Below are 72,089 nucleotides of genomic sequence, written 5' to 3' on the forward strand. Positions count from 1 at the left end.
ACCTTCTCAGATTGTCCTTTGTTCTGCCCTCCTCACAGCCTGTTCCATGACCGAGACTTGAACTCGGGACCTTTGCCTTTCGCGGGCAAGTGCTCTACCAACTGAGCTACCGAAGCACGACTCACGCCCGGTACTCACAGCTTTACTTCTGCCAGTATCTCGTCTCCCACCTTCCAAACTTTACAGAAGCTCTCCTGCGAAACTTGCAGGACTAGCACTCCGGAAAGAAAGGATATTGCTGAGACATGGCTTAGCCACAGCCTGGGGGATGTTTCCAGAATGAGATTTTCACTCTGCAGCGGAGTGTGCGCTGATATGAAACTTCCTGGCAGATTAAAACTGTGTGCCCGACCGAGACTTGAACTCGTGACCTTTGCCTTTCGCGGGCAAGTGCTCTACCAACTGAGCTACCGAAGCACGACTCACGCCCCGTACTCACAGCTTTACTTCTGCCAGTATCTCGTCTCCCACCTTCCAAACTTTTCAGAAGCTCTCCTGCGAAACTGCTCGCGAAAGGCAAAGGTCCCGAGTTCAAGTCTCGGTCGGGCACACAGTTTTAATCTGCCAGGAAATTTCATATCAGCGCACACTCCGCTGCAGAGTGAAAATCTCATTCTGGAGATGTCAATAGTTCAGAACCATCAGTTTGGTAAGTCATGGTCCAAAAAACTGAGAGGAATTATTTACGCAAGGAGAAGTGGAAACCTGGCAGAGGTTGACCCTCAGTGCAATCACTTTGCATTACGGAAAAATGCATGAGCATGCAAGGCAATATTGATACTATGACCTATCTTAAAATATAGACAGAAGAAAGGCAATGCTATTGTTATAGCATAAAGTTGTTTTTTTTTTTTATATAAGGGAGTGAGACTGGGCTGTAGCCTAACCCCAATGTCAATCAATCTGTACATTGAGTTGTGGTAAAGGAAAATGAGGAAAAAATCTGGAAAGGGAATTTATCCTTCCGCAGGCACATTTTTTGTAGCAACCAAGCAAAGATAAGTTTTTTGCTATCCTATTAGAATTGCAGTCAACTGGCTATATTTATTTCTTGATAGTTTTGTTTTTGTGATTTAGGACCAAACACTATGGTGGTACATATGTCATCACGACACCTTTGGGTTACTGAAACTATGGTGGTAACTGAATTTCACATTACCCTTTGGAGGGCTGTTACATGTTGCCACGACATGTAAAAAAATAATGACCAGTGTTTCCTGTTTTTATTTTACGTTTTCTTTTACTTTATTTAAAAAATAATTATTACCAATATTAAAGTTTACTTACCACAATGTGAAAACAATCCTCAACACTTTATCGTGCAGTAATGGCATGAGCTGATACTGATCACAATGTATATTGCAGAAGCAAAGCAATGTGTTTCGAACAGTAGTGATCCCACGACAAACAGAAACTAATTGTTGTAGCAGTTTTCATACACCTGGTCAATATACTATCATAAGATGTGAGGCATAGACAGATGTGGTAAGATGTACCCAAAAGCTCCAAGTTGGTGGCAAGTACGCTTCCCAAGGACTGCAAATGACAGATTAATTTTGTGATACTTACCAAGCCTCCTCCAGAAACTACTTTGGTGGTAACCATACTTCCCAACAACCATTAAAACACCATTGTTTGGTGGGATACATACTTCCCTCAGTCCTGATGGCTATATTTTACAACAAGCAGAAATTACAGCTGGTGCAGTGGACTGTCACTAGATGACAGGAGTGTACGGACGCACATATTCCCTCAAACGTTGTAAAGGAATACATTTAGTGGGTAATATTCCCCCTTGGCCTGTGAAAAGTAGAATGTGAATTTTGTTATATGGGACGCAAAATTAGTGAAGATGGTTGACGTACAGAGGATATGAAATGCAGACTGGTAATAACAAGAAACGCATTTCTGAAGAAGAATAATTTGTTAATGTTAAGAACAAATATAAATTTAAGTGTTAACAAATCTTTTCTTAAAGGTATTGGTCTTAAGAGTAGCCTTGAATGGGAGTGAAATGTGACTTGTAAACAGTTCAGACAAGAAGAGAATAAAAGTTTCTGAAATTTGGAGCTACAGGAAGTGCTGAAGATCAGCTGGATAGATCGAATCACTAATGAGGAGGTATTATATGAAACTGAGAAGGTGGGGGTGGGGGTGGGGTGGCGTGGGGGGTGGGGGGGGGGAAGTTATGGCAAAACTTGACTGAAAGAAGAGATTGTTTGGTAGGACACATGTTGAATTATCAATGATTTGTCAGTTTGATAGCGAGGGAGTGTTAAGAGTTAAAAATTGGAGAGTAAGACCAAGAATGCAGTACGACAGACATGTTCACATGGAAGAAGTTTGCAACAGTTATGTAGAGTGGAAGAGGCTTGCAGAAAATAGGCTAGTGAGGAGCACTCCAGCAAACCAGTCTTCAAATTCAAGGTTACAGCAGGATTAATTATCTTCACGATATATGACGGTAGTATCTGTTCCTGAAAGAACAGTTACCGTAGATGACCATGCAGCTTTGCTAGAAATGAAATGATAATTAAATGGACACCCATATAGTTAAAATATGGCTTCCCGGCCATTGACCTTCTTGTGTGCGAACGCACACGCTATGCCCGAACTCGTACGGGACTTGGTTGATTAATCTGCCACGGGTAATGAGTATGATGGGCAAACATCTATTAGGCGCACTACGAATGTAGTGGTGTGGACGTGTTGGGAATGTAGGTCTCACGGGGAGCGTGCAAGGGATAAGTCCCTGCAGGCGCACTATCCTCTGTGCCCTCGGTGGCTCAGATGGATAGAGCGTCTGCCATGTAAGCAGGAGATCCCAGGTTCGAGTCCCAGTCGGGGCACACATTTTCAACATGTCCCCAATGAAGTACATCAACATCTGTTTGCAGCTAGGGTGTCCATTTAATTATCATTTCATCTTCACGATACTTTGTTTTCTATTGCCACAGCGATGCCTGAAAGTCGATTTGAGATTCAATGTTATCCTCAAACATTATAGTTTTAAAAGTGCCCCAAATTGGTGCCATTCCATTTAATGCCTAATATTCATTTCATTTCATGATTTTTCAATTGGAAGTCCCATAGCTATTTTGTGGTAGCTGTTCTTCAGCAAATTTTTCTTGTAATATACTGACATTAAAACAACAGCTTCTGGATAGATTCAGAAGTATTATTTAGGATTGCAATTTCTAGACAGCTTGTTTCCTCTAGGCAACAATTTTTCACTGTGACCATCAACCACCTCACCCAAAAAGTTATTTAATAGTACACATGTGTGCAAGCTGCACATTGTTTACAATGAACTAAGCAGGAAAAGCACATGGCACCCAGTAACTCAGAGAAGTCCCGCATTTTATGTCCTATCTGGTGACAACATATTACATTACAAAGAAATTTGTTGTGAACTGCATCTAGTCAACTTATGGCAGAACAATGACAGTCAAAACAAATTAGGGTATTGCTTCTGCAGCAAGCACATAAATCTTTGACAAATCCCTATGCAGATTCAAAGATCTTCATTACCTTCACAAAAAAAAAAAAAAAAAGTCTAAATTTCCATGTAATTAACGTAAGGAATTTAATGGAAAGGTAGCTGCAAAAGAAAAGCAGAAATTAAAACCAAAGCTTGGACGATACAGCAGTCAGCATGACATGTCAAAGTTACTGCCTTGTACCATTACTTTCAATAACTCCAAAATTACACTTATGTAAATGTATGGACGGCTCTTCAAAACATGTCTCTTCAAAGTATGAGTCCAGTCTCTTAGCCACTACACTACCTTTGTTGATGGCTCTTCCCAGCATGCAAACAAACAAAATTTATACCATGAGCCAGCAATCTGGACAGCTAGTGGTTACTGTTAATGAACCGATCAATGTTCTCAATCTAAAGTAGTGTTGTACAATATGAAGATGAAACTGTCACTTAGTATAGATGTGGGATAAGGAAGGGCAGAGTACCGAAAACTCAAAAAGTTTCTAAGCTATACAGTGTTAAAAGTAAATTCATCAGTTTTATTATCACATAAGTCAGACATCAGAAACATGAACATGAACAATTCAAACTAATGTATTTTTTGTACCAATTTGCATATGTACTCAAATATGCATCGTTCACATCCAATACACAATGTATCCAATTTCTCCAGTTACGCCATGAAATACTTAAGTAACCAAGCACTGACAATGCATTAACGCTTACAGTGCCTAAATACCCAAGTAATTCACAGTATCTCATTACAGTGAAGATGAAATTTTATTTTATTAATGTTATTGTATATAATAACTAAATTATTTACTTTGGTAACAAGAGAATAATGTCCCTTGGTTCTTAACAGCAACAGCAATCAATACCGCCTCCTCCTACTGTATCGTGTACCACCCGATGATCGATATGGTGGTGGTCTCCTCCTAGGCTGTGGTGACCTAAACACAACATATAAAATAAAATAATAAAAAACTTTTAGAACACCAGCGTTTACATAGAATTAGTGACATTCCTCAGATTCACTAATGCTTGCTGTAATGAAGAGAACTGTGAGTTTCCTCAAGTACAAAGTTCCATTAGTACTTACACTTGTGAAGCAATGTCTTCGGCCGTTATTAGAGAAGTTGATATGCAGCAAGTCACTAAAACTGTACTGTTTACAATTTTAAGTGCACACAAGTATGGCTAATACTTTACTGAGAATAATGAAAAACCTTATAAACAGTCTTTTAAAATTGTATGGTGTTATGTTTCTACACACGGAAAAAGACAGCAACAAATGAGCTGTGGTAGCTATTTACACCTACTTGCCATATGAATAGCAGTAGTGTTATATATCTACTTCAATGACCACACCACGTACAACACTAAATCACGATTTTTGCTGGCCTAATCATGACCATATCTACTTCCAGAATATACAGCACAGGAAGAAACCAAACACCTCTCCTACAGCTCCTTTTTCCATTCAGCATGAATAATTTATTTGTAATAGTCAAACCAATAATTTAGGAAGCAAAAATATGTTTTCCATCATTACCTATCATATATCAGGTGCAACACCATACAATTTTAGAAGAGACAACAAGAAAAAGTTCTGTTAATAATCAGGTATATAAATCATTCTGAAGGAAATCATAGCCACAAACTGAATGAATTATATTAATGACACACAAATTCTGAATGTAACATTATATTAGGGAAAATTTATGCACACAGTCCCTTCAACATATGAAGAAAAACTATGGTTTTTTCTTTAGTTATATGCCTTCTGTGGATTTTTCTAATGTTAAAAAGTTCTAAAATATTCAAAAACTACATTAGCACAGCCAGTCAATATAGTGACCAATATATACATCATTTGCTGTCTTTTTTTGTGATGAAATATACTTCTGTATAGATTATTTGCACTAAAGTAATTCCCTATCCCCGAAAACTACTGAAACTACAAATAGATTGGAAAATGAACCACAAATCATGTTGGTAATGACAACCCTGTAACTACTTCCCAATATTAATAATCCTGTTTCTTCTTCTTGCTGTAATTGCCACAGCAGTTTAAATTTAAGTACAGTTACAAAAATTATTTAATACACTTTAAAAAGATTTCTAACTAGGGAAAAATCAAATTCTGGAATATACGCTCTCCAGAATATACTTCTGTGTAATGGCACTGACCTACTAGAGTTTCATGTTCCAAATATAAATGTCACTGTATTTAAAATATTTTCAACTGTGACTTTTCCAACTGAAAATACCTACCATTATTTTAACAGTGTACCAAGAAACATTACCACAGCATCAACTTTGCATCAGGGAGTGAATCAAAAGCAATCAAAACCAGATTCCAGTCTTCATCTAGCAGCCGTGAAGCTTCACTCCAATCAGAAGTCAAGATAAGTAATCATCTCTTTACCATAACCAACACACACAGCCTAAAGTAAATGAAGCAAGTTGGTAAGTTTGCTATGAAAAGCTGGGGGAACACGTATTACAGTAAGTAAAAATTACAAGTGTTCAATTCTCTTTATGTCAATTGATATTTGTATCACCATCTCTGAATATTCAGTGCTACCTGAAAAACTAAAACAATGAGAATATATAAAATTACTTCAATATGCTTCTGGCACCAATACTTTAAATGTGAGCACCAGTATAGGAACCTTTGACATTACTGTGTTAACATTACAAAAAAGACAATGAATATATGAAAAGAGAAGTACTGAAAATAAAAACAGTATAATAGCATGGAAACTACAAGGTGCAAATTTGTCCCAAATGTTAAAAGATACAGTTTTGCATTATTTATTAATAATAAACCCTTTATTCTTCGAACGCAACAAACAGTAAATCTTCAGCGTTTCATCGAAAAGATATAATGAAGTCAAGAAGTAAAACATAACTAATGTTAGCAAACTATTTTTTTCTCTGGGAAAAAGTGCCAGATAACCATGCTGCAGTCAAAATAATCAAGCATCTTACTCCTAAAACTATAAAAAAACACTTCTGTGTAAGTATACACTAATTTAGTCCTATGAGAATACAAACTGGTATCCATAAAGAGACATGTATTCAATATCCTACTATCTGATGGACGTTTACTTTCTTCCCACAAGAATGTTTGTTTTAGAAGTAGCCTGTAGAGCTATCTTATGAATTCCTCTCTTCCTACTTTACCAGTAGTTTATCCTCTGCTCTCTTATTACTCTAATTTTATGATTTAAGAAAAAGAACACTCCCTTTCCATTTTTATTTCAGTAATTTCTATACAATTAAAAACATCTGCAATAACTTTCTCCTGCTCTTCTTACACCCTAAGATATTTTCTGTCGACCATTATGCATTAATCTTTCTTTGTGCCAATGCTGTCTGATACACTTTTACCTTCATTCAGTAATTTCTGATAAATACCTGATTCTGATACTTAAAGTTTCATTTTAAGTGTATGTTTCTTTTTGTATGACTTATTTCCATTGTATGTAGACAACCTTGTAGATAGGGCAACCACAGCTACAAGTAATCATCTTGGGTATTAATAAACAGCTTCAGCCATATTTAATCCTTCATTTTCACATCATTACCTGTTTCATGACACTAAGAGCCACAACCTTGAAACATTCACTGAAATGATAATTTTTCTAAAATTATTTTAAGATATTTTAGAGAACTTTTAAAAAGATTCACATAAGAATATTAAAATAGGCGTACGTGCATAACAAACAGAGCTAAAAAGCTCTGAACTTGGTAGCAACATTTGTTGTTTGTCAAAATAAAATACCACCAAAAGGTGGTACATCATTGAATAAAACAGTTGGATACATGGATTCCAATCCAGTATGGTGGATGGGACCTAGAAAAATTATACCACAGTGATATGTAGGCAAGGTGGAAAGACCTAACGTGCAGCTAGCTTGAAAAATTATGGAGTGGTTGCAGCAAGACGGGAGGTGGGAGCGGAGGGGGTAGTCTAAGTAACCTAGACTAATGTGCCAAGTAGATACCTTATTAATGAAAATAAATGCCAACTGTCACTATTATATTCTACATATTGTTTTTAGAACAGTTTTTGTATTTGAATATCCCAATATTCCTTGCATAACTTCAGAGTGTTAGGTAATGTGCGGCAGAAATTCATTTTAGATTGTGATGCAAAAAGAGACAGCCAGAGCTGCAATTAAAATGGATGTTTGTTTAGCCGATGACCAGTTTTGGACTATTCTTGACTAAATATACACCCAATTTAGTTGCAACTCTGGCTGTCCCTTTTTTCATCCCAACATTCCTTGTTCTCATTCATCATTCATGTGTTCCCTTAAAAGACTACTGCATAATTGGTTGTGCCCACTCGTCAGTGCATGTATATGCCATTCATAGGCTAGTTGTGTAGTTCGATGCCGTCTGTAAGAAGACAACGTACATTTGCGTACCTGTTCTGTGATTGCGCATGCTCCAAGAAGTTGTAAGCATGTTTTTCATGTTCTATTTTTCTGTCTATAAGCTATTTACTTGATGCATTTGTCCATGTTATTTAGAATACACCCATTTTGCTGCAACCACATCACAATTTTTCAAGCTAGCTGCACGTTAGGTTTTAATAATTTTTCATATACTCACCTTACCAGTGTTATTGCTGTGGTATAATATGTTTAGGTCCTATACACCACAATGGATTGGAATTCATGCATCCACCTGTTTGTATTCAATGATGTACTGCCTTTTGTGGGGTTTTATTTTGACGGACAAATGTTGGGTACCAAATTCTGAGCTTTTTAACTCAAATGTTTTAGTTACTTGAGTATAAATATTTTAACATTCCTATGAGAATCTTTGAAAAGATCTTTTTAAAAATTTAAAATAATTTTAGAATTATTATTATTTCAGTGAATGTTTCTGGGTTGTTATTTCTTCTTAATTTATTGTTATGCAAATGTTTACCTGACGACGTGGCTCTTAGTGCCATGAAACGGCTAATAATCTAAATATAAAGGATTAAATACAGCTGAAGTAGTTTAGTAATACCAAAGATGATTCTATTTTATGGTTTCAGCAAAATATTACCTATAACTTGTAGTAAATGTAGCTACGGTTTGGTTTAATTTTATTTAATATATATTTGCTGGGGTTTAAAACTTCAACAGCGTGGTCACTGAAATGGACAGGAAGGAATAATCAGTTGCATAAGAATTACATGGTCAACTTCAAATTTCATTCCAGGGCACAAAATAATAGATCTGCTTGCTGTGTCCTGTAGACTCTTATGTAAGTCATTTGAATGTTCATGATCTGTATACATCATTATGCACATATAATCAAGAGAAAGTAATTACATAGCTACTGCCATAGTATAACCTTAAACCCAGTTGTAATGTATATTCAAGAAATATAATAAAAAATGTATTTGTTGCCATTAATCATGTTTGTGTACGACAATACATTTACATGCCGCCTGTGAATGGATCCATCTATTATTATTCAATAACTGCTTTGGCAAAATGATACTGGTCTGTAAATATGTCGAACTAACAACTCAAGAAACTGGTATGTTAATCTTGTATATATGCCTTGATGAAATAAAATTCCTCACATCAAGTGCACTCTAGCCAAAATTTTGTCCAATCCATCTATTATTAAAGTAGGAACACACTGTTTTGACCCTCTGCCACTCATGTTAATAACAAGACAAAAGTATGTTGTGTTGTGCTCTTCAGTCCAAAGACTGGTTTGATGCAGCTCTCCATGTTATTCTATTCTGAGCAAACCTCTTCATCTCCGAATAACTACTGCAACCTACATTCACTGAAACAATTTATAAGGAATGGAAAAATAAAAAGTTACAGAATAACGTTCCACTGAGCAGCAATGAGCAAAGGTATTCATTGGAGAAAGTCAAACAACCTATCCTACCTTTTACCTCAAGTGATTAAGTCAAGGCAAACTTAATTCAGGATGCCCTCAGAGATTTGAAACCCCCTTACCCCAAACGCACACAGAGGATAAGCTGATAACAGCAATAGCCGGAGCAAGTGGTATATTATTGTGCAAGACTGAGCACATCCCCTGCTTCATTAACTTAACCAAATGCATTTAATCTCATTGTGGCAAATTATGTCTTCCTTTTTTCAATATTAACTGTACAAATGTTTTTAGTACTTCAATTTCCACTGAATTTAGTGTTGCTAGCCTGTAAAAATGCTAGACTGACTTACGGGCTAGTACTAGCCATGGCTCCAACTATTTGATGTAACTGTCTCTGCACTGACGTCACCAGTTTAGCAAAACAGATTCTCCTGGATCTAGTACTCTTGAATATGGGGTATCACAGCCCCCTGGTGCCCATGGGCTATCATGTGGCCAGTCATGTCTGATGAGCTTTAAATAGAATTTTTCAAGAAGAAATTCAACTACTCAGAAAACCATAGAATGACCTATTCAATGATCTTTCCCACAGTGAATCACACGAAATGGATGTTCTGCCACCATAACAGTAAAATACACTTCATGATATGAAGAAATTGAGAATACTGCCAACACAATTAAGCATACTTAGGTCATCTGTGTGATACAAATCCGCATATCTTTGGTGTGACGTCACATGTGCTGCACTGCTGTTGAAATTGCTCATTACTATTTTATAAAATTTTAGACTTCATTTACTTATTTTAAAGTTTTATTTGTGTTAATATTTGCCGTAAAAGTAACTTATTAGTCCTCCTTTCTGTGTTATTGACTGGAGTGGTCTATTATTCGTGAGAATGCTTGCGTCATTCGTCTAAGCCTTGCGCCTCAGTAGTGTGTTTACATTTTGCGGCATGCACTGCAGCTGTAGCAGTTATAAAGCTAAGTACTGACAAACTTATTTGTGCTCTGTAATACAGATATTACATTTAACAGTTTTCAGCAGTGTGTGTGCCGTTTGTGGCAAAATAACGACTTTTTAAACTTCTGTAATCGTTCGCTCTCTGCGTTTCTTTAGAGCTTTCTGTGTGTCGAAGACGTTTAGTAAATTTCATGCTTTAGTTTTCAACTGACGTTTATTATTGTTTCTAGTGAAGTATTTCAGTAACATTTTCATTTAGTGTTTTAACTTCACTTAGTGTTCCAGTGTTCGTTTGAATTTTTTGGTTTTAGCTAATAATTTTGTGAAAATTTGTTGGTATTGGTATTAGTTGTGGTGTAGTAGTATTAATACGAGTAGTTGCTTTCTTAATAGGCAGAGAATTTCGAGACCATTATTGTTAGTTCTTATATAGTTTTACTGGTGTAACTGAACTTTGGTAACGTAGATGTATAGTTTTTTCAGTAATTGTAAAATTTTACCATGAGTGAGAAGTTTGGGCTCTGTCATAAGTTTGTGAGTAGTGGGTTACGGTGTGGGATTTGTTCAAAGTTCTTTTCATTGGGGAGAATGCAGTGGGGAAGCCAGTGGTCATTTTAGTGAGATCCTCTCCTGGGAATGCAGAATCTGTAGTAGAAATAAGTTGATAGAGGAGCAGGAGCGTAAGATCTGTGCCCTTCAGCTGCAGTTACAATGCGCAAAGGAGGAACTAGATAGGTTGATGAGGGTGAAGGGTGGTAGGGAATGGGAACTAGCAGTTGGCAAGGAGACAGCTAGGAAGAGGAGGTATTCAGACCGTTTTACTTTGCGTACATGCAATAGATATGACCAACTGTAAAGAGTTGAGTAGAGAGGAGCCTCATGTATCTGTAGATGTAGGGAACATGCAGCAGACCTCAGCAATTAGGAGGGCTAGGTTAGTCGCAAAGTCTAGCAGAAAGAAGAACGTTCTGCTGCTAGGTAGTTCCCATGGAAGAGGTGTGGGCCAGCAGTTACAGGAAGTGTTGGGGAGCGAGTACCAGGTCACCAGCATTGTGAAGCCTAGTGCATGGTTGGCTCAGGTGACTGACAGCATAGGCGAGTTATGTAGGAATTTTATGAAGGAGGATCAGGTAGTGATAGTGATGGTGGAGCAGGGAACAGTCTCGATACGGATGGGGAACATGATGTAGGTGGTGACCTGGTAAAGATAGCTACTCAAACTGGTGGTACTAATGTGCATTTCGTGCAACTGTTTCAGCGTCATGATCGACCTCACCTTAATGCGGCTGTTAGGCGAGTTAACGTGGGGCTGGAGAAAGCGCTGATGGCAGAGGGCATGGGTCACATCTCAGTGGTGCCAGTTGGGTCTATCAGTAGATCGGGTTTCACTAGGCATGGCCTGCACCTCAATAGGTATGGGAAGGGGATGCTGGCTAAGCTTATACGTGACAGTGTAGTGGGTGGTGGTGGTGGTGGTGGTGGTGGTGGTGGCGGTGGTGTCACTCGTGGAAAAATTCCTGTAGCAGTTGGTGTTAGAGGTGCACCTTTTTTAGATTGAAGACAGCTGATAGGTATACCTGCTAAAGGAAGTCCCTCTAACTAAGGGCTCACCTTCTGAGGATGTAATGTTTCCAAGTAGAGAAGGAATTAGCATATTTCATCAAAATATAAGAGGTATTAGAGATAAAGTTAGTGAACTGCTTATAGTGTTGACTATGAAATTATCGGTATATCAGAGCACCACTTAAATAATTTGACAATTCAGAGGCTTCCTTTCCCAGGCTACAGATTAGCTGGCTGTTTCTCAAGGAGTTCCTTGCGGGGTGGGGGAGTGGCTCTGTATGTAAAAAACAGTATTCCATTTGAGTCCGTAGGTGTATCACGACACTGCATTGAGCAGATATTTGAATGTTGTGCAGCGGTAGTTGAATTTAGTAAAACTTCTAATTTAGTAAACTTCTAATTTAATTTAGTAAAACTTCTAATTGTTGTTGTTCATAGGTCCCCTAACTCAAACTTCAGAGCATTTCTGCTCAAGCTGGAGAGGGTTCTTGATTCACTTTGTAGGAAGTACCTGAAACTAGTTATATGTGGTGACTTCAATATAAATTTTGTATATGATGGTGCAAGAAAAAGGATGTTGGTATATCTGCTAAATTCATATGATCTGACAAACTGTTTTCTCCAACTAGGGTGCAGGGGAACAGTAGCACAGCCATAGACAATATTTTTATTCATTCTTCATTACTAGGTGGACATCCTGTTAGTAAAAGCATGAATGGCCTTTCAGACCATGATGCACAAATTTTAACCCTAAAAGGCTTTTGTACTCAAACCAAGGTCATATTTAATTACAAACTACATAGGAAAGTTAATCCAACAGCAATAAAGAGTTTTTTAACCCTTGTCAAGGAACAAGAGTGGCAGGATGTTTACAGTGCCGATAACATCAATGATAAATACAGTGCTTTCCTTAACACATTTCTCATGCTCTTTGAGAGTTGCTTTCCATTAGAACATTCTAAACGGGGTACTGGCAGTAATGGGCAGCCTGGGTGACTGACTTGTGGGATAAGGATATCATGTAGATAAAAGCGGGAATTATATCAAAATGTTAGAAGTAGTCACAATCAAGCTACAGTAGCCCATTACAAACAGTATTGTAAGGTGCTTAAAAATGTTATCAGGAAGGCAAAGAGTTTGTGGTACGCAAATAGAATAGCTAATTCACGGGATAAAATTAAAACCATATGGTCTGTTGTGAAGGAAGTGTCTGGTCAGCAGCACAGATCGACGATATAAAGTCAGTTTGCAGTAAAAATATTTCTGTTACTGATAAATCAGATATATGTACAGTATTTAACAATCATTTTCTGAGCACTGCTGGTGAATTAAATAACAATTTAGTTTCTGCAGGAAATCATATAACTTTCTTGGCAATTGCCTTTCCAAGAATTGATGTCTGAAATACTCCTTTGTGATACAGGCAAAAGGGAGATTGAGTCAATAATTAAATCACTGAAGACTAAGGTCTCTCATGGTTATGATGGAGTGTCTAGCAGAATATTAAAGTACTGTGCTGCACATGTTAGCCCTGTATTTAGCCATATTTGTAATTTTTCCTTTAGGAATGGTCAGTTTCCTGAGAGATTAAAGTACTCAGTAGTAAGGCCGCTTTATAAAAAGGGAGAAATGGGTAATGTAGATAATTTTAGACCTATTTCTATGCCATCAGCGTTTGCAAAAGTTATTGAAAAGGCTGTGTATATAAGGATAATTGATCATTTTATATCACATGATTTGCTATCAAATGTACAGTTCCGCTTTGGAAGTCATTTAACAACTGAAAATGCTACATTCTCTTTTCTCTGTGAGGTACTGGATGGGTTAAACAAAAGGTTTCGAACACTTTGCATATTTTTTTATTTAACTAAGGCATTTGATTGTTTTGATCACAAAAATATTGCTCCAGAAGTTGGACCATTACGGAATACGGGGAGTAGCTCACAATTAGTTCACCTCTTACTGTAGCAACAGGCAGCAAAGGGTCATTATTCACAATGTTGATAATGGCTGTGATGTGGGGTCTGAGTGGGGTACTGTCAAGCAGGGGGTGCCCCAGGGATCAGTGTTGGGGCCACTCCTGTTCCTTATTTATATAAATGATATTCCCTCTAGTATTATGGGTTACTGTAAAATATTTCTGTTTGCTGATGACACTAGCTTGGTAGTACAAGACGTTGTGTGCAACACTGGCTCGGTTTCAAATAGTGCAGTACATGACCTCAGTTCATGGCTTGTAGAAAATAAACTAATGCTAAATCACAGTAAGACTCAGTTTTTACAGTTTATAACATACAATTCAACATAACCTGACATTTTAATTTCACAGAATGGGCATGTGATTAGTGAAACTAAACAGTTCAAATTTCTAGGTGTTCAGATAGATAGTAAGCTGTCGTGGAAAGCCCACGTTCAAGATCTTGTTCAAAGACTTAATACTGCCATTTTTGTTATTCGAACGGTATCAGAAATGAGTGATCGTTCGACACGAAAATTAGTCTACTTTATTTATTTTCATTTGCTATTGTCGTATGGTATTATATTTTCGGGTAACTCTTCCCATTCTAAAAGGATATTTTTGGCTCAGAAACGGACAGTTCGGGCAATAAGTTGTGTTAGTTCATGAACCTCTTGTCGACCTCTGTTCACGAGTCTGGGTATTTTGACATTGGCCACTCAATATGTATATTCCTTATTGTCATTTCTTGTTACCAATATTAGTTTATTCCCAAGAACAAGCAAATTTCACTCGGTTAATACTCGGCAGAAATCAAACATGCATTTGGATTGGACTTCCTTAACTCTTGTGCAAAAAGGTGTGCAGTGTACTGCTGCATCCATTTTCAATGAGCTGCCACTCAAATTCAAAAATCTTTGCAGTAATCCACGCGCTTTCAAATCAAAACTGAAGAGTTTCCTCATGGGTCACTCCTTCTATTCTGTCAAGGAGTTCCTTGAAAACTTAAGCTGATTTTTATTGTATTGCTGATAGCGTTTACTTAAACTTATGGACTGAATTTTTTAAGGTTCATGAACATTTATTTTTATCTGTTATTACGTTTCTGTTGTATTGCATGTACTGACACGTTCCATGACCTTGGAGATTTGCTTCTCAATTTGGTGCTACTGAACTTGACGAGTAAGTAAATAAATAAATAAATAAATAAATAAATAAATGAGCACAGAAACACAACTTCCATACGCACAAGCAAATAAGAAACATGAAATGATTCAGATTCACTAAAGTCTTTAGATATGGAACAAATCAAATTTCAACATGCAACTAGAAATGGAAAAAAAATAATTAAAAATACATAGAGGCCAGGAATGCCAAACTTTTACATTAATTCAGGGCACCAATCTCCTCCTTTTTATTCCACCAACGAAATTTTGCAAGAAAATTGTTCTCTTCATACTGCTGTCCACTACCTGAGCTCTACATCGTACAGAACTGGTCTAAATTATTGCACAGAATAAGATCCATAATCTTAAGTCAAGCGTCTTGCTTTCTAACTTGAAAAAATAATAGTGAATGCCTTTGCTGCTAGTATATAGACGCTGAGTGTCACCCAGCCTGCTGGCCCTGATGAGGAAACTTAAAATAAAATAAAATCAACTGGCACAAATTTGGACGAAGGGTTGGCATTATCATCTCTGAATGTTACAGCAGACACCGAATGAACAGACACAACTGTGGAAAATATAGGTATCACCAAGGAAGGTAGTTCTGCGGATACTGCTAGTGAAGTGTCATGAGCATCTAAGACTGATATAGTGTACATCCTACTACTCTACTTGTTCTAAGCAGGCACTTCCTTCCGTGACACACACACACAAATGTGTAGCATATAGCAGTGCTCCATTTATAAGACTACTGGAGTGTATGCTATTACTATCTACACTCCCTGCTTCTTGAACATATGCATTTATTTTGCTACAACAATTTCCGCGACTATAAGATCTGACATCATATTACAGAAAATGTACACATATATCAAAAAAACATGAAGCAGCAAAAGTTACACTGAATGCATATGGGCTTGAAAATTCTGATGCCTATACTTCTACAGATGTAGAAGCTTTTTATAACTTGGTAATGATTGGAGTTAGTTCGAAATTCTTGTCAATGAATGATGACTTGAGCGACTGGTGCTGCTTCATGTTTACTTTCCTTAATGGCTTTGCTTTATCATAAATTCACTGACACGGACTGATTGTTTTTTTCTATATGCTGAATCCGTCCTTCCAACAATTTTTTTTTCAGTGCCTTCACATTTTTCATGAAGCCATTTCACCTTAGCTTCCTTGCACTTCCTATTTATTTCATTCCTGACTGACTTGAATTTCTGTATTCCTGAATTTTCCTTAACACTTTTGTACCACCTCCTTTTGTTCAGCTGAAATATTTCACCTATTATCCATGGTTTCTTCGCAGTTGCCTCACTTGTATCAACAGTTTTGTTTCCAACTTCTGTGTTTACCCTCTTTAAAGGTGTTCGTTCCTCTCCAACTGTACAACCAACTGAGCTATTCATTGAAACTTCTATTCATTATTGCATTGTCTAAAGCCTCAGAGAACTTCAAGCATATCTCGTCATTTCTTAGTACGTCCATATCTTATTTCATTGTACACTGACTGTTCCTGACTTGTCCCAACCTTCTGTCTGCTCTTCATCATTAATAAATTGTGATCTGAGTCTGTATCTGCTCCTGGGTACGCCTTACAATCAAATATCTGATTTAGCAATCTCTGCATGACCATGATGTAATCTAACAGAAATTTTCCTGTGTCTCCTGGTCGTTTCCAATTATACCAACACCCCTCGTGATTCTTGAATAGAGAATTTGCTATTACTAGCTGAAATTTACTGTAGAACTCAATTAGTCTTTCTCTTCTCTTGTTTCTACAGGGTGTATACGTGGACAAGGAAAAAAAATTCCCCGGTTTTTTCCCAGATCTCCCGGTTAAAAACACATTTTTTCTCCGGTTGAAACTACACTTGTTGAGTGATACTATATTTTCCCTCGGAACCGTAAAACTTATCAATCCTTTGAATAGTTAAGGTTTTATACGTCAGCATAAAACATCCCGGCACTTTAGAAAAACAAACCCCAGAAAAAACGCGTTTTGCAAAGATCTTTGACGCACAGCAGCATGTACACTGCATATTTTTGTATTATGATACACTGCATACTTTAGTATTATGAAATTTGAATTCCACCAAGCACAGCATGTTAGTTTGCGAAGCATTGAAATCAAGGTTGTGATGAGCTTTTGTAAACCAATCGTAGCTCATGTCACATTCTCTTGCCAGCCAATGATAGCAGACATTAAGAGCATTGTTGCTGTTGTTGTGGTCTTCAGTCCTGAGACTGGTTTGATGCAGCTCTCCATGCTACTCTATCCTCTGCAAGCTCCTTCATCTCCCAGTACTTACTGCAACCTACATCCTTCTGAATCTGCTTAGTGTATTCATCTCTTGGTCTCCCTCTATGATTTTTACCCTCCACACTGCCCTCCAATGCTAAGTTTGTGATCCCTTGATGCCTCAGAACATGTCCTACCAACTGGTCTCTTCTTCTTGTCAAGTTGTGCCACAAACTCCTCTTCACAGTGTGTGCATAGCTACAATGACGTAGGAAGCCCATATGTTCGTATGTTATAGCATGAAGTGATCTCACATTACGTCATAAATGAACCAGGATGTTTGAGATTACTCCAAGAGCATCAGAATTTTGTAAACCACATTGAAATGCATAATTCACCTTAAAGTGAACATTCACATGTCCAGATTCACAAAGAAGTGGGCCCCAACCTGATATTAAGATTTTCAGTGTGGTTTTCTGGATGCAAATTTTCTTGGAGTACCAGTACTGTATTATCTCATTTTGGTTCTTTATTATGGCATAATACCATGTGTAACAGAAGATAAAAATGTGCAATTGAAATAACAGTTGACACTCACCAATATTGTATCAAATAAATTGACTACTTCTGTGGAAAAGATTTATAAAAGCCAAACTTCTTTAGCAAAGAGAGAGAAATAACTTCATTGTTCTGCAGGGCAACTAATGCCCGACTGCCAAAAGCCTGGAAATACAATAAAATCAGAAAATTTATACTATTAACATATTTTAGCGTTCCATAATTATGGGAATGTATTTTAATTCACTTGATGGCTCCCGACCACAGAAATCCATTTTGTTTCCATTTGACACGAGAGCTGTAAACGAAGTGGAAACAGCAAAATCACTAAACCCTCCCCATTACAACTCAAACTGCTCTGCTCATGCACGAATCTGGCAGCTTTTCCATGTAGCATCTGGCTGTTGCTACTGCTGATATGGTTAACAGCTGCACTTCAAGTGACCAGAAGCAGGAGAAGGTACTGCCCATACATGACATAAACTGCACATGCGCCTGAGCCTGCTGTTAACTGCCCAAACAAACTTAATGTAAACTGTTGTGATATCACAGCCATCAGAAGCAGTGTCTTGTTATTAAGTATTGCTTAGTCTATGTCCTGCAGCTTTTGGTATATTTTGCTGTTGGCAGACACCTGTGCGTGCACTATGTTTTGTTATGGTAAATGACGAATCTTTGAGACATTTTGGTTTTTTCTCCTCGTTTGTTTTACTGCTGTGGTATTATTCTGCAGTAGTGGGCTAAAGTAAAATTCTTTGTTATTGTATCAGTTCTTACCAGTCAAAACTACAAAAATTTAACTGAAAACTAAAACAATGAAAATTCCCAGGTAAATGCACCATATTCTATTATCAAGTCCATATTCCCCCGTAACATTTTCTTCTGCTCTCCCCCCTTCAACAGCATTCTAATCCCACATGACTATCAGATTTTCATCTTTCTTTATGTACTGAATTACCTGTTCAATATCCTCATATACTTTCTCTAGCTCTTCATCCTATGCCTGTAATGTTGGCATGTATACCTGAACTACTGTTGTTAGTGTTGGTCTGCTGCCGATTCTGAGGAGAACAACTATATCACTGAACTGTTCACAGTAACTTGCTCTCTGCCTTCCTTTGTAATTGTTATACCATTTTCTGCAGCTATTGAGATTATCCTATACTCTTTTGACCAGAAATCCTTGTCTTCCTTCCATTTCGGTTCACTGACCTCCACTATGTCTAGATTGAGCCTTGGCATATCCCTCTTCAAATTTTCTAGTTCCCCTACCATGTTCAAACTTCTGACATTCCATGCCCCTACTCGTAGAATGTTACGTTTTGTTGATCATTCAAACTATTTCACAGATCACCTCCTCCTCTGCAGTCCCCTCCCAGGGATCTGAAATGGGTAGTAGTTCAGAATCTTTTTCCAATGGAGAGATCATCATGACACTTTCTCAATTCAGACCACATTTCCTGTGGACAGACATAGTGTGTCTTTAATGCAGTGGTTTCCATTGTTTTCTGCATCCTCATGCCATTGATCATTACTGATTCTTCTGCCTTTAGGGGCAGTTTCCCATCTCAATGACAAGAGTGGCCCTGAACCTCTAACTACACCTTCACCCTCTATGACAAGTCCATTAACTGAATGAGAGTAACTTGTAACGCTAGAGCTATTCAGCTGCCATTGCTGACGATTTTTATTCAAAATATACGTGGTGGCAGGGTTCGAACCTGGGACTGAGGATGCTTTGATTACTAATCAAGGATGCTGTCCCTGTACATACCTGTGCATTAAGATGTAGTTTCTTGTCACCAGTAGTGATGCAGGATAGGAACAGTCAGTGTGTTTCATGAGCCAGCTGATGATGAGCAAGAAGAGATGCGCACAGAAGGCCACCCACAAATTTTTGTGTACATGGCAGTACCTATACACCCGATTTTTGAACTTTTCCCACTGCCTGCAAATGTCGCATGATGGTGGAATGATCACAGTTCGTCACGTTAACCAGTTCTCAAATACACTGACTTGGATCAGTGTGAATTAATGCTTTTAAATGATCTTCATCATACCCCGAAGGTCTTCCTGAACACAGAGAGTCACTAATATCAAAACGATTCTCTTTAAAACGCGAAAACCATTTTCTTGTCATGCTCTGGCATTATTCCCATACCAGCACAAATGTTTCTGGCTCCCTCTGTCACTGTCACCTCTCTATCAAACTTGAAACAAAAGGATATGTTGGAAATGTTCAATTTCTCCAATTGACACTTATTTTTACGGCGTCCACAGCTTCACTCACCATCTCCAAATGAAAATGTGACAATATGTACACACAAATAGCAACAGTGAACTACAAATAAAAAATGAAGCAATAAATAAACCTACAGCAAATGGAATACCAAAATACAAAACAAAAATCCTACGAACATAAGCACCAACCTAATACTTTACTTACGAGTTACTAGAATGCAAGTCGCCTGTTAATTCTCACTAAATATTATTACCAAGGGGCAAAGAGCAAAGTAATAGTTCAACTGCTAATAAAGATCCTACTACAGTGTTCACATCCCAATTCGTTTTCCAGTTTTCCCTATTTCATGAATTATCAAATGGACATTTCAGATTAGTAGGTTCCATACTGAATTCTGGAATGCCACAATAGAAATCAATATGCTTGCACACAACTCCTTTAGAAGTCAGAAAATGAACTCACAGTCATTCCTTTAGCAAGGTTAAAACAAATCTAATTGATCATAGTGCACTGCAACATACAAATAATTCTCAATACTAAATGGAATGATTTCAGGCAGCATCTTTGACAAATGGAAGATTTTGATGTTACAGAACGAAATTCATTTAAGGTACTACGGAAAATCTGACACTAACTGACTAAGCTGGTATCTAAACAAGCTTCATAAGAGGAGTTTTATCATTTACTAAAGACAACACCTTGTTCATGCAGCCAACTTCCGCTCTATCTACCTCCACGGTTTGGTTGTAGAGCTTCAGCTCATTCCACAATTTGCAGTATAATTGTTTCAAGCCTGTTTCTTGATTTTCTTTTCTTCAATTTTTTTCCTTCTTCCAAGAGTTCCTTTATGAAAGTGCTATGATAAACAAGTGCCTAGTTAACTTACAAGGGTGTGCTGGGAAGTGTGTCTGAATTTTTTATGCCAAAACTCTTGAAGTTTTTAAAATAAAACAACTGTAATTAACATTCTAGACCTTTATTCTTTCTGTCACTAGACAGCTGCGAATTGTAGTGTGTAACATGGTGATGTTTAACATAACTATGTTGGTGACTGAGAAACAGCATACTGTAATCTAATTTTGAATTTGAAGAGTTGGGCCACATGTGGAACACCATCTCCTTCCCCATGACAATGGCAGACTACACATGAGCACTGTGACATCTGCAAACATCTGATGCCTTGATTCATTGTCATTTGTCAGTCTCCATGAAGTCTCTACTTCGTCCCCACCCAATTTTCATCTGTTTCCAAAACTTTAAGAACACCTTCGAGGACTTCACTTTGACAATGACGAAGCAGTGCAAGCAGAGGTGAGGTTGTGGCTCTATCAACAAACATTCTGCAGCGATGGTATCAACAAACTGGTCTCTCATTTGAAGAAATGTGTTCATCACCAGGGCGACTATGTTGAGACATAAATAGGTTGATATGAAGAATAGAGATACAGAGTGTTAATAACATTTACTTTATTTTTTTTTTTTAAATTGAGTTCATATTAAAAATTCAGAGGCATAATTTTTCAGAATGTCCTCTTAACTTCCCTTTTCTGTGTTTTATTAATATCCTTTTTATGTTTCATTCTTTTGGTGTATGATCAATGGTTTTGCTTTCAATCCAGGATTCTGACTTCCTGTCAATGTTTCCATTGCTTAAAATATGTGTTAAATAAATTACTTTATTTCTGGATATTTGCTTGGCCACTGTGGTTCTTGTTTTATATACATCAGATGCCTGATACCAATAATTCTACTAATCTAGTACAGAATTCATTTACTCACTTTAATTGTATTTCATCTCACTTGCCTATTCAGTTTCATTTCTGCATTATTATTTTTATATTTAACTTATGGATGGCTAGCAGGTAAGTCAAAGTAATTAATATACAGAGTATAACACAAAGGTATAGCCAAACTTTCAAGAAACATTCCTCACATATAGAAGAAGAAAATATGTTATTGGACACGGGCCCAGAAACACTATTTTCATGTTGGAGATCGTTTTCTACTTCTCTTCACAACCACATTAACCATGGGAAACATAAAGGATATGAATATGTGAGCACAGTATGAAAAGCTTCCCCAAGTGAAATGTTCAGTATGCCATCTGTTTGCAAGGATACATGCATCAACCCATCATTGCATTGAATGCCTGATGTACTGAAGTGTCCTTGGGGAATTAAATAGTGCTCCACAGCCCTCCACGACATGGGTATGTACATTCTGTATACATCTTATACTGGGGTTTCATACACAAGAGCTCTCAAATGCCCCCCCCCCCCCCTCCAACAAACAGAAGTCTAAAGTGTTTAGGTTCACAGGACCTCCACAAGTCAATAAAAGCAATGAAGTTATTCACGTGTCACCATTATCTTTTTTCAATTAAGCAAGAAACAATGGTGGTGAACCTAGGAATTATAACGTATTGTACATTCTAACCAAATGTAACGAAGAGAGTAAAATGGCTCTGAGCACTATGGGACGCAACATCTGTGGTCATAAGTCCCCTCGAACTTAGAACTACTTAAACCTAACTAACCTAAGGACATCAAACACATCCATGCCCGAGGCAGGATTCGAACCTGCGACGAAGAGAGTATTTTAAACATTTCACGTTAAAAAAGTGTTTAATTTAATGCTGGTATGTTCTGTTTCTGTGTGTTTCCCATGGTTAATGGGATGTTGAAGATAAGTAGAAAATGAGCTCTAACATGGAAATAAAGAGGTGTGTGAGGAAAGTTTCCTGAAAGTTTAGCTATACAACGGCTTACAGAACAATTTCATTGATCAGTATTCATTTAAAATTACTTTTTAACTTTTAAGGTGATGTTTCATTAAATTTATGTCTATTACTGACTTTTAGATTCCACACAAACTGAAGATCAGTCTTATCTTCCAGGCTATTACAGTTTTCAACTTTCTGAACTCTCCAGGTCCTGTGTCAAATGCCTTTTCCATGCCAACAAAAGCTATATAAGTTTTTCTGTTTACTTCTCCACATTTTTTCCTACACCAAAAATGATCAACCTAAATGTTGATGAATCTTTGTTATTAATTCGTCAATATTTAGCACAATTTTTGGAGTATAGGACAGGCTCCGCAATTTGAACACATGTTAATCTTTATAGGTTTCATAAATTCTGTAGGTATAGTTCCCTTAATGTAGTAACGTGCACACACAAATTATTTAAGCAAGTAGTTTTAATGCTTAATTAGCACTACAACTGGTTGCTTACAATATTTAAATTTTTAGGAAGGAGTACAGCTGGTGATACACTTTTTCTACGAGTTAATGATCAGCCACAGTCCAGCATCCATATCTGTATGATGGATCTACAGAAATATTATTTGTATGTCACTTTGTAATCGATGAAATGGTTTAACATACCGACCAATTCTGATCTCTTACTCTGTGGTCCTATGAATTTATTTCTCACTACTTCTACGCGCTTGTGAAATCTGAACCACATCTAGGCTCACCTGAAGCATATAACTCTCCATGAAACAGCACATAACTTGATACAAAACGAAGGCCTACTGCTAGTTTGCAACTGAAGCAAAGGTTAACACAAATAAGGGCAACTGTCTATGTTTATGGAAAGTTTGAGCAAGTCAATAATATAATATGTGGTTAGTGTCACATATGACTGAACATATGATCAACTGCAGTTCAAGAATAAAATCAATATTCACTGAAGCCATATTTAACTTACATGTCGAACAGTTATTTAAAGAAGCACAGATTCAGTTCCAGTAACACTACCTCCCAAGCTATGTCGTCTGGTGGTAACAGTTCACTAGCAAATTGAGGATTTCCTTAGAATACACTGCAAGAATTGTATGACATCAGTCTCCAGAACTTTCCTGTGACAGATATGGCTGTTTTGTGTAGCCTTAGAACATGAGATCACTCAAGACATATAGTGCTGTGCCACATCAAATCTGCTATTTCTCCAATAAGAAGTTTCTAAACATGTGCTCAACCTAATAACTCACCATATCACAAGACACATGAGATAGTGATCCACAACATATTTGAACACCATCTGAAACTATGACATTTCAGAGTCTCATATCACTGTTCATATGATTACTAAAATCCATAATATTAGTAGCAAAATTTCAGAATGTAAATAATTTAGGAGTAAAGGAGACCATTCAGCAAACATCAGAAGCACTGGCACTCACAGAAAGAAAGGGAGAGAGAGAACTCTGCTAGCTTTTGCAAAAATCATTTTACAAGTTCTACAAGGTGTGCCACAGTGACCTCATCCCAGAAGTCCAACATAACCTCCTATTCTTACTGAAATCCTTAGGCCCATCCCAGAACCTCTCCCCTGAGTCCCTCTCCCCCCTCATCCCACCCCACCCCCAAAATGGCCGCTTTCTATATGCTTCCCAATGTCCACAAACCCAAACAAATTATGGATTCCCCATTGTAGATGGTTATTGTGCTCTCACTGACCAACATCTCCAACCCGTTGCCTGAAGCCTAGCCTCTCTCATCAAAGATACAAACCACTTCCTTCACCAATTCTTGCCCATCCCACCCCCAAAATGGCCGCTTTCTACATGCTTCCCAATGGCCACAAACCCAAACAAATCATGGATGCCCCGTTGTAGATGGTTATTGTGCTCTCACTGACCAGCATCTCCAACCCGTTGCCCGAAGCCTAGCCTCTCTCATCAAAGATACAAACCACTTCCTTCACCAATTCTTGACCTTTCCCACTACTGCATACTACCCAAGTCCCTACTCCTCACTGTTGACGCCTGTTCCCTATATACTAACATTCCTCACGCCCATGGCCTTGCTGAACGCTATGTCTCCCAACATCCTTTCCACTCCAAACCCACTATTTCATTCCTCATACGCCTTATCAACTACATCCTCACATCCAACTACTTCTTCGTAAGGATAAATATAGAGCAACAATGTGAAAGAATTAAATTTTTTAATTGCGCAATTTATTAGATTGTGATGTTATTCTTAAAGAATCTAAGTTTCATAATCAAATTATGGCTAGAAATATGTTTTAAAAAGATTAGTTTGGGTATCTGTGCCTGCCATGCCCCCTCTTTCAATGCTGTGATCTACACCTCTAAACTAGAAATTTTTTGTGCATTAATTTTTCGTTCACACAATCTAAACGAACTGCAGACAAGTCTAGAAGGCTGTGAGAAAGATTATCTTTGCTTTTTCCTTTCTTCACAACATGGTTTTTTGGAATAGTACATGCTACAATCTTATTTCAGTTTTTAGTTTTGCACATGCCAACCTGTTTTGCTCGAAATGGGTCATAACTGTGGACACATATTTGAAAAAGTGAGTAAATGTCGAATTTCGCGTGTAAAAGGTACAGGAAATTTAAATAACAGTGTTACACATACTGCTCCTAAGTGCGAAGAAGAATTTTCGACAAATTCACGGAGTTCATTGGAGAAGAAAAATTAGTGAAGAAATTGATGATGCTGTGCACAGTGCCACAGACAAGCTTTCCAGTGATTTAGGTTAATTGACTTAGAAATGCTTGCTCATCTGTTTCATGTACATGTGATAACCATGGGTGAAAGGACCTTACACTGTATACAACAGTGACATCTGATCTACTTGGTTTCGTGAAAACTATACATACAAGCAGATGATGATATCACTGGCCAGGTCTCTACCAATCCATTAAACACTTTGTAAGCCACTAAAGGATTAAATGCTTGCAGAGACTAGGTTTCCATCCAGATGCATTCACACTGAAGATACTCAGAAGCATCGATGGAGTACAACTGGAAAATGCTCAGGCAGCAGCAGATAAATTGGAAAAGTTGGCTAGGCAAAGCAGGCAGGGGAAGAGATTACTCTAGGAAGATTATGGATATGGGCAGCTTTAGTCACTAGCGATATAGCAATACTGTCAAAAATTGAAATAAAATCTTTAAATTCAAACAGTCATAAATTGACTTTTTTGAGCTATAATGTACCTTTTCTCAGGAACTATGAAAGCTAACATCCTGAAATTTGGCGTAGTTCTAAAGAATTACTTACTGAATAATCCTGTGCAGCACTTTTCTGTTATCTTTTCTCTGAGAAAAGTTCTCCTTGAGAAGTTGAGAAAAATAGAGCAGAAAAATAGCCACACAGTAATGCAAAACTGAAAGAAATTAATTTCAAAGCAACTATGACCTTAAACACAAATCTCTTACACATTTTATTAGTCTCTTTTGCATATGTAAACTGTGAAATTCCAATTTTATTGCTTGATTTGTTTCAAGGAAAAGGTACTTCATAGAAACAAAGGTAACAAAAAATTCAAATACTTATAAAATGTATGTCGATACGCATTTAAAAAATGGTACGGAATATCAGCCATTATTATGTACATAATAGTCTCAAGCTTTACTCTTTTAGCTGTAATATTTTTGAGATGTATATATTTATCAGTATAAGAATGCATTTTGCCCTACATTTGCCCTTAAGGGGAAGGTATATAAACAAATCCACAGCATAGCCATGGGCACCAGCATGGAACTCTCCTACGCCAACTTGTTTGTGAGGCAGCTGGAGAAAACCTTTCTAGCCACCCAGAATTCCAAAACTCTTGCTGGTTCAGGTTCTTTGATGATATCTTCATGACCTGGTCTCAGGGCCAAGATACTCTATCCTCACTCCTCCACAACCTCAACACCTCTCCCATCCATTTCACTTGGTCCCTCTCAACCCAATGTGCCACCTTCCTGGACAAGGATTTCCACCTCTCTGACGGCTCCAGCCACACCTGTGTCCATATTGAACAAACTAACCACCAACAGTACTTGTGTTCCGACAGCTGTCATCCAGTCTACAATAAAAAGAAAAATCCTTGCCACACAGTCTGACCACTCAAGGATGGTGTACCTGCAGAGATGAAAGTTCCTTTGAGTGTTTATTAACGATTCTGTCAACAGTTGCAGTATTTATATTAGGCAACTAGTTTCAAATCTTGACTACAAAGATGCCTGCACTGCAGCACCAAAGTGACAGCATATGCTTTATGAATGTTTGCAGAATCAATGCCACAATCCACATGTGCCTCTTACCATGTCAAAACCAAACTGGAGATCAACATAGCCAACAGCACCAGGAAACTTTTGATGCTGCTAATGTCACACCTCACATACAAATGCAAGTCCACAGCTAATGGGTGTGATGCATCTTATATGTGGATGTGTCTAAGCATCTTCATTGAACCTGCCATCAACGCAGTGAATGACAACAACAAAAGTACAAGTATTACACAACTACAAATTCTAGTGTCGCATTCACCTATAACATATTTGGACGTAAGACAAGCATTTCATGTTCTTGTTGCATTAATGGCCAATGGGCGCACAAAATTAAAATAGGGGCTATCACTGTATCTTTATTAACCAGTGGCATTTAATATAATGTACAATTAAACAAGTAAAAATCACATTGGTTGCTCCATCACACATTATGCATCATACATATAGATGGTTGTCTTCCAAAATTCTACATACATAAATAATCTATGTACATGAAACATTTAAAAAAACAATATATATCATTTGTTTAGCCAACAAGTTTTGTAAGAAGCAGATACACAGTCCTACTAAAACAGTGTCTCATGGCACAGAATCGTTTATGATACCTCGTCGTGCACAACCACACTGAAATCGCCTTTTCCTGTATTGTGTGTATCCGTTTGTGCGAGTCCTGTTGCCGTAAATCACAATGGGTGAATACTAAAATACAGATACTCAAGCATTTTACTTAATTCTAAACAATTTTACATTACTGCTCATGCATGCAACATGAACAATCTTTTCCCTATAGCGCTCCTATGAATACGCCACCAGTCAGATACAAACATCACGACTTGACATAATTTACTAACTACACATGCTAATCCAATTACAAATGCACATAAGTGCTCTCCAGTGAACCACTGTTTCAAATTCAACCACAATGATCTAACATATTTGTTGGCTTGACATGCATATCCAATTATGGATTACATTTCAATGACATAATACCCACTACAAAGTGCTCTTGTATGAAACACTGTGTTGTATGTTACACAGTGAGCAGTATGTACTATTTATTTGCTGTGAGATCATCTTATGCTATTCTGGGTACCTAATGAAGTAATTAAAAATTGAAAAGCCATAGGTGTTGCTTGCATTCAAAAACCTACATACCCTCAACTAAACATGAAATAAAGAAATAAAATTTAAAAAGTCAAGAAATAAAATTTAAAAAATCAGGCCATTGTGTCCGTCCTCCGTGCATGAGTACTTTTGCACAACATCTGGACACACTATTTATAAACCATTTACTCCTAGAGCTCCTGCTGCACACACCTTAGAGCCTGTTAATATCTTTGCATTACTATCTAGCAATTATAGGGAAACGGCATTGGCATCCCAGAACGCATGATTAAGACGCTGGTGACATTACACGGCCATTCAATGAAATGTCCATGCATAACTAAACACATGAGTAGGTGAGGAGATCTCACATTAAGTGATATTGCCCATGTACTCTGTATTAAGGAGACCAAGTAATCACAAAAACAGAAGTCACTACAAGCCCCAAGTCAACCTGGGGTGTGTGATTAATTTGAAACAATGTTTCTTAGGAGAGCATCTGTAATTGAATTAGCATGTCAAGTGAGCAAATTACGTCAGGTCATGATGTTTGTATCTGACTGGTGGTGTAATCAAAGAGGCACTATATGGAAATGTTCATGCAGCATGCATGACCGGTAACACAAAATTGTTCAGAATTATGTAAAAAGCTTTGAGTATCAGTATTTAATTATTTGTCCTCTGTGATTAACGATAATGAGACTCACATGAATGTACACGCACTTTGAATACAGGAAAAGGCAATTTCTATGTGGTCGGGCATGATGGATTCTGTGTGGTGAGACACTGTTTTAGTAGGATTACGTAACTGTTTTTTTACAAATCTTCTTGACTAAACAAACCCTATGTATTGTTTTTAATTGATGTACATAGACTTTTGGAAGACAACCATCTGCACATATGATGCAACATTTGTAATGGAGCAACAAATGTGATTTTCATTTGTTTCATTGTACTTTATATTAAATGTCACTGGTTAATAAAGGTGCTCTGATGGCCCCTATTTTAATTTTATGTGCCCATTGGCCATAGATGCAAACATGAACATGAAATGCTTGTCTTATGTTCAAATATGTTACAGGTAAATGTGACAGTAATATTTGTATTTGTGTAATACTTGTACATTTGTTGTCATTCACTGTACTGATGTCAGGTGTAATGAAGGTGCTTAGACACATCCACATTTAAGAAGCAACACACCCATTAGCTGTGGACGTGCATTTGTATGTGGGTGTGACATAAGCAGCATCAAAAATTTCCTGTTGCTTTGGATATGCTGATCTCCAGTTTGGTTTTGACTTGGTAAGAACCGCATGTCGATTGTGGCATTGATTCTGAAAACATTTATAAAGTATATGCTGTCACTTTGGTGTTTATTTTTAAGATCAGGTGCTGTCAGTGCAGGTAATGTAGTGATTCGTGAATTTCTGTGTAAATTCTACAACTACTTGGCCTCCTACTGTCTCAAACACACGATATTTTAGATATGAGTGCGAGAAAGTGGAATCCTATCTACTGAATGTCACGTTTGTGTGTGCAGGTTGGAAATGAGTCGTGAGCAGAATGTAGACACGGCGGTCGAACTGCACCAGGCCCACTTGCTCTTCTAGCACACTATTTTCAACAATTTACTGTGAGTCTCTGCATTACAGTATTTCAATATGTCTTAAATCCCATGTTTAGCAGAAAGATATCTCAGTAGTTTTTGCAGTTACTTCTGTCTCGTAAATGGGTATTATTGTAGCTAATTTCTAGTCCCCTGCAATTTTCTTGTGGAGTGTTTATGCTACTCAGTTCTAATTGTGTTTTGCCCATTGTTATAGTAAACAGGAACAGTGAAAAAGAACCAGTAAAAATTTTTGTCTTAGCCTTGGTGAAGGGAAGATGTGTTTTCTGATCTCATATTGAGAATGGACATGGTTTTTAAGCCAACTTTCTCTCTTATGTAACTTATTTTGTTTTTAATGCTTGGAGACACAAGAGGCTTATGAAACAGTATTTATTTATGTTAAGTGTGGAATTTGTAAAATGTTTGAAGTTAAAATATACAGTGTTAATTGAAGCAAATGAAATTTGGTATGTCTACTTATTTTTATAAGCAGAAAGAGTCTTAAGAAATTCCTGTACCTAGCAGCATACTTCAGAGAAGAAGTGAAAGAGAGTTTGCAGCAGCAGGCCAGCCAGCAGGAAAGTTTGGCCGAACATCTCAAGTAAGTCGTGTCATAAAAGAAGTAGAAGTTTGCAAACACACTTCAACACTTTAAGTTGTCCAAACCGTTAAGAGTATCTCTGTATTCAAATAATTTCTGTTACATTTGAACTATCTGTTGTTAATTCCACTTTTGCATTCACTGACCACTGACAACTATGTACCGTTTTCCGTAGCCTCAGTAGGCCAGACTTGAAAATTAACCTGTAAGGTATGAACTTCGCCGCCTAATTTTTTCCTGCCAACAGAATGCTGAAACTAGAAAAATGAAAAAACTGAAAATTCCCTTGCCCAGTATGCTGATGATCTCACAAAGGCCTTCACTGACTGGCACTAGTCTGCAAACAGATTTCCTATGTCATACGTTCAGACACATCTACTCCACCCAGCATACCCATTTATCAGCTGCAAAGCAGCACTTCCTTGGTCATCCAATAGCACCTTGGAATTGAGCAAGGTTTTGTTTATCTGTAATCATACCCAGAAATGACGAACAACCTAACAAAAATCCTTCCAAACCTTCCTGAAGCGTTATTCCATTACCAGCCCAACGTACACATCATTAACGGTCCATCATTTTGCCACTCCCACTCCTAACACCTTGCCACAGGTCATATACCTGTGGAAGACCCAGGTTTCCCATTCATTCACTCACCACACCCTACTCCAGTCCTGTTGTGGTCTTATGCTACCTCTTCAGAGACAGGGGCAGCTGTGAAAGCAGCAATGACACATACCAGTTCTGCTGCAATCACTGCATGGCATTTTATGTGGGCATGGCCAACAAGCTGTCCACCAGAACCATCAGAATGAATGGCCACCACCAAATTGTGGCCAAGAACAGAATGAAGTTGACCACCAATACTGCTGAGCACAACATGGCTGGTTCACAAACTGTGCCACCTTGAACATCTCTTCCAGCACCAGCTTTTCTGAACTATGTACATGGCAGTTACCTTTGCAGCCCATCCTTCACTCCCATAATCCTCCTGGTCTCAATCTCGGTTAACACACTCTCCCCACATCCTCTGTCCAGAAGTTTACCCTTTCTCTGTCCTTCCACCCCCTCCCAATTCAAACTTCCATGTCATCTTCATTTTAAACTGCATCTCACCAGCTCCTGTACCCAGGCATTACATGCCTAGCCTGTGCACCTGCAACACCTCCCTCCTGCATTCTTAAGGCATACACCTGTTTCCTCCCTCTGAGCTACACAGTAATTAAAAACTCCTCCACTGAAAGGGCTATGGAATTACGGATACATAAACTCACATACCTATACAATACTGCCAAATTTGTGAAAAACACAGTTATACAGCCTGCAGTCACTGTTTTGAAGAGGAAATATCTATAACACTCTCATTTCTTAAAATTATGTGGTATACGGCCAGATTTCATGCTCAAATGGCTCCACACAGCTCAGTCTCCATACAAATGTCGAACTCTTGGAATTACGGAATTACGAAATGCCTGAGCTACATTCACAGCATAGAATATGCATTCAACTTGCATGCGATTTTTCTCCCATTAAAACTGTAACATTTGCTTGCACTGGTACTGTTATTTGCATGAGATACTACGACCCATAAGCTTCAGTCAGGTATCTCATTCCTGGCACTGGGAACCCCGTAAACATGAGTTTAAATAGCATGCAACTTTTCTGTATGAATTACTCTGAGTACTGTATAAATATCCTGTGCAGAGCTTGTGTGAAAAAAGAGAAGGAAGAAAATGTACAAAATGACAACCATTCTGTTAACTTTCACAAAATGTTGATAAGGAAACTTCCAAATTTTCAGAAGACATATGTCATAAGAATCTAAACAAATTAAAGAAAACTGAGTCACACTGACACAAGTAAACTGCTGCTATCTTGTATGCTGAAACTAAATAGCTGAAAAATGAAAACTGATTTGAAACATAGAGTATAAATGACAAGTGAAATTTACTTGCAAACAAGACTGAGAAGGTCCCCTGCACAGCAATGAAACTCACAGTCCTACCATTATTTAAAATGGTTTGATTACCGTCTGTAAATTTCTCTAATCTATCAAATAATGTCTAGTGTGTGTCACATTTTCCATTAAAACAAGAAAAATCAAACAAATAGCAGCATTTCCCCTTGTGCATACTCTAAGCATAAGTACCACCCGCCAGCATTGTTGAAATTGCTTAAACAGAATAATACTCTTACAGATGCAAAAATGTTTGCTGTTTCGAGTTAGTGAAATCAAATAACTTCCACGTCACTTATGCCTTCAGAGGTGTAATGCATCTTAGAAGATGAAGCGACAACCAAACAATGTATGCAGCCATGAAGTTTAAACCCATCACAGATAAAAATTTTAATCAAGGTACCACAAAGTTGGCGTACTGAAATTCATTTACTGGGTGACATTACCAACTCAACTTAAATCTCTAATTCAAATAGATGTAACTGTAAGGTTATTTCATTTTTTGCAGTACATTAACTTTAAGAGGCTACCATTTACAGAAAAGGAAAGAATTTTAAAAGTGTAAACATCATAAACAATTATTACTGCACCTGGATGGTGGTCGTTTATATCCATATGGAGTGTCGGGGCAATCCCTGGAGAAATGTCCCTTATCACCACACTGATAGCAGCGCATATTGGGATCAAATCCCCTGCGACCTTTCCCACGAGTCCTTGGCCGAGCGAAGGTGACTCTAATACGACTGCCATGAAGTGTTCTGGCAATTGCACAATTAAAATTCAAAGGCTAATACAAAATAATGATATATAATGGAAGAAAAAGTCTCTAAATATCTCAAGTCCTATTATAATTATTAACATTTTAACTTACATTCCATTTGTAGCTTTGACAGCATCTTCGGCATCATCTTTCTCATGGTAAACTACAAAACCAAAGCAAGGTGGAGCTTTGGCCAACCAGACTTCCTTGAGGCGACCATATTTTTCAAAGAGACGTTCCAAGTCTCTCTTTGATACACTGAGCCCTAAATGTAACAAACTGGTTATTACATATCCTTGAAACAGCTTACACAGTACCTAGATTTCATATGATCATTGAGTTTGATGCAGCATGCCTCCATCAAATAAAACAATTTCACACTGCAATTTTCCAGTTCTTCCCATAACTGACTTAAAATGATATGTGCAAGGTACTAGTGAAACAACTGGCTACACAACATTGCAATTAGTGTCTGACATAACCATCAGAACACATCAGTATTGATTATATACTGTACAGCCACCTTCTGCTTGCCTTTTTCTCATCACACCAATGCTTCCCTTCTCCTGCCTTGCCCTCTGAAATAAACCATCACTACAAGTGTACCATTAACACATCACACAACAACAGCAGGGAAACTCTGCCATCTATTACACTCTAACAGCCTCATAATGTAAGTATATATGTGAAAGATAGAAGTACACAATGAAATTGCTATGCCAGCTCAATATGAATCTTGTTTATGTAGTAAACAGTCAGTGCTTTGACTATGAATTGGTTATTTTCCTTCCAACATTAACCATCTCTGCCCCACCACGATCGTTCATAACCTAAAGCTGATCAAGATCTAGTTTGATAAAAATGAAATAACTGGCATCTCCCTCAACATGACCTGTAAGATATAAAGTCATCTACAATAACATACAATGCTTTTTGAACAAACATTTTCTCTGAAGTAAAAGGGGAGAGAGTGCAATCAAGGGTCAAATATTGGATGCACGAAAGGGGGTGGGGTACCAGATACCAAATACAAATCTTTAACACTAAGGATTTCAAATTCAAAAGGAGTTAAGAATGAGATGAAGTAAGGAAGCAAAATGATAAACAGGAGAGGGTGAATGCTGGAATGAGGTGTAAGAAAATATAAACACAGAGGAAGCATAGATGAAAAAGAGGGAAGATATTAGAATAGAATTTTTTACTACCTCACAAATGCATGGCATAGTTATAATTATTATTTCCTAACATAGTATGTACTCATAGCCAGCAGTCAACTCTGCTTCACAACCCACACGACATGAATTCATTGAGTCTGTCAATGAGCCTAGAGGAACATATCACATGTCATCATCAAGAACAATAATTTCCATGTCCGGATCCATCATAGAAAGTGCTAGACCATCTGCAATAAGCCATTCAAACATTCCATACATCATGAATAGGAATCAAGTAATGAGAGCATGCTGGCCATGGCAGCTGAATGATAACCTCACCTTGCGCACAACATGAGCTGCACAGGATGAAACCACAAAATTGGAAGAATTTACAATGCACAAGCATAGTTGCCATGTTTTTTTTTTTTAAATTTATAAATTAAAACAAATCCTACACTAAAACCCAAGTGTAGGACTGGCAATGTGTTGTTGTAGACAGTCAGTTAGGTCTACGATCACCAAAATTCTAGCACAAAGCAGTAGTCTGACACCATAAGATGCAGATGTTTTACACATGAACACAGGTTTTGTTTCATGTTCTACGTGTTTAAGTGTCAGTGACCATTTTTAATATATTACAGCATTCCAAGAGTTCATTAACTGCATACTATGCACCATGTTCCATCATACAATGTTGGGCACTGCAGTTGTGTGCTGACATGCCCCCGCCCCCCCCCCCCCCCCCAACACGCGTGCACATGCACCCACATCTGATTACATGCAAAAGCATCCAAATTTCAAAAACTGCACGACACCCCAGTGATATTGCTACCTCATTCCGATTCTATGACAAACCAGTTGGCCCCTTACCAGTGGTCTCATTACCTTTTATTTCAGTATTATTAATAAGAACTTGTACCCTATTTATTAGTATTCATGCTGAAGGGAGTACCTGCACCAAACACCAACAACTCATGCAGGTCTAAGTGCTTGAGTAATGTCCTACATATCACTTGCATACATATATTGCTGGACTGGCCTCACATTTACTGAGCTGGGTAACTTAAAACTACCCCAGAATGCCCAATTTCTTTGACATGCATGTTGTTCTAAATGTGGTTATCTCAACAAACTTTGTTACATTAAGTGCAGGTATAAAAAGGAGGACAAAGACAATTATACAGACATCAAGAACCTACAAATATAGTTGCCTTGTCTTTTTTTTAATTTATAAATTAAAACAAATCCTACACTGAAACTCAAGTGTAGGACTGACAATGTGTTGCTGCAGATGCGCAGGTAAGTCTAGGACCACCAAAATTACAAAAAATGGTTCAAATGGCTCTGAGCACTATGCGACTTAACTGCTGTGGTCATCAGTCCCCTAGAACTTAGAACTACTTAAACCTAACTAACCTAAGGACATCACACACATCCATACCAGAGGCAGGATTCGAACCTGCGACCGTAGTGGTCGCACGGTTCCAGACTGTAGCGCCTAGAACCGCTCGGCCACTCCGCCCGGCACCAAAATTACAATAATGCTCTCAAATAACTAACACCAACAGTATTAACAACTTAATGTGCAATTTCAAGTAAAATTGTTGACCTCGGGGCAAGTCAGTTTTGATTCCGGAGAAAAACAGCAAGACAAGTCTTGTAATTCTTGAAGATTTCCCAGCGTACTGAATGTTCGATGAGGTTTTAGGATTGCAGCCGGATCATATTCACTTCTCGCCATGATATTTCGGCAAGAAGTCAAGATGACCCGGCTGCAATTCCGAAATCTCATCAAACAAGACTTCTCTTTAAAGATATGTTAAGAAAAGGCAAACACACATTTATAGCATTTGTAGACTTTGAGAAACCTTTTGACAATGGTGAGTGGAATACTCTTTTTGAAATTATGAAAGTAAATGGGGTAAGATACACCGAGGCGAGAAAAGTCATGGGATCCCTCCTAACACCGTGTCAGACCACCTTTTGGTCAGTGTAGTGCAGCAGTTTGACTTGGTACGGACACATGCTGCCTCTGTAAATGGCTAAGCATTGACGGTGCATGATTTTGTGCACAAACTGACCTCTCGATTGTGTCCCATAATGGGATTCATGTAGGGCAGTATGGATGACCAAATCATACACTCAAATTGTCCAGAATACTCTTCCAACCAATCATGAACAACTTTGGCAGAGTGACATAGTGTGTTGGCATCCATAAAATTCCATTGTTCTTTCTGAATATGAAGTCCATGAATGGTTGCAAACGGTATCCCAATAGTTGAACGTAACCATTCCAGTCAATGATCATGCAGCTGGACCGGAAGACCCTGTCAGTTCCATGTAAACACAACCCACACCATTATGGAGTCACCACCAGCCTGTGCAGTGCCTTGTTGACAACTTGGCTTTGTGGAGTCTGCATCACACACTAATCCTACGATCAGCTCTTACCAACTAACATCGGGATTCGTCTGATCAGGCCACAGTTTTCCAGTAGTCTAGGGTCTGACAGAGAGAAGCGCAGCAGGTGATGATGTGCTGTTAGTGAAGGTATTCGCATTGGTCATCTGCTGTCACAGCCCATTAAAGCTGAATTTCTCTGCACTGACCTAATAGATATCTTCAGCATACGTCTCACACTGGTTTGTCTGTCAGCAATGAAAACTGTACACAAATTGTCGCTGCTCTCAGTCATTAAGTGAAGGCCGTAGGCCACCGTGTTATCCATGGTGGGAGGTAATGCCTGAAATTTGGTATTCTTGGCACACTCTCAACACTGTTGATATCGGAATGTTGAATTCCTACTGATTTCCAAAACTGAATGTCCCACGACTATAGCTCAAACTACCATTCCACGTTCTAAGTCTGTTAAATCCTATAGTAATAATGATGTCAGAAACCTTTTCAGAGGAATCACCCGAGTACAAATGACAGCTCCACCAATGCACTGCCCTTTTATGCCTTATGTACATGATACTACTGCCACCTGCATATGTGCACACTGGTACCCCATGACTTTAGCCACCTTAGTTTACTGGGAGTGAAAAGCTATTTACAACTTGTACAGAAACCAGAAGGTAGTTATAAGAGTCGAGGGGGCATGAAAGGGAAGCAGTGGTTGAGAAGGGAGTGAGACAGGGCTGTAGCCTATCCCTGATGTTATTCAATCTGTACATTGAGCAAGCAATAAAGGAAACCAAAGTAAAATTTGGAGAAGGAATAAAAACTTTGAGGTTTGCCACTGACATTTTATTCTGTCACAGACACCAAAGGAGGATGTAATATGAACATCAACAAAAGCGAAACAAGAATTAAGGAATGTAGTCAAATATGATCATCAACTAAAGCAAAACAAGAATAATCGAAAGTAGTCAAATTAAATCAGATAATGCTCAGGAAATTACATTAGGAGATAACACACTAACAGCAGTAGACGAATTCTGATATTTGGTCAACAGAATAACTGATGGTCAACGTATGGGTGATATAAAATGTCGACTGGTAAGGCAAGAAAAGCATTTCTGAAGAAGAAAAAATTTGTTAACAGCAAATATAAATTTAACTTTTAGGAAGTCTTTTTCTAAAAGTTATTTGTTTGGGGTGTAACCATGTATGGAAGTGGACAATAAACAGTTTAGATGAGAAGAGACTAGAGCCTTCTGAAATGTGGCACTGCAGAAGAATGTTGAAGATCATACAGGTATTTGTGTTATAGACACACGCTGAGACATCAAGGGAGCACCAGTGGGCAGAGTGTGTGTGTGTGTGTGTGTGTGTGTGTGTGTGTGTGTGATTGTGTGTGGGGGGGGGGGGGGGGTTGGTTGGTTTAAAGAGTGAAGGGACCAAACTGCAAAGGTCATCGGTCCCTTGTTTCATAAAAACGCAGAGCACAGTGAAACTATCCACCAGTAAGGCGAAGCACTAAAATAAAAATTCCGGTGGTCAATGGGAAAACAACACGGAAAATGGAGCACAGCAACAAAAACAACATAGAGAACAAAGGCAGAAGGAATTAAAACTGCACAGCAGAGGACTGTGGCTGGCTGATCACGAAAATAATAGGATGAGCCAGCCACTCTGCAACACGTTAAAACCTCCAGCCTAAAAGATTAGGGTGGAGTCGAATTACACCACAAAACTAAGTAAAAGATACAGCACAAAAGAGGGTGATGCAATAAAATTAGAGGGACCTATAAAAGCCACTTGCTCGAATAAAACTTAAAACACGATCTGCCATAGAGACATCGTCACCTAAAAGAGATGATAAATCACCCAGGAGATTAAAAGTTCGCCTGAGGGCGGTTAAAAGAGGACATTCCAACAATATATGGGCCACCGTCATGGTTTCACCACAGCGACAATGAGGGGGGTCCTCTCGACGCAGCAGATGACCATGCGTCAGCCAAGAGTGACCAATGCAGAGCCTACAGAGAATAACAGAATCCCTGCGAGAGGCCCGCATGGAGGAACCCCACACGGTCGTGTCTTCTTTACACGCCGCAGCTTGTTGGGTACAGAGAGTGCGCCATGCGTCTGCCCACATCCCAAAGACCCGACGGCATAACACCAATCGGAGATCAGTTGCCGGGAGGCCTATCTCCAACGGCAGTTTGCGGGTGGCTTCTTTAGCTAACTTGTCGGCGTGTTCGTTTCCCGCTATCCCAACATGTCCCGGGGTCCATATAAACACCACTGAATGTCCACGCTGTTCAAGAGCATGAACGGACTCCTGGATGGCAACAACAATGGGATGGCGTGGGTAGCACTGGTCAAGAGCCTGTAGACTACTGAGAGAGTCACTGCAAATGACAAAAGACTCTCCAGTGCTGGTACGAATACGCTCAAGGGCACGAAAAATCGCTGTTAGCTCTGCGGTGTAAACACTGCAGCTGTCTGGCAAGGAGCGCTGGTCTACATAGTCCGCATGAGCATAAGCGTACCCCACACGGCCATCAACCATCGAGCCATCTGTATAGATAGCCTCCGAGTCGCGGGATGCATCGAGGCGAGCAAGAAATTGGCGGCGCAAGACTGCAGGAGGAACTGAATCCTTTTGCCATTGTGTGAGGTCCAGCCGAAGCTGCGGCCGACGAATACACCAAGGTGGTGTATGTGGGTGGACCTGAAAAGCAGATGGAAGAGGCAAAGACTCGAGGTCACTAAGGAGTGACCTAACACGGATCCCAATGGTATGGCCTGATCGAGGCCGCCGGTGTGGGGTATGGACTGCCACATTAGCGAAAAGGAGACGGTAGTTAGGGTGACGAGGCGAACAACGAACGTGGGCAGCATAGTTGGCTAAGAGTTGTAGACGCCGAATGTGGAGCGGAGGAACCCCAGCCTCAGCAAGTAGGCTATTAACAGGACTGGTGCGGAATGCTCCTGTCGCCTGTCGAACCCCACAGTGGTGAACGGGGTCCAGCAGTTGCAATGCTGAGGGCGACGCTGAGCCATACGCCACACTCCCATAATCCAGTCGGGACAGCACAAGGGCTTTGTAGAGCTGTAGCAGCGTGTTACGATCTGCACCCCAAGTTGTGTTGCTGAGGCAGCGGAGGGCATTCAGATGCAGCCAGCACTGACGCTTGAGCTGACGAATATGTGGAAGCCAAGTAAGCCGAGCATCGAACAGCAATCCCAGAAAACGGTAAGTGTCAACAACCCTGAGCATGGCATCCTGAAGATAAAGCTCAGGGTGGGGATGGACAGTTCGACGCCGACAAAAGTGCATAACACAAGTCTTCGCAGGAGAAAATTGAAACCCATGGGCTAGGGCCCACGCCTGCACCTTGCGTATGGCTCCCTGCAACCTACGTTCTGCAACACTAATGGTGGACGAGCTGAAAAAGATGCAGAAATCATCAGCACATAACGTGGGTGAGACAGACGACCCTACTGCTGCTGCAATGCCATTAATGGCCACAAGGAAAAGGGGCACGCTCAATACAGAGCCCTGTGGAACGCCGTTCTCCTGGACATGAAGTGAACTATGGGATGTGCCAATTAAAACACACAATGTCCGAACAGATAAAAAATTCTGAATAAAAATGGGGAGAGAGCCCCGGAGACCCCACCCAGACAACGTGGCGAGAATATGGTGCCGCCACGTCGTGTCATATGCTCTGGAGAGGTCAAAAAAGACGGAGACGAGGTGTTGGTGCCTCGAAAAAGCAGTGCGGATTGCAGACTCAAGGAAGACCAAAATATCGGCGGTGGAACGACCCTGACGGAAGCCGCTCTGGCACTGAGCCAGAAGACCCCGAGACTCGAGCAGCCAACACAGCCGTCGACTCACCATACGTTCCAGTAGCTTGCACAGAGTATTTGTCAAGCTGATGGGCCGATAGCTATCCACATTAAGCGGGTCCTTACCAGGCTGCAGCACCGGAATGATGGCACTTTCTCGCCACTGCGACGGAAAGACACCATCGCCCCATATGCGGTTGAAGATGGCAAGAACACATCGCTGACAGTCCGGGGACAGGTGTTTGAGCATCTGATTGTGGACGCCATCTGGCCCAGAGGCTGTATTGGGGCACTGTGCCAGGGCGCTTGGGAGCCCACAAACTAAATGGGGCGTTATATGCCTCAGGGCGGCGAGAAGCAAAAGAAAGCCAGAATGAGATTTTCACTCTGCAGCGGAGTGTGCGCTGATGTGAAACTTCCTGGCAGATTAAAACTGTGTGCCCGACCTTGACTCGAACTCCGGACCTTTGCCTTTCGCGGCCAAGTGCTCTACCAACTGAGCTACCGAAGCACGACTCACGCCCGGTACTCACAGCTTTACTTCTGCCAGTATCTCGTCTCCTACCTTCCAAACTTTAAAGGAGCTCTCCTGCAAACCATGCAGAACTAGCACTCATGAAAGAAAGGATATAGTGGAGACATGGCTTAGCCACAGCCTGGGGGATGTTTCCAGAATGAGATTTTCACTCTGCAGCGGAGTGTGCGCTGAAATGAAACTTCCTGGCAGATTAAAACTGTGTGCCCGACCGAGACTCGAACTCAGGACCTTTGCCTTTCGCGGGCAAGTGCTCTACCAACTGAGCTACCGAAGCACAACTCACGCCCGGTACTCACAGCTTTACTTCTGTAAAGTTTGGAAGGTAGGAGACGAGATACTGGCAGAAGTAAAGCTGTGAGTACCGGGCGTGAGTCGTGCTTTGGTAACTCAGTTGGTAGAGCACTTGCCCGCGAAAGGCAAAGGTCCCGAGTTCGAGTCTCTGTCGGGCGCACAGTTTTAATCTGCCAGGAAGTTTCAAAAGAAAGCCGTTTGCCTTCCTCCCGGCGTTTGAGCGCGTGAAACGCAGACGGGTAATTCCCCGACGCAGAGGCCCGAACATAGTGCTGTGCGAAATGCTCAGCGATTGCATTGGCATCGGTGGATACCGCCCCGTTGATGGTATGCCCTGGGACACCTGTAGAGGACTGCAATCCAAAGATGCGCCGAATCTTCATCCACACCTGGGAGGGTGAAGTACGGGAACCAATGTTGGAAACGTACCTCTCCCAGCACTCCTGTTTCCGCTGTTTGATAAGCCTCCGGACCTGAGCACGGAGACGTTTGAATAAAATGAGGTTATCCAGAGACGGGTGCCGCTTATGTCGCTGAAGAGCCCGCCGACGTTCTTTAATGGCTACAGCGACCTCTGGAGACTACCAAGGTACTGACTTTCGCCGGGGGCACCATAACGAACGAGGAATGGTATGTTCCGCAGCGGAAACAATCGCTGCAGTCAGTGTCTCAACCGCCACATCGATGGTACCGTGGAGGAGAGATTCAACAGTGGCAGCAGAGGAGACCGTGTCCCAGTTTGCCTTGCTAAATGCCCATCTAGGCAAGCGTTAAAGGGAGCGATGCTGTGGTAGTGAAAGGAAGATGGGAAAATGGTCACTACCACACAAGTCCTCGTGGACTCTCCAGTGGACCGATGGTACAAGCCCTGGGCTGCACAACGACAGATCTATGGCCGAGAACGTGCCATGAGCCACACTGAAATGTGTGGAGGCGCCAGTGTTTAAGAGGCAGAGGTCGAGTTGGGAGATGAGATTCTCAACCTCTCTGCCTCAGCCAGTAACCTTCGTTCCACCCCACAGGGGATTGTGGGCGTTAAAATCCCCCAGGAGAAGAAAAGGCGTGGGGAGTTGGGCGACAAGTGCAGCCAATTCGGTCAGGGAGACTATACCACCTGGAGGGAGATAGACACTGCAGACGGTTATGTCCTGGGTAGTCCTTACGCGGACAGCCACAGCTTCCAATGATGTGTGAAGGGGCACAGGAGCACTATTTATAGAGTTAAGGACATACACGCAGGCTCCACCTGACACACTATTGTAAGTGCTACGGTTGCAGTAATAACCCCTGTATCCACGAAGGACAGGGGTCCGCATTGCCGGGAACCAGGTTTCCTGGAGGGCAATGCAGAAAGCAGGTGTCATGCTTAGAAGCTGTCGTAGCTCAGGGAGATGGCTAAAATAACCGCCACAATTCCACTGGAGGATTGTACAAAGCGTGTCCTGTAGGGGCATTAAGGTACTGAAAAAGCAAATTACTTCACAGAGTCACATGCTGCCACCGGCTGCGTGACTGACGTCGCAACTGCCATCGTTTCTGAGACGGCGAGATCGAGGTCATCAGGGGACGCAAAGAGCTCGACCTCATCCTCAGAGGCTGAGCTGACAGGAAGCGTTGGCGCAGGAACCACTGGGTCCTTAGGCTTCTTAGAGAGCTTCCTCTTCTCTCTCTTGTCTTTGGGAGGAGGGTTCGCATGCTGGGAGGGCTTTCCTGATGCATTGTCAGGAACAGAGGAAGAGCATGAAGCCCTTCGACCAGCAGCTGATGGCTTCCTCAGCCACTGGCTAGCGTCTTGCGAGACACTGGTAAAATCCTTGGAAGGGACTCCCCCAAGGGACCCCTTCCGAACAAGTGAGGCCTGAGGAGGCTGTTGCCTCTCCGGCTGGGCAGCCGGAGGAGGCTGTTGCTTCTACAGCTGAGGAGCCGGAAGAGGCTCTTGCCTCTCCGGCTGAGCAGCCGGAGGAGGCTGGTGCCTCTCCGGCTGAGAGGTGGGGATGGATGTCCCCAGTTGTTTGGGGTCCACTGCTCCCAAACCGGGTGGTTTGGGAGCAGTGGAAGAGAGTGTGGCCCCTACCAGCAGTGGGGCAGGCGTAACTTTACTATACTGTGGGCCAACTGAAAAGGGAGTCTGTGCAGGAACTGGTGGCGGCAGAGTTGCAGCAGCATAACTCCTCAACATAGATGTGGGGTTGAGCCGTTCTAGCTTCTTCCTTGCCTCTTGGTAAGTTAAACGGTCCAGGGTCTTAATTTCTTGTATCTTCCGCTCTCTTTGGTAGACTGCACAGTCTGGCGAGCTGGGAGAATGATGCTCCCCACAGTTAACGCAGGTGGATGGAGCATTAGGATGTGAAGGTCGTCCACAATCACGACAAGTGGGGCTGGCAGTGCATCTGGAGGATATATGTCCGAACTTCCAGCACTGGAAGCATCGCATAGGGGGCGGGACATAGGGCTTGACATCGCACCGGTAGATCATGACCTTGACCTTCTCAGGCAAGCAGTCACCCTCAAAGGCCAGGATGAAGGCACCGGTAGCGACCCTATTATCCTTGGGCCCCCTAAAGACACGACGGACAAAGTGCACACCTCGTCGTGCCAGGTTCTCCCGTAGCTCATCAGACTGTAGCAGAAGATCTTTATGAAAGATAATCCCCTGGACCAAATTTAAGGACTTATGGAGAGTGACGTTAACGGGGATGTCACCGAGCTTCTCACAGGCGAGTAACGCCCGTGACTGTGCAGATGAAACTGCTTGTATCAAAATAGCCCCGCTCCTCATTTTGGAAACAGATGCCACTTCCCCAAACTTATCTTCGAGATGGTGAACAAAGAAGAGAGGCTTAGTCCCCAAAAACGAATCCCCATCGGTTCTGCTGCACACAAGGTATCGCGGTGAATACAGCTCCTGTCTGTCCGCAGCCCTACGTTCCTCCCATGGCGTGGCTAGGGAAGGGAACGATTTGGGGTTATATGTCACAGCATTAAATTCTGTCTTACCGCGCTTAGAGATGTTGGCGGTCGTGCGACCACCGGATTGAGACTTCACCCGCTTCATTGCGGGGCATCCGCCCCGATGCCACCCACTCCGACCAGGGGCTCTCCCCACGGGCGCCACCCAGCCACAGCAAAGGCCACCTGGCAGGATGGCCGTTGCCAGGAGTTCTGATGCCCCAGAGAGACGAGCATCGACTCCTAGGCTTACGTGGGGAGGTGTCAGCTCTCAGGCATCAGCAGTACGATCCCTGTGTTGTCAGGGGGCTACAAACTAGAGGGTACACGACGACCCCACCACAACGGGCTGGCTACCGTGTTGGATTTTGGGTGCCATGGGTAGTCCATAGTGATCGTGGGTGCAGATGGTGACGCACTAAGGGCGTAACTTACACAATCCATCAGCTGTGTAAGCCCAAAATGAGGGATGGAGGGTGCAGTGACGACGCCAAGACAATAAAGAGTGCCAAGGTCTTAGGGCACAGAGGACTCATGGTGCACCACGTAAGGTGTCCTTCCCCAAAAGGCTCGTACTTCTGTTGAATTTCGAAAAATGGAGGTCAAACCCCAATGGGGACCATCACATTAAAGGCCGAAACAGTTGAGACTCCTTTTAGTCGCCTCTTACAACAGGCAGGAATTCCGCGGGCCTATTCTAACCCCCGAACCCGCAGGGGGTGGGGGTGGGGGGCGTGGGGGGGGGGGGTTGCTGTTGCAGTACGTGATGGGCATACTTCTCACGGCAGGAAGGAAACAGGTGTTCATTGGCCTTCTGCCTAAACAATGAATGGTAAATACTGTGAAACATTCTGGAATTGGAAACAGGTGGTGACAGTGCTTGTCCACATACAGTTCATCACAAAACAATTGTCTATAGGGGGTTGCTACTGGGAGTTTTAACCATACATCCCGTAGTCTTGATCTTGCTGCAGTATCTTGTACCTGAAGAAAATTTTCAATAAGAGAAAGAGATGCTTGTGGCTATCAAACAGACTGAAACCATACATGGCAGGCTTCTACGATACAAGAATACAAAGGATTGTTCCCAATATGATCAGTGTCTAACTTCCAAAGGTGAACATAATGAAAAACAGCTTAAGAGCTGCCTCAATGTAAATGTCAATTATGCATATTCTAACCTTTCTTTACAGACAGTTAGAAGAAAAATATTGTCAGCATTCATGCGCAATATCAAGTTTAGTAAAAAATGTGATACAGTGTTGACTGTCAATGATGACATTAACATTGTGGAGTTATGTACTGTCAATGGATGACGTCATTAAAAACTAACAAACATTTGCAAAACAAAAACAGACAACTAATGGTTTCTCAATGGGACTAGGGGTTTTGGGATGGGAGATGATGATATTAATGCTTTGAACCATATTTAAAACTTGAAACTATCATACCAGAATGGAGCAAAAGAGGTTTTCACACACCACATAATTCTAATTATGAAAAACGCAATATATATGTGTGTGTGTGTGTGGGGGGGGGGTGGTATATTGTTAACGACATTTGCTAACTCAGAACTGAACTGTCAGCTTCTTCCAACCTAACCTAAGTTTTCAGCTACGGTAAAAAAAAAAGTGTGTCACCACTGCCTTCATTAAGAAAATCAGGAATTTCCAAATCAAATTTGTTGGCATCCACCAACTCTCAACCAAACTACGGCCTTCCAACCTAACTTAGACTCTGGGCTACACAACAAAACAGTGTCGTTACAACCACCGTTACAAAAATTTTCGAAACAGAATGACTGTATTACAATCTTCAATACACTCACTGGCTCCGCTAGACTTACAGAGGTCTATCACACAATACAATCTAAGCTACCACCCACAATAAATAAATCACATTGTTGAAGAAAACTAAAGCATGAAATAATGTGCAAACACCAAACTATTAAGTGATTATCAGCTGATTAATTTTTCAAGCCTTGTGAAACCTCCCTTATCATTATTCACCATGGGAAAGGGGAATGTTAACCTACGAATACTGAACAATGGCTCTGACCTGTTGTATGGTGACAGGTAAAAAAATGCTCTTTCACTAGAATATCGCACCGTCCCAGACACACAAAAAATCTTTTAATTATGGCAGGTAAAGAAAGCTTTTGTTAAGCTGACACATTTCACATCATTACAAAGTGCCGTGTTCATGATCTATGGAGCAAGCATTAATCTAATCTAATATCAGCAGTAACAAAGGGAAAAGTGCAGGAATTGGGTTCTGAATTGGTTCCTAATCCACCCTAATCACCAGACTTTGCTCCAGACAATTTTTTCCTGTTCCCTAAGCTAAACTTTTGGTTTGCTGGGAAGAAGTTTTCATCAAATGTGAAAGTGCTAGCTGCAGTCAACAAGCACTTTGCAGAGGTTGACAGAATCTATTTTTGCAATGGGATGAACAAGCTGGAGGATCACTGGATCAAGTGTATATTCCTCAAAGGAGACTATTTTGCAAAGTAAGGTGAATTGTTTATGAAACAAACTTTTTTTTTCCCTGACTTATCAAACCACTTTCATATGTTCAAGGAATGAATTCAAAAAGCAAGAAACAAAATGTGTATAAAGGTATTCCTGAAGCCACTGATCCAGTTCCACATGGAGAGTATTTGTATTTTCTTTTCCCAACTCATTTAAAGAATGTGGGAGAAAATGATTTCAAAAGCAAAGGAACATCCTAAGACAATAATGATGTTTACAATCCTGAACAAGACTGTGTGATGCCAATTTGCTGAAGTGATCTGCTGTAGTACTTGGTTCTTGTCTGAAAAGTAAAAATGTTCTAGCACCAGGAACAAATTTCTTCAGTTTCCTGCAATGACATCAAAAAGTTAATCTACAATTATCAGGTGAGCATGATCCTGCCGAGTGGAGACATTTTACTGAGTTCTCCTGCACTAAGCCTCAAGGGTGTATTCATTTTACTGATTCTCCTGCACTAAGCCTCAAAGGTGTATTACTGCGTAATGAGTTTATATACAGATCATTTCCTATAGGCCATTCAGTTGAAATGAAAGAGCCATTCAGATTATGACTGTGTTAACAAGTATTCAAAATGAGGAATACAAATAGTTTATTTGTGGTGCTTCATTTACAGTAGCAAGCTAGGTACTCTAAAATGCCATGCTATTTAATGTGGCGGGGTTAACTGGGCAAAGTAAAAGTATTGGTGTTTAAATTGTTTGATAAATCACTTTTGTGCATAAGATTAGTAGCATATTGCATAGACATCTTGTAAAAAATCAATAGTAATAATAACAATAATGTTGCTTCCATTACTACGCATCGGAAGCTGGAGTCCATGAAGTAGTTAGTAAGGTATTTCTCACAAGATCGATACCACTCTAAGTACCTTTGTACAAAATTGTTCATTATCACTCAAGAAAAATTGAAAGCTGGGGTTCTGTTTTCCTCAAATTCACAACTTGATGAGGGATCATAAATCTGAAAACATGGTGAATATTAGAGAATACGACACATGGTGCTGAAAACTTTCTAGGGAATAAAAAATATTCATATTACACTGCAAAAATCATGATGGGAAATTTCAAGAAATTAGGTTATAACTCGAGTGTGAAAGTCATTTCCTATACCCACATAATGATTACTATGCACAAATCCAAGGAGAATGGCTCCAATGGGACATTAAGGAGGTGTCAGGAAAGATGGGATCAAAGTATGACAACTGACTATTGTTGGACATTAAAGAGGGTTCTGTGAAAAAATAAAAAGTGAAAAAGTTTGAAAATTGTATATAACAGAATATTCACAATGTCACAAACACAACTATTTGTAGTTTTTTTATGTAGGCTTGTGCAATTTTTATTTGTTCACAAATATGGCTGTAACCAAGGTGGCAATCATGGTTATTTTTTACAACACATAATTATATTACATTCCTAGTATTACTGTACAATAATTTACTATAAAAGTAAATTTACCCTTGTCCAATTAACCATAATCTTGATACTTTGCCATTATTGGCCCATGTATTTAAATTTGATGACACTTTCTGTAAATGGACTAAGGATATCTTCCACATAGATTTTTCTTTACTGTCTGACCTGTGTGTGCTCCCTACTTTAATTTCTCAGCACTCAGTGTCACACCCACATATCAGTTTTGTTGTCCTATTGTAATGCTGTCTGGTCATAGCTTGTAGTCTTGTGTTATAGCACAAGTGCTATCTGAGAAGGTGATAAGTTGAATCTTCTTTAGATTTACCAACATTTCACTTCTTTGGATCAAGTTTCTGATGACTTCCAAATCATCCTGTAGAATCTCATAGCCTCCCACATTATTTTTTTCCTTCTCTCTTCTTCTTCTTCTTCTTTTACTTCTTCGTAGCAAACAGTTTCAATTTTGACCTTATCACTTGCTCTGAATCATTTACATGAAACACACACAGCAATGGCCCTAATTTATAGCCTTGTGGCACAACTCTATTATTGCTAAATTTGATGTGAAAACTCTCATACTAACAATTTATGTTCTGTCATAGACTTCTCGGCACCAACATAATATGCTTTCATTAGGACCCAGCCCTTGCAGTTTTGTTGGTTGTACGACGAGATTCATTCTATCAAATACCTCAGAAAGATAAATGGCTATACAGTCAACTGCCTTCTCCTGCCAATCTGATATACCCTGCTGAAAACCAGCTAGCTGTGACTCACATGAAAACCTTGCTCTGAATCCATGATGGCTTCTAAACCATCACCTCACTTTCTGCAAAGTATCTACTATATTTATCAATCATCCCTTTAAATATTTTACTTACAATACAAGTAAGATGAAATGGCCTGTAATTTTTGATATTGTCCCTTGCTCTTTCTACCACTTCTTTCCATTATCTGGCATCTCACTTATTTGTACAGAAGTTGAACAACCTGCATAACCAGAAATGTTTCAGGAAGGAGGAGATTTTAAAGTTAAATAGGGATCTTTGATAAGGCACGATGGTGCAACCCATGACTTTTTGAATTTCTCTATTCTGTCCTCTCCTGCTTGCTTACTTCCTTGCCCCTATGGTAATATATACTTCTCTGTTATTAAATGTGGACCCTTTGACATCATTCCTCCCTTGTTCCTGTACCACTACTCCCCTGCACTTTCCCAGCCACACCCACAATTCTCTTGAATTCATGGTTAAATAGCTCAGCTTTTACTGTGTACTGTGTGACATTTGCCTTTGTGTTATTTTATGGCTTCTTATACTTCCAAACATGCTGTTCCACCTCTTGGTAACCCTCCGCCAATGGCATCAGCTGTTCCAGGAAGCATTACTTTTTACTATTATTACATATCTAGTGTAATAAACTGGGTTTGACAATTCCTTCGTGACTTTTCATGGAACAGTCTTTGCTTCAAATTCTGATGTAACATGTTTCAATTCTCACCGCAGTGTCTTAAACACCACGTGGTGTCCTAACAGTTTTCTCCTGTGTTTAAGCACTGACTTAATATTTCACTTAAGTACATTATTTCTTCCACATATGGAATGTGATATTTAGCAACTGTTCTTTGTTTTCTGTTAGATTTGTGCTCTCTAACAACACTGACTACTACAGTCCTAGGGTTACTTACTCCTCAATAATGCTTTTTCTACCATTTATAACCTCACTATAAGAAAAACATCCATAAGCTATGTTTTCTGTTAACCTTCTTCTGAGGGCAGCTTGTATAATACAACTTAATTCTTGCACTGTGAGTACACTTTCCCTTCCCAATGTGCTCCTGGTTGTTTAAGTCCATCCGAATTACTATACATACGTCTATCCTTCTATTAAGCCAAGCTCCCACAGTTGAACAATTTTTCTACTGTACTGTAAACCCACTCCTCATCACATATATGTCTATTACATCTAACTCTTCCTCTCTACTAGTACTGAGTCGTAATCTCACTATTTCACTGACACAATCATGGTAAAGTCTGCTGGTATGTATATGCTTCATGCATTAAAACAGATCCTTCTGCATCCCAGGCCCTTCTGAAGACATAGTATCCTTAAAAAAAAAAAACCCCTTCCATATCCTTCCCCCCCCCCCCTTCCCCTCCTCGTCGTGCTAGATTCTACTCCTACATCATCACACTCAGTTCCCCAACTAAAATAATGCACTTTAGTGGGAGACACCTCAGTGCTAACTTGTTTGACTTATATTCCGTTTTCTTTAATTTTACCCATCCTCACATCATCATTTATATTTTTCCCTCTTCTAATCATTAGTTTCTATTTAATGTTTTATAGTTTTAAATATTTGTATACATTTTACTATTGGTCGACATTTATTTTCATTTTATCATTCTTGAACAATTATTTTCATTATAGTCCCTTAGCTTTTATTACAAAAAACAGCCCTCAAAGCACACAGACAGTAATTCCAAAAATTTTAAAAAGCTGGCAGTAACCGACTCAGACTGTCACAATTCACCTTTGTTTCACCTGGTGAAACAGCTTGGCACATTAGATTCTCTCTCCAAATTCAGGCTTACACATGAGAAACTGAGCAAACGGTTTTGGTGCTGAACAATACATCAAACGGATGTCTCAGTATTCAGGAACTTTAACTCAATAGAATGTGTCAACATTATAGTGTGTGATACCATCAACTCTGTAACCATCATAATTTTCTTGATAAATAATGAAAATTTTAAAGTAAATTAGAAAACCTAGATGGACAACTAAAGAAGTTAACAGAAGATTAACACTGACCTAGAATGCCTTTGGTAAAGTAAATACAGCACTTTCACGCCCAAGACACTGGTGTGCCTAAACTAAAAGGGAAGTTTACAACTGGCACACATTACCTGTTTTGACCTATGACAGAATGCAATGGAAAGAGAGAAGCTGGGAGTTGGCAGGAGAGCCAGGAAAAAGACTTAAGTCGAAGATGCTTAATTACAACTGTAACCAAACTGAGATCGATGGTACATAGAACAAGGAAGTACTTGGCTTGATTCTAAAAGGGGGGGGGGGGGGGGGGGGCTAAGACAGTGAACTCAGAAAACTTGCAGAAGCAATGTTAATTCACATAGCTGAAGACCATAATGTTATAATGTTTCGGCAGCCTTTATCCAGCAGTGGATGTCTAAAGGCTGTTGATTATGAGCTTTTGTCGCACACCAATATTAATATGAAACTATGACTTTCCCTCATCTACCTCCAAAGTCTTCCTGTTGCACATCTAATCAAAGAAAATAATTCAACCAACCCTACGCACATTTGAAAGTCTTGCATGTGAATGACAATGAGTTTTGGCCAGTCTACCTACACAAAACAAGAAAGAGTTTCCAAAATGTACATGTGCTCTCATACATAACAGTTTCTACAAAATTTTGGTCTAGCAGTATCTTTGTCCTTGTTTGCTGAACTTACGGGAGACCTTCATAAACCACGTACTGCTTGCAAAAGCCATTTCTCTGTAAACCTCCAACAGTTTCCATCTGACAATGTACCAGTGAAAGTTCCTCTCCAGAGTGCTGCATGCATTTTTGCTGTAATTGTCTGTCAAATGATAGAGGAAATTAAAATGAATACTATGTTTGTCTATCCCTGACACTTAACAAGAGTGAATCACCATGAAATGTAGGGTTCACTGGTAGTGAATCAGTAGACGAAAATTATATAACATGATAAAAACAGTTTTGATTTTTTTTTATTAGTTCAATATTAATGATCAGCAATAGGTGCCTCTTTCTTACACTACCAATTATGTATGAATTCTTCAGCTTTTTGTGGACTGAATAATTGATATTATATACCTTTAAACTCGAGGAAAATAATTTATAAATATGGTGGTATCATAAATTTTGATTTCCAAAAAAAATACAGATGACTATGAGCATGAAAGACTAATTATTACTTTGGCACTTTGTTCTCCATTGACTTATAGGAATTTAGTACATTTTCCATTCTTCATTATTTTATTGTTACAATTCAAAGCGCCTTTTCTAGTAGCACGAATCAGCCATACACAGTGAGAAAGGATGTGGAGCTACCAACATACTGTAAAAGCTACTAGTTACTCCCAGAACAAGATGTATGACTTTAATTTAAAGGGAACTGAAAATTGTTGTACAACTGCGTAAGTAATACTATGCAACATGCATCCCATCAATTTATGTACAATTTTCTGTAATTACGACGTTATGTAGTTAAATCGCATACCAACATCCGCTATGTGTAACCGATAGCCTTCTTCTTCTTCCTCAAAATCGGCATCGTCGTAATAGCTTCTGCTGCGTTTGCTGCCTTCACTCGATACTGAACTAGGGCTCCGTTTTCTCGCTCTTCTGCTCGACATTTCTGGCACGCTTTTGCCGCTGGCAGTGATACGGAGTAACACACACCTTTACGCTGCAACGTTTATCCCGACCTCGAAATCTGTAAAACCGCAGCTATTTTAAGCATTCAATATTTCACTATGCATGAATATATGTTAGCTGTACATCCAGGCATAAAACGTAGAAGTGAGGGAATCGTGCAACAACAACACTCAACAGGGAAATAAGTACAAATTATCAGAAATTTGGAACGGAACAACAGGTTCGGAGTGTCTACAGGACGTATCACAGCCACTATATACCGGAACTTCCAGAACATTTACAATCCGTTGCTAAGTGTCAATAAAAAGCGCTGTAATTTTCCAAAAATCTAACCTTCGTTCCCCCTACACAACGCCGCACAACAAACACCTAAACACCCACACCTACACCTACAAACCCTATGACACCACACTCATTAAGTGATCTCCAAAGATGTAAACTGACAGAGCCATAGATTTCCTTCCTAGAACTGGTCTACTTGCCACAGCAACGACACCAAAACTAAGGCCGTTTTGAACTATTATTTCCACACGCTGCAGTTAAAATTCTAATGGCATAGTATTCAGTATGGGCTCAACTGAAATGATATGGGCAGACATTAATTAAATTATTATCCAACAGTACCGTATCTACGCCTGGCGCACAAGGGGCACAAAGCCCAAGGCCCCCGGCTTGATAGGTTGTTGCAGTTGCTTTTCTTAAGTTAATTTTTAGAACAAATAATTAAAATTCATTGCCAAGTTACAAACATTTCTCACATTTCTGAAAAGTTAATTTCAAAATTTAAACGGTCCTACTTACTAAAAAAAAGAAAAGAAAAAGAACCCATGACTGTCACTGGACGACTCGCTAGCTTACAGAATTTAATCCCTTGTGTAATCCTTAAATTAGTTGGGGTATTTTCTCAAGTAAGTCAGCTTCTCCCTCAAAAATTACATCTATAGTCTTCACAGTGATTAGATAGCAATTCTCCTTATTGTTTTTGAGCACAATAAGAATACAATTGTTTTCTATAAGTTTAACCATAGCACCTGACTTAACATACATAATTCGTTCCTGAATCTTACTCGTAACACGAATCATTCATTAAGTGAAAAAAAAGTTTCAAAAGGGATCCATGTACAATGAGACAATGCATTACATCCTGAAAATAAAATTCAAAAAGATTTTTAATAGACTACACCACCTGTAATGTAATTTTTATGGTATTATCGTATTATCATAAACTAAACTTGTTGTGCACATAGAAACTGCCTTTTAGGTACCTTCACTGAAATTGTGTTAGCTAACTTCGACAAATTAGAATTGGAATTCATGATCAAATAGTGCAAGGCAATAAGTCGAAAAAAGAAAAAGAGTACAACATCTTTACAGAGAGTTTGCAACATTGCCATGAAGGCTGGTACACTGGTACTGGAGACAACAATCGCGGCTGAGGCACACTGCCACCAGTCTAGCTGAATTTGGCAGTGTTGGAGTTCCTACCTTACAAAGCATTAGTTCGATATTGGAGGTGCTTGTTAGGTGACATTTTACTGAACATGATTTGCTTTGCTTAATTGTCTGTTTATTAAAAAGTTACTTAAAGTTTGTGTGTCTGCGTGGTTTTGTAGATTGTTTAATAATATCAAAAACGACATACTCTAGTCGTTCATAAAAAAGGAACAAATATTGCAACTGAAAAAGAAAATATCAGCTGACTACGTGAACTAATTTCACTTTTGGCAGTTGAAGAAACTAACAGGCAGTGTGACTCATCAAGCTCATCATCTCAAGATATCTCTGAAGCTCAAAGCTTAGAAATGTGACCCACAATCACACAGCAGATGACATTTGTGTTTCGAGTTCATGGTTGGTTGGTTGTTTTGGGGAAGGAGACCAGACAGTGAGGTCATTGGTCTCATAGGATTAGGGAAGGACGGGGAAGGAAGTCGGCTGTGCCCTTTGAAAGGAACCATCCCTGCATTTGCCTGGAGCGATTTAGGGAAATCATGGAAAACCTAAATCAGGATGGCCGGACGCGGGATTGAACCGTCGTCCTCCCGAATGCGAGTCCAGTGTCTAACCACAGCGCCACCTCGCTCGGTCCGAGTTCATGAGTTCCAGTTATGAAGACAGTTACATGCACATCACAGCTTGGATCTTCGACTCAGGTCACCTTGACTTACAAGCAGATGTACTTTAGAAAATATATCGCATGGCCCTGGTAAGTACCGTAATGAAATCTGAACAGTTAAACAATATTTGGGTTCACAAAAGGCCAGAGTATTTCCAAACTTCTACATGTTTTTCTGATGTAAGTGATAAAAGAAAAACCAGAAACTTAAATAGAAGTGTTTTCTCTCGCAAACTGACGAATGGTGGGTGTTTGGAAAGAAAGTGGCTTTTATATTCGCTGCTGAAGAAATTCGTGTATTGTTATTCTTACCGTCTATTTAATAACACTCTGGGCAATAATTTGAGTTCTTCCAGTGGATACAAAGATTGGAAGCAAATAAAAAAATTATTTAAGGAGCATGAGAACAGTTTACAGCACAGGGAATCTATGATGAATTATGTCGCAAGAAGTAAAATTATTGGAAGAGTGCACATTGGATTGTTTTCCAAAATTAATAATGGGTGAGCTATTGGAACAGTGTACTAAAAAGAACTGTTGCAGTTACGAAATTTTTGGATTCAAGGGACCTTGAGATTCCTGAAGTTCTCAAAATAACGGAAATTATTAGGGATGCTTAGAATTAATAAATGAATTTGATCTTGTGTTGCTGATCATATACAAAACTATAACAATTGTGGCAAAGGAAATACATCATATTTGTCTGTGGATATTTGCAATGAATTTATTAACATAATGGGACAGAATGTGTTAACGATGATTATCAGCAAGCTAAAAGCAGCCAAATACTACTCAATAAGTGTTGATTCCTTGCCAAATCTCTCCCATGTTGACAAGCTGATTTTCATCACTTGGAATGCGTGTTGAGACATTTTTGCGATTTTTGTTTGAGGAGAAGCATAGTGCTCCAAATATAGCAGATACTGTTTGAAATTTCTTGTTTAGCCTTGACATTTCAATGAAAGACTGTCACCAACAGAACCATGATAATGCAGCAAATATGAGTGGAACGTATTCTGCTCTTCAGGTAAGAATAAAATAAAAACGTGAATTTGTTATTTTTGTCCTGCACTGCTCTTAACATTCTGAATAATGGCTACAATCACATTTTTGAAGCTTTAAAGTCAATTGCTAGAAACAGGAATCAACCAATAGAAACAAAAAATGAATCTCAAAGCTTTGCAACGGAAATGGAAAACTGGAGACCATTCTCCTAATGGAGATACGGAATGACCTTTTGAGGATTATCAATAAGGAAAGCGTAATTTTACAGAATAGAACCATCACATAAGACATTGCATCAAAAAGTTTTGCATCTCTGGCTAATTTTATCAGTAGTACTTGCCGTAGATTCAATTAGCATGAACAGTCAATCAAAAAGAAAAATCACAGTGCTGATTATAAAGATAACCCCAAAAGGAAAAGAATTTACGGCATGCATGATAGTATCTTGAAGAATCTTCAAAGTCTGTGTGTGCATCTCGATGCAAAGAAATATTTCATGTGTAAAATTTTCTGTCTATAATCGACGCATTAGGTGCTCATTTAAAGCAAAATTTGCAATCATGTGAGGAAGTTAAAAAAAGGTTTACTTTCCTTTCTCAGCTATAAAGAATCGATTCGCACCAATTGAGAAATAGCTGCAAAGAATTTGCAGAGTTCTATTGTGAAGACATTAACGATAATGAGCTCATATCAGAAACATTTCATTTAAGGCAATACGTGAAAAACATTCCTAATGAATCTCCAGAATTGAGTATTTCAGCATTACATTCTCTAATAAAGGCAGATAAAATACAAGAAATTTTCTAGAATTTAGAAGTTCCTACCAGGATATTTCTTTGTCTAATGGTAACCAGTTGAAATGGAGAATATTCACTTTCACAACCAAACAGAATAAAAAATGAATTATCAATGACTATGTTACAGGAATGACTCATTAAGTTATGTGTCATGCACATAGAAAGTGACATCCTTTAACAATCAGACTTTGAAGACATTACAGAAGATCTTGGGCTTCGGAAATCTCGAAAGAAACCATTAACATCAATTTAAGTCCAATTTGCAAAACAGTAATCGCTTGAATTCGATGTGTATAGTGCTATCTGTAATAACCAATGAAGTCGATTCACAAATGCACGTTTTCATGAGTTAATTCGAATTAAACTTCTTTTTTCTTACTAAGCCCCATACTCTGTGTGCCAGTTGGGTGCTTAGAAAGTGATGTCCTTCAAAAATTAGATGTTGAGGCTATAACTGAAGATTTTGCATTTCATAAACCTCTAAAGAAAGCATTAATTTGAACCTAAGTCAAAGTTTCAGAACTAATCACTTGTATTTGATTTGTATAATGGTAACCTGTATATAGTCACTAAAGAAATGTACACTATTATGATGTTTTCATATAATTTTTTGAAGGGCTCCCTACCCTGTATACCCAAGGACACTGTACTCTGTGTGCCCAAGGGCCCCTCATGGCTTAAGATGGCCCTGTTCTTCATAGCCAACCACAATGTTCGTTTGTGATTGTGGGCACAGGTTCAAACTGAAGGGGTCAGTGGAAAAAAAATGCTAACCCACAAGAGCATCAGTCTGAGTTATTGCCTGTTATATGTTTGGTTAATCTGAAATGCAAGAACGTAAATACAATAACACAAGACTCTTTCTAGCAGGACATATCTACGGTTCAGAACAATACTATAATAACTAGCATTTCTGTAACTTTACAGTTATGACAAACTTAAATTTGAATATTTCCTAGAAATCAGTCTGGAAACTACACTTCGAATGCTGCTTAGAATGTCCTATTATTCCATTATTATTACACTGAAGAGCCAAAGAAACTGGTACATCTGCCTAATATCATGTAGGGCCCACACGAGCAAACATAAGTGCTGCAGCACTACGTGGAATGAACTTCACTAAGGTCCGAATTAGTGCAGGAAGGAATTAACACCATGAATACTACTGGGCTATCCACAAATATGTAAGAGTACGATGGGGCATCCCAAATGTGCTCAATATTGTTCATGTCTGTGGAGTTTGGTGGCCAGCAGAAGTGTTTAAACTCAGATGAGTGTTTCTGAAGCCACTCTGTAGCAGTTCTGGACTTGTGGGTGTCGCATTGTTCTGCTGGAAATGCCCAAGTCCGTCGGAATAAACAAGACACATGAATGGATGCAGGTGGTCAGACAGGGTGGTTACGTACATGTCACCTCTCAGAGTCGTATCTAGACATATTAGGAGTCCCATAACACTCCAACTGCACACACCTCGCACCATTACAGAGCCTCCATCAGCTTGAATAGTCCCCTGCTGACATGCAGGTTCCATGGACTCAGGAGGTTGTCTCCATAGCCACACACATCCATCTGCTCGATACAATTTGAAACGAGACTCGACCGACCAGGCAACATGTTTCCAGTCATCAACAGGCCAATGTCAGTGTTGATAGGTCTAGGTAAGCCATAAAGCTTTGTGTCATGTAATCACCAAGGGCACACGAGTGGGCCTTTGGCTCTAAATGCCCATATCGATGATGTTTCGTTGATGACTCAGCACTGAAATCTGCAGCAGTTTGCGGAAGGGTTGCAGTCCTGTCATGTTGAACGATTCTCTTTAGTTGTAGTTGGTCCTGATCTTGCAGGACCTTTTCCTGCAGCAACGATGTCTGAGATTTGATGTTTTTCGGGATTCCTGATATTCATGGTACACTTGTGAAATGGTCGTATGGTAAAATCCCCACTTCATCACTACCTCACAGTTGCTGTGTCCCATTGCATGTGCACTGACTATAAAACCATGTTCAAAGTCACTTAAATGTCGATAACCTGCCACTATAGCAGCTGTAACCAGTCTAACAACTGCACCAGACACTTGTTGTCTTATATAGGCGTTGCTGATTGCAGGGCATATTCTGCCTCTTTACATATCTTTGTATTTGAATACACGTGCCTACACCAGTTTCTTTGGCGCTTCAGTGTAGGTACTTTATAGCAAAAACCGTTCCAGAAGTTATTTTAGTACTGGAATATTTTATAAAGATTCTAATAGCTGACATTAATGTCACTTATGAACATATTTATTTGAAATTGTACTTCATCAACACGTGGCTACAAATGTGAATATCTTTTTTTCATACATTCTGTTGACAATAACAATGCCTCTAAGACATTTCTTATTTCCCGAGCTTTCTAGCAAGTGAATGTGGTAATAAATAAGCACAACACAACAACAAGAAATAGTTTCAAGAAAAATAAAGATTGTATGTTAAAATTAGTACTGAAATTAAGATCATTTTAACACTTCATTCATCTTCTTCTTCAATATTATGAGCTTCCCCTTGCTTATGATAGAGTTCATGGTACACTGTTGGAATAATGTTCTTCTTGCACAGGACCATCAGATCAGAAAACTTTTTCTCTGAAATTGATAGCAATGACAAGTACGATTTTTCCTTCCTCATGATTATTAATCTGATCTCAGATCATCTTACCCTTTCTCCAATTTCAGCTTAAGTCCAGTTTCGGACCATCAATGAAGCTCCTTTGAAATCAAAGAAGTCCTTCTTTGAAATCCCACATACATTATGATTTTCTTCATTTTGCTTCGATCTGGCTGCTAGTGTGCACCACTGTTGTGGCACATTAACATACATTACTTTTTTTTTGGCCCTCTCGATAGCACTGTGCATGCTGCCTCCTTCTCAAGGAACTTGGGTAATTGAATCAATTTCTAGCTTACTTACATCGTACATGTACATGAAACATAAATCTGTTTCAGGTCTGACAACTGAAATTATCAGGAAAGGAAGAAACATTTTTGTAGCCATACTCATTTTACTGTTTTAGGACTTTTTAGACTTAGCTCTCTATGTCTATGCTTCCTTTATGCCCAGTTCCCTCATGCCACATGAAGCACATTCCCTTTCATATTCCTATGTTGTAGATAGTCAGACTGCAGGTGTCCAGCTTTGTTTGTAATACAGCAAGGATACCTCACGATGTGGAGTATTGAACATCTACTGTAAATCGAAACCAGTGTATAGAAATATACTGTCAGTGTGCCTCATCAACTTATCAGCATCTTTTTCTGCTTGAGTAATGTCTTTGTTTTTCACATGTGCTTGTATTTTTTCCTCTAAATCAGACTTATTTTGTGCTTCAGCATTCTTGTAGACCTCACACTCATTACATGCATCCTTTTTAGGCTCAAACAACCCAAGATTGTTTTCTGTATTGAAAAACTTTTTGTACATCCAAACTCATGCATGTTCCTGTCCCTCCTCTTGGCACTTCTGCATGTACAATCTACGCATCTTTCGAACGCTGAAAGTGGTATCTAGGTATTGGTGTGAACCATAAATTCTAGTTTAATGTGGTTTTACTTTATCAAATGAATCTATATAATTTCTTATACCTTCCATAATGTCATCTGGTGTCATTTATGATTATTGTGCTTGTCCCATTTGCTCTCACGCACTACAACTTTTTTCACTAGGTTTACCTAAAATTGTTTTTACCTCCAGATCGGTAGTACCAATGTATTCAAACGCATAGTTTTGCATACCTTTACTACTTTATTTCCAAGTATAAATGTCAGGGGCAGTGGCAAGGGGGGAGGGATATGAGGGGCAATGGAGGCTGCAGCCCTCCCCTCACAATGGAGTATCATATTACAGTGGATAAAATGACGTCAGAAATCAGTGAATATATTACTTCAACAGATTCAATCATTCTTTTTTATAATTATGTAGCAATATAGCTTGCAATGTATTTCAAACACATTTTAGCAAAAGTATAAGAGCAGCAAATAGCTTACTATCTAAACCAATATCATTTAACTTACAATGAGCGTCCTGTTATTTATTAATACACATTTTTTACCCTGAACTCCAAAATGGTTACCAAAAACTACTTTATGCAAAACTAAATTTTACCAATTTTTCGGTGGAGGACCCAAAATCTCCTTTTGTTAAGCGATATTCCATTCCCCCAAACCTCTTCCCCCATTACCCCCCCCCCCTTGACTTTCTTCTAGAATTGCCCCTGATAAATGTATACTAGAATATACAAGTGCATCTGGACATAGTGCCATCTTCCAGTTTGCTGCAAATTCATTTTCTTGGAATTCTCTTGGACTTTATCAGTTAATCAGGTCTCCTACCTGTTCTTTGAACCCATAAAATGTCTCATACAGTTTCTGTCTTTGATCTAATGATACTTTGTCTTTACACTTGCTCTCTGTGGTTATTTCGCAACCTTAACCCATCTTCTATAACACCATTTGCTTGTATTTTTATTTACAGTTGTTTCAGCTGTTTCATCAGAGTTATCTGTGGACTGCCCATGAACACTATTATCTATCCCATCTGAATTCTCAGTTATGAAATCCTGCACTTTTTGACAAGCATTTGGAATTCCTATAATAATACTAATACTAGTAATACTATTACTAATAATATTAGTAGTTTCTCAAGCATAGAAACTATGTTACTTTGTCATTATATTTTTTGCAAGACCTCTAAATTTATTACAGTGGACCAATAAAATAAGCTTACCTGTAACTATTGGATGACTATCCTCACTCTCAGAATTATGTGACGATTCATTCTCAAATGAATTATTAGACACTGGAATGTCTTCTACAGAGGGATCGTCACTGTTGCCATCATCAATATCTAAATAATAATAATGATGACAATAACAATTTTAGCCCAAACTGTGCAGTAATGCTTAGCCTATAAACTGTCTTATTATCTTATTGATAAATAATCCTGTTTAGACGAATGACCACTCTCATGTGATGCATTTTCATGTCTTACGTTTTCTGATAAAGAATGTGGTTCCAGATAACAGTTCTGGAGCTCCAATATTAGGAGTGTTATGTGGCCCTTAGGGACATGGCTGCCAAAAAAGGGAAGAAAGCCAATGTGCACTCTGTGTGCATACCGGATGGTCATTTCAGAAATGGAGCGGGTCCTTCCAGATGCCATGAAGAGCACAGGTTGCAGCTAACTGCAGGTGGTGGCTCACGTTGGAACCAATAATGTGTGTCGCTTTGGATCAGAAGAGATTCTCTCTGGTTTCAAGCAGCTATCAGAAGTGGTAAAGGCTGCCAGCTTCGTTTGCGAGATGAAAGCAGAGCTGACCATTTGCAGCACAGTCAACAGTATAGATTGCGGACCTCTGGTACAGAGCCAAGGGGAGGGTCCGTATCAGAGGCTCAGACGGTTCTGTGACCGTGTAGGCCGCAGATTCCTCGACGTGCGCCATAGCGTGGTTGGGTTTCAGGATCCGCTGAATAGGTCAGGAGTCCACAACATTCAGGAGGCGGCTACACATGTAGCAGGGGCTGTGTAGCGTGGACTGGGCGGTTTTTTTAGGTTAGGGGGGGGGGGGTCTTGGAAAAACACAAAAAGGACTTCAGTCACAAATGGTGCAGTCAAGTCATAAGAAGAGTGTAGATACAGGAACCATGGGTACAACAGTTGTAAATTGTCATAGCTGTGTTGAGAAAGTACCAGAGCTCCATGCACTAATAGAAAGCACTGATGCTCAAATCATTACAGGCACTGAAAGCTGGCTAAAGCTGGAGATAAGTTCAGACGAAATTTTTGCGAAGAACCTAATGGTAGTCCGAAAGATTAGGCTAAATGCATTCAGTGGTGGCATGTTTCTTGCTTTTAGAAGTAGTTTATCTTGTCGTGAAATTGAAATAGATAGTTCCTGTGAGTTAGTATGGGCAGAGGTCATTCTTGGAAACCGGAATAAAATAATAATTGGATCCTTTTACCGTACTCCCAATTCAGATGATATACACTGCTGGCCACCGTAAATGCAACACCAAGAAAGACAAGAGGTAGCACAACAAGATTTATTTTGTAGATAACATGTTGACCAAGTATCAAATGATTACGTTTACAGACGTCTGTGACATGTGGTTCCTGCCACAATCAGTAGCCAGAGTAGCCGCCATTGTTGGAGATCACCGCTGCCACACGTCTCGGCATTGAGTCAAAGAGACGTTGGATGTGTTCCTGGAGTACAGCAGCCCAAGCAGCTTCCACACGTTGCCAAAGATCATCTGGTGTGGCAGCTGGGGATGTAATCTGGGTCACTCGTTGAGCAACCATGGACCACATGGCTTCTATCGGCGAAAGATCCGGAGAGCGAGCCGGCCAGGGAAGCAATTCAATCTGGTTATTGACGAAGAACCTTTGGACAATGCGTGCCACGTGTGGTCGCGCATTATACTGTTGAAATATGGCTGTGGCCGAGCCCTGAAAGTAAGGAAGGACAACTGGCTCCAGCACCTCGGATATGTAGCGCCAGCTATTTAAAGTACCGGCAATGCATACTAGAGGCGTGCGAGAGAAATATCCAATACCGCCCCATACCATAATACCCGGTGCAAGACCAGTGTGGCGGTGCATAATGCAGCTGTCCACCATCCTCTCTCCACGGTGTCTCCACACTCGAATCCGACCATCGTGGTGCTGCAGACAAAAGCGTGCCTCGTCATTAAAGACAACGTCATTCCATTCTGCCGTCCACATCTGTCTGTCATCACACCATTGGCGACAGAGACGTCTGTGGTTCTGCGTCAATGGTAGACGAAGCAATGGACGTCTTGCGGACAGACCACTCTGCTGTAAACGGCGTCGAATGGTACGCGCAGACACTGGATGATGCGTTACAGACGCAATGTGCTGTGCTATGGTTCGGAATGTCACTGAGCGATCTGTCACTGCCATGCACACAATTTGCCTATCAGCACGTGCAGTGGTGCACCGAGGTGAATGCGATCGACCACATCAGTCCGTCGTACCCTCCTGCATCCAACGGTCACATATCCGCATTACAGTTTGGTTTCGTCCAACATGACTAGCGATTTCTTTGTATGATAATCCACAATCTCGGTAAGCCACTATCCTTCCTCTGTCGAACTCGGATACTTGATCAAAAGATGTTCGCTGTTGTCTACGAGGCATAACTGATCGTCTTGTGAAACAACCACAAGGTAAACACACGTGCCGAACGTACACTCGTCGAAATCGCTAAGCCTTAAATAGCGCTATGAGGTGGTGCCACAGGCGCACGTGATGTGCGTCTGCGCTGAAATTCTAATCAGTTGCATATCTCATCTCTGCAAACCCATGGTGTAAATTTCACTTGATTCGGATGCTTCCTTCAGGGTGTTGCATTTACGGTGGCCAGCAGTGTAATTGCTGAAAGGTTCAAAGAAAACTTGGGTTTGATTTCAAACATGTACCTGACTTGTACCATAATAGTTGGTGGTGACTTTAATTTACCTTTGTTATGCTGGCGAAAATACATGTTTAAATCCGAAGGTACGCATAAAATATCATCTGTTATTGTGCTAAACGCATTCTCTGAAAATTATTTCGAGCAGTTAGCTCATGAGCCCATGCGAATAGTAAACAGTTTGAAAACACACTTGACCTCTTAGCAACAAATTATTCTGAGTTAATAACGAGCCCAAAACCGATACAGGGATAAGTGAACACAGGGTTGTCGTAGCGAGACTGACTATTGTAATCCCCAAATCCTCCAAAAATAAGGGAAAAATATGCCTATTCAAAAAAGCAGATAAAAATTCATTTGTCACCTTAAATTCAAAGAAATAATATCGGCAGCAATTGACAGATTTATACCAAATAAATTAACAAATGCTGGAGCTGATCACCCAGGGTACACGAAATGGGTCAGAACACTCTTGCAGAAACAACGAAAAAAAAATGCCAAATTTAAACAGACGAAAAATCTCCAAAACTGGCGATCTTTTAAAGACGCTCGTAGTTTAGAGCGGACTTCAATGTGAGATTCTTATGATAGTTTCCACAATGAAACTTTGTCTCGAAACTTGGCAGAAAATCCAAAGAGATTCTGGTCGTACATAAAATATGCTAGTGGCAAGACACAATCAATGCCTTCTCTGCACGATAGCAATGGAGATGCGACCGAAGGCAGTGCTGCCAAAACAGATCTACCAAACACAGCCTTCCGAAATTCCTTCACCACAGAAGATAAAGTAAATATTCCAGAATTCTAATTAAGAACAGCTGCCAACATGAGCAACATAGAAGCAGATAACCTTGAAGTAGTGAAGCAACTTAAATCACTTAATAAAAGCAAGTCTTCTGGTCCAGACTATATACCAATTTCGTTCCTTTCAGAGTATGCTGATGCAGTAGCTCCATACTTAACAATCATATACAATCAGTACTCGAAGACTGGAAAGTTGCACAGGTCACACCAATATTCAAGACAGGTAGTAGGAGTAATCTATTAAATTACAGGCCCACATCATTAACGTCGATTTGCAGAAGGTTTTGGAACATATATTGTGTTCGAACATTATGAATTACCTCGAAGACAACAGTCTATTGACACACGTCCAACACGGATTTAAAGAACATTGTTCTTGTGAAACACAACTAGGTCTTTACTCGCACGAAGTGCTGAGTGGTACTGACAAGGGATTTCAAATGGATTCTGTGTTTCTGGATTTCCGGAAGGCTTTTGACACTGTACCACAAGAGGCTTGTGGTGAAATTGCATGCTTATGGAATATCATCTCAGCTATGTGACTGGATTTGTCATTTCCTATCAGAGAGGTCACAGTTCGCAGTAATTGATGGAAAGCCTTCGAGTAAAACAGAAGTGATTTCTGGTGTTCCCCAAGGTATTGTTATAGAAGCTTCGCTGTTCCCTATCTATATAAACAATTTGGGAGACAATCTGAGCAGTGTCTTAGGTTGTTTGCAGAGTAGTAACGCCATCAGAAGGTTAAACAAATTTCAAAACGATTTAGATAAGATATCTGTATGGTGCAAAAAGATTGGCAATTGACCCTAAATAACGAAAAGTGTGAGGTGGTCCACATGAGTGCTAAAGGGATCCGTTAAACTTCGGTTACCCGATAAATCAGTCAAATCTAAATGCTGTAAATTCAACTAAATACCTAGGAATTACAATTATGAAGAACTTAAATTAGAAGGAACATATAGAAAATGTTGCGGGGAAGAGTAAACAAAGACTGCATTTCATTGGGAGGACACTTAGAAACTGTAACAGATCTACTAATGAGACTGCCTAAACTACACTTGTTGTCCTCTTTTGGAGTACTGCTGGGTAGTGTGCGATCCTTACCAGATAGGAATGATGGAGTATATAGAAAAAGTTCAAAGAAGTGCAGCACGTTTTGTATTATTGCGAAATAGGGGAGAGACTGTCACTGGAATGATACAGAATTTGGGATGGACATCATTGAAACAAAGGCGTTTTTCGTTGTGGAGGAATCTTCTCGTGAAATTACAGTCACCAACTTTCTCCTCTGAATGCGAAAATATTTTGTTGACGCCTACCTACATAGGGAGAAACTATCACCATGATAAAATAAGAGAAATCAGTGCTCACACGGAAAGATATAGATGTTCGTTTTTTCTGTGTGCTATACGAGATTGGAATAATAGAGAATTGTGAAAGTTGTTCGATGAACCCTCTGCCAGGCAATTAAATGTGATTTTCAGAGTATCTACGTAGATGTAGATCTTGCTTTCTCTAAAGCCGTTTGTAACATTAATCTAGAACCATTCATTTCATGCTGCCAATCAAATGACAAAATGTATGTGGCATTAGGCTATATAAAGTACAACATGCTGTACTGCAATCTGATTAATTGATTACAGTACCTTTAATATGATCACTCAAATACAATAATCTTACTTACAGCACTGATGACTGTGTGATATTAGACAATAAATGCAACACAAAATAGCTGTTTGGATGAAGATCTTTTCCCATGAATCACATTGACAAAAGAGTGCAGTAACACCAATGTAACTGTGCCATGATATACTAACTTGATTTTTTTTTGTTCGGTGAAACAAAATCGATGAAAGGCCACACAAGCTTCCAAAGATATGAGTGCAAAAGGATCGTAACAGAAGTTGCGATGTTATAACGCTGTGTTACAGTGTTCGAACATCTTCTTTGTGCGATGGATCAGTAAGTGGAGCAGTTACGATTTCATTTTACAAATAAAATAATGGCTTGAACGACACAGTTTCGTTGTAACTTAATTCTCTCAGGGCATAGTTACAATAGTAACGCTCTGAACCGTCGAAATGGGACTACTTGTTAACAACATGCACTGGATTCAAAGTTGCAGCAGATAATCCTTACTGAAATTAGGGTTAGTATTTTCTCCTAGCAGTACATTCAATTCACGTAATAACTTTGTAGGACGAATTACAACAGGCCAGTGACGTTTACTCAATGGATGCAAGATGAACACTGCTTTGTCAGAATGTTGCATAACTGGAAACAATGGCGGAACGAATGGTTGGATTAAAGTTTCAGAGGACTTTTCACATGGTTTGCGAAACGCTACATTATGCAATTTTTACCTTAGCGCTACCATTTGTTGATGATTATCAGAAAACTTTGTTAGAGTATGCCCGTTGCACTCTACAACTAAAGTGGGGATTGATGTTTTTTTTAAATAGACTGCACAGACGAGTTCCAGGAAGTGTAGCTGCCTCCTGTTTCCAACCATGAGGTACTGCAGTCAGACGACCGTGGCCTTTGGTTCAAGATTAGAAGAAGTAAACGTTGTATTTTCTTTACTGATACTACGGAAATAATGTTTGTGGTTAATGTAAATGACTACACATTTGGTACTGGTACATAGTTTTATGTTGTCCCATTTCCACGAACAGGTGTAACGGTTTATAACAAATCTCGCAGTATATATTGTAGATGGCAGGAAGGTAAGCAGCAGAACTTGTTGAACGTCGTAGGGTGGTGCAGCGAAATCATGAAAACCCGAAGAAGGTAGAGCCATTGCGAATTTGCAATCTGTGGTATTCCGCTGCACGATTTTGCCGCCCGTAGTTTTCAAGGGAAGAAGCACATAATGCAGTGGGTTATACCTGCACCTGAACTATTACGCTTGCAACTAAGCTGAAATCTTGCATTTGGCATTTCATTGCACAACTTCACAACAGCAACGAGTGGCTCGCAGGATATTCTAGTAGGTGAAAGCTATATTGTCATGTCATTTGTTAAAAATTGCCCATGTATGAGTAGGACTCGCACACTGATGAGTCTGTACAAACTTATGTTTATATATGTAGAGATTCATTCATTCGAGAAATCGAGAACCTCAAAGCCTTTTGCATATTACCGACATTGTTACTGGCAAGATATCTGTTCCAGGGATTCTGAGACGTTCGAGAATGTTTTGATCTCAAGTGTGAAGTCGGATAACAAATGGCAAAAGAAATATTTTTTTCAAGTGATGTAATTACAAATTAACATCTTCCGAATTTTTCCCTTGATTATAGTGTGAAACATTGCTGCTTGGCAAATTTCGTGTTTCTGGGGCAACGGGAAGTACCACATAAGTTTTCATGAGTGAGTTTGCGATATCAAAATATTTGTCATAAATGGCTGTACCTTTTGATTACAGTGACTTAGAAGCTTCGCTTTTTCATATTCCCAAGGAACGGTAGATCCTAATCTGTGACATAGATTTAAACTTGATACGTCAACCAGTTCCTGATGTGACGTCCCCTCTCCGCCACATTTTGGTATTGTCGACGCCGTGGAGCTGTTACTGCTACAGCTCAGTCGGTGGAGTCGAGACGCGACGCACGATGATGGATGTCTCCATTGGTTAACGAGAGACAAGATCTGAAAAAGCTCTTATGAAATCGTTCCTCGCATAATGATTAAAGTTTGATTGCGAGTCCGCACAGTTTCCTTATTAATGCGAACTGCGCACTCTGATTGTCTCTTATGGTCTGAAGTTGAATTATTATGTGCCCGGTTAACACTTTAGTGCAGTAATTGATGAATCTTCCCTCATGCGCATCGTCCACATCACGAAAAGCGAGGAAAAAGTTCAATTGCAGATCGTATTGGTCGTTGTTTGTTCGTTGCTAAGTAAAATTATTCGCTCTATATGACGCGAGATCTACAGATACTCTTTAAAAATGTCTTAATTATCTTGCGTCGTAATATTATGTACGCCCAAACCTTCCTTGTCACAACTAACAGTCCATGAATTTACTTAAAAGTAAAATAGTCACTGTTCATTAACTTTTGATGAGCAATTATCAGATATTCATAAAACGATGGAGGCGACACGTTGAATTTACACTTTTGATGAACAATTTAATTGTTCCTTTTCGCTAAATACTTTATAAAAATCACGCCACAAGCACACACGGTTAATTAGCACTGGCAGTTCTGTTAGTTTCAAGTATCGTGACAATTACGACAGCTTTAACCCTTGGCGTAATTGCATCTTCTTCAAGTATTCGTGTCAATGTCTCCTATTCGAGACTAAACATGTATTATAGTCTTTTGAAACTTTGTCCATTCGTTTCTATAAGTTCACTTATATGAATGTTGAGTCCAATATTGCCTACTTCCGTTAATAAAGTCCAACAACTCGGTATACACAGTCAGCATACTATCTCGGTTCAAGTCTCTAGTCTGAATATCAGTTCACAAAATCCGTGCGTCTACGTCACACAACAACGACTCTTGAAAGTAAAACGATCTCGTCGCGCTACGTTCGCTCAACTATGGCAAGAGCTGCTCTTGTATGACTTGATACCACGATAGCTAACAAGTGACTTACTTTTTCCGTGAATGAGTATTGTAGATGCATTGAATTTCTTCGTTGCGTTTACAACTTCCTTCCACATAAAAGTTATCTCTGACCGACATTTCTTTGGACTTAACTGTCATGGTATTAATTTGCAATTATTACTCAGATGTTTGGCAAATAACTAAAGATGACCTTTCTTTTTTCTTCCTTTCTATCAAAACACACTCAGTAATGCTTAATGTTTGTGTTTATCAAGACTTTCTGGTGTTAACTCATCGGCAGAGTTGTCGTACCTGTCAGGATCTTTTCTCTACTTTACATCATTGTGGTTTTTCCTAATTGGTTTTTGGGGTTCATTAGGGTGTTACATTTGGCCCCTGGACGATGAAGTGGGTATTTTATTCCCACTTCGAAGTCCCTACCTAGGTCAGGTCCTCGTTTTGGTTTTTTCACACTCTTACACATACATCTACAAATTTGAAATGTAGCATCATTCATACACATACATAAACATGAAATAATACATCGAGCTTTACAAACATATGAACATAAGGTTCACCACTTAAATAATTCATTTCATTGCACTGTTGTCGTCGCATCGTCGCACTGACGCTGCGACAGCACTGGACCATGTGGGCTGCGAGACATGGCCCAGTTCGAAGCCTGCTTCTTCTGCTCCAAACCTCTGGCGAAGCTGCTACTGCATCAGATCGTAGAAAGCAACGATTACGATCCGATTGTTACCGGTTGAGGGTTGATCTCCGTTGCGAGGTGGTAATGTCAGTGGTATACTGCACTACAGCTCAGTACAGCCTGCAGCTTGGCTGTACACAACACCACAGTCGGAAATCTGGAACACTGTTTTGACCTCTTTTCCTTGTGCACACTCACAACACTAATGATTTACTGTTTTCTAACGACACTATGTTTGGCTCTGTCTAACAATGTCATTCAGTAGTTTCAATAGTATCTTGGCACTCTATACAAGTTTCTTTAGTTTATTAATCATAGACTATTCACACTATCGTCACTTTACCGTTTTGGTTCTGTCACTTAAAATAGTTCTCACCCTCTGGTACCCTCATTGGTTACTTGGTCGCTTTCTATACAGGCTTCGCTTGCTTTCCCCAAATAAATGATCTGGCTTTTAAGATTACTCTCCTATCCGAATTAATCCTGATTGTAGTTTCCATTGTGCTTGTGTGTACATGTGTGTGGTGCTTCTTTCATCATAGAACATGTGAACAAATATTCTAAACAAACATTTATCATTAATCTAGAATAAATACATAATTAATTAACTAAAATGCCAACACGTAATCATCTTTAAGATGGTTCTAGCAATAACTCAATGGAACTTATATTAATTAACTGATTCTTCCTATAAAACCTATCATCTACTTGGATGACTCAATCAAATTTAATTAAAAATATAATTATAACTATTAACTACTAATCTTCTAATCTAAATAGAAAATATAAATATTCTTAGTCTTCCCTTTTTCTCAAAATATCTTGATGCATAAAATAATTATTCTGGACTAATTAAAATACCTTTTTAATTCAAGATGAGGATAAACTCCTTTTATTTTTCTATGTTCTTCGTCTTTTAGAAGATAACTCCCAGCATGAGGTTTCTGAATAATTCGGTATGGTCCATTACATGGGTTACACCATTTCTTATTCTTTCTCTTTTTTCTTGACGATTTAGGATGGTTTCTTAATAAAACAGAATCACCTACTTTGTAGCTAATTACAACACCTATTCTCTTATCAAACTGGTTCTTGTGTATTTTAGCCTTATGTTTTTATCTCAAGTATACTTTACATATCATTTCCTGGTGATTTCTTTCCTTCTGATATATAGATGGTAAAGTACAAAGCCAGATGTAATTATACTGCTTAATGAATAAGATTTCTTTTGGCGAATAACCAGTCGATAGGTGTGGTAGTTCATTGTACATGGTTTCAAAAATATCTATCAGATCTACCCATCGATGGTGTTGTTTGCCCATATACGTCCTTATAAATCTATTTAGTTCTCGAAATATCCTTTCAAGTGGGTTCTCCGACGGGTTGAAGCAGGCTATGCACACATGAGGCACGCGCCATGTCTTCATTGCTTCAAGCCACATCTTACTTCTAAAGTAAGAGTCATTATCTGAAATTAACCTTGTCGGTTTACCTACGTTAATTAAATAGTCATCCTTGATGTTTCTCAACATCAGTTTGACAGTAGTGGATCTTAACGGATACAATTTTACATGTTTCGAAAATAAATCATAAATAGCAAACACATATTTGAAATTTCACTTGGCTGTTGGAAAGGGTCCACATGTATTGCATGAAAAAATGCTCAATGGTTGTTTAGAACTATGGGGTGTAAGACAACTCGAATACCACAATTAACTGGTTTTTCCTTTTGACATACCTTACACTTTTTTAGTACTTCTTGAACTCGCTTTAATAGGTTTGGATAAAAACACAGTTGCTGTAGTTTCATAACACATTTCTGAGCTCCGAAATGACCCCAACAGACATGAGTAAACTATAAAATAGGATCAACATGCTTATAAGGAATACAGATCTGCCACTTATCCCTTCCATTTTTCTGGTAGAATAATACACCTTCTTTTATTCTATAATGATTCTTAATTTTATTACTT

The 72,089-nt window shown here is 39.5% G+C and overlaps 1 protein-coding gene across 2 annotated transcripts; it reads right to left on the reverse strand.

The window, feature by feature from the left end:
• Nucleotides 1-4,002: 4,002 nt before the first annotated feature.
• LOC126195092 (serine/arginine-rich splicing factor 7-like) lies at nucleotides 4,003-53,093 on the reverse strand. Of its 2 annotated transcripts, XR_007538554.1 has the most exons (6): nucleotides 52,995-53,093; nucleotides 52,504-52,719; nucleotides 33,219-33,372; nucleotides 32,938-33,105; nucleotides 5,759-5,931; nucleotides 4,003-4,434 (listed from the first exon to the last, which is right to left on the reverse strand). XR_007538554.1 is itself a non-coding variant. In XM_049933554.1 (5 exons), exons 2-5 carry the CDS (start codon nucleotides 52,637-52,639, stop codon nucleotides 4,356-4,358), a joined length of 537 nt encoding a protein of 178 aa, XP_049789511.1. In that variant the 5' UTR covers nucleotides 52,640-52,719; nucleotides 52,995-53,093; the 3' UTR covers nucleotides 4,003-4,355. The 2 variants fall into 2 exon arrangements, 1 of the variants encoding a protein (XP_049789511.1); XM_049933554.1 differs by lacking the exon at nucleotides 5,759-5,931.
• Nucleotides 53,094-72,089: the final 18,996 nt, after the last annotated feature.

The sequence above is a fragment of the Schistocerca nitens genome, chromosome 7, assembly GCF_023898315.1.
Source record: "Schistocerca nitens isolate TAMUIC-IGC-003100 chromosome 7, iqSchNite1.1, whole genome shotgun sequence".
NCBI lineage: Eukaryota > Metazoa > Arthropoda > Insecta > Orthoptera > Acrididae > Schistocerca > Schistocerca nitens.

Excerpts from the sequence above, each read along its gene's own strand:
- LOC126195092 (XM_049933554.1), bottom strand. The coding sequence starts at position 52,639 with ATGTCGAGCAGAAGAGCGAGAAAACGGAGCCCTAGTTCAGTATCGAGT. Across the intron at positions 33,373-52,503 it reads GTTACACATAGCGGATGTTG|GGCTCAGTGTATCAAAGAGA; the intron begins GTATGCGATTTA and ends TGTTACATTTAG. Across the intron at positions 33,106-33,218 it reads GTCAAAGCTACAAATGGAAT|AACACTTCATGGCAGTCGTA; the intron begins GTAAGTTAAAAT and ends TGCAATTGCCAG.